General features: G+C 36.6%; 1 protein-coding gene and 1 non-coding gene across 4 annotated transcripts; one reads left to right on the top strand and one right to left on the bottom strand.

Moving 5' to 3' along the window:
• Positions 1–12548: 12548 nt before the first annotated feature.
• On the bottom strand, positions 12549–12655 carry LOC128578652 (U6 spliceosomal RNA). The gene has a single exon (XR_008377791.1). It is a non-coding gene; the product is annotated as a U6 spliceosomal RNA (small nuclear RNA).
• Positions 12656–13424: 769 nt separating this feature from the next.
• PWWP3B (PWWP domain containing 3B) lies at positions 13425–40702 on the top strand. Of its 3 annotated transcripts, XM_053579767.1 has the most exons (4): positions 19519–19595; positions 33100–33206; positions 35545–35617; positions 36812–40702. In XM_053579767.1, exon 4 carries the CDS (start codon positions 37034–37036, stop codon positions 39095–39097), a length of 2064 nt encoding a protein of 687 aa, XP_053435742.1. In that variant the 5' UTR covers positions 19519–19595; positions 33100–33206; positions 35545–35617; positions 36812–37033; the 3' UTR covers positions 39098–40702. The 3 variants fall into 3 exon arrangements, with proteins under 3 accessions (XP_053435741.1, XP_053435739.1, XP_053435742.1); XM_053579766.1 differs by lacking the exons at positions 19519–19595; positions 33100–33206 and adding an exon at positions 13425–13577; XM_053579764.1 differs by lacking the exons at positions 19519–19595; positions 33100–33206 and adding an exon at positions 13425–13577 and having other exon boundaries at positions 35430–35617.
• The last annotated feature ends 31387 nt before the right edge of the window (positions 40703–72089 follow it).

Here is a 72089-nt window from a genome sequence, read left to right as displayed (position 1 = left end):
ATATGTGTGTAAATACACTCTATGATGTTCATGCAATTATGAAATTGCCTAACGATAAATTTCTCAGACTGTATCCCTGTCATTAAGCAATGCCTAATTGTACTTCATTGGACCCTGTAGGTTCAGATACTCTGTGGTTTATTTGGATTTCATTTTCCCTTTCCCCCATTCTTGCTATGTTTTTATTAGCCTTGCTACATGCCTAGGTGGGTTACTACTAAAAATTTTTAGTCATTGTAATGTTGTTCATAAGGCATCACATGTGGCAGTGTTAGTTTCCCTCCTTAAACTTTTTTTCAGAAGTTTCCTGGAAATTCTTACTTGTTTTTACTTCAGGTGAACTATGGTATCATTTTTATTACTTCTATCAACTCTAGAGATATGTATGAAGATTCCTTATATTTTAGAGATGAGGAAACTAGGCATGCAGAAATTAAGGCTCTTAAGATGACAGAACCAGTGGTAGATCTGGCAAATAAATTTAATCTATCAGACTTCCTGTCATATTGAGAGTATCAAATATGTAATCATCTGGCTACATACCACTCTGACAATTTAAAAACCCTAAACAGCCTGCCTTGTGAATATTCTCCACTGGAAAATAATGATGACCTCTATTAAGAGTAGATATAGAAATAATTCTGATCCATCCTGGTCTTTCTTTGATGGTTCCTAGGGAATAAAATGGTTCCCTCTTGCTTTAGAATTCCCATGATTAAACATGGAAGGAACAGCCTGCCTTGTGAATAGTCTCCTATACATCCTCACTGGAAAATAATGATGACCTCTATTCAGAGTAAATACAGAAATAATTCTGATCCATCCTAGTCTTTCTCTGATGGTTCCTAGGGAATAAAATGGCTCCTTCTTGCTTTAGAATCCCCATAAATGAACATGGAAGGTCCTGCTCTTTGTTTGTCAATCCCAGGAAGAGCTCTGTCCACTTCAGCTCTCACTCTCTAACCTGTGATCTCAGAGTGTGGCAAGAGATAAGGTGTTTCAATTCTTTGTTTCTTATTTACCAGTACACTCTTGATGATTCAGTTTTCAGGTGTTCAGCAACCTTCCTTATATAAAAATAATCTTAGTATGTTACCATAGTGGTCTAACTCATAGTATCATTAGCCATTGGTGGTGTGTAGGTTGTAAGATTGACTCAGGAGCACAATAGTCCCCAAAGGTTGCAGACTCTAACTTCTATCCCTGTGGGTCATGTCTCACCAGCCTAATTCTCCATGGGAGCTCATTTGTCTTTACTGGAAGCACTTTTTCCTTCTTCTCCTTATTCCCACACATTTGACCAGAGATTACTCAGACCCCTTAGGCCCTGGCAGTGAGTTGCTGATTAGTTTACCTTTCTCAGTATCCAAAAGCTTGACTTCAGTAAATTCTTTTCTTGTTTTTTCACTTAAGAAGGGCTGACATTCATTCAGTAGGCATTCGTGTGATCATACTGCCCATTAACGAACAGTGTTGGACCTTGGGCAAGGCCTATGCCTTGGGAGTTATTATATACTTTGTATATCACCTGATAAAAATTTGCTTTGGAATGGGTCATAGTTTATTATTTCACCAGCAAGGGAACCAACAAGATAACACAAATATGTAAAAGAGAGGGAGGGTGAGAGGTCAGACAGGGTGTTGAAATGGAATGATTAGAAATTTGGGAATAAGAAACACTTACATAAAGAAGTAGCTTTTTGCAGTGATAAGGAAAGTTTCCTTTCACGTCTTAAAGACATAATGTTCTTGCCAGTTGTTACAAAGGAAGCTTGTGGCATTACGGTACATGCTGACTATCAGTCAGAAGTCAAAAAAAAAAAAAAACAGCATTTAAGCAGAAAATGTTAAGAATTTATCTGCTTGAGATTAATTTTTCATCCTTCAGCAATAGTGCATAGTAGACACATTTCATGAGAAAGAATGAAATCAAGTCAATAGAGTTTGGAAGCACAGCACCAAAAACCAAAGTCTTGTTGGTGATTTTCTTTTAAACTGAAAACAAAGATGCAGAATATACAGTTTGCCCATTTCTCAGTTTGTCAACATGTTAAAAATTCTTTGTTTACGGTGGTGCCTGTGGCTCAAAGGAGTAGGGTGCTGGCCCCATATGCCAGAGGTGGTGGGTTCAAACCCAGCCTTGGCCAAAAACTGCAAAAAAAAAAAAAAAAATTCTTTGTTTATCCCTTTTGTTGGTCTCGGCTTCCAAAAGGCAATAATTATTCACATTTTAAGTTATTGTTTGATTATTCACTTTTATAATTGTAAATACGATACAACTTGGACATGGGCTTGCTTTATACAGTTATTAGAATGATGATTATCAGAAAGGTTTATACTTATAAGATTTCTTTAACTCGGTTTCTAACAACTAAGAATTTCCAAATAAAATTTCAAAGTAAATCAACCTTAATTCTAACAAATTAAGGTTGTTAGAATTAAGTCCATTTTGTTCATGAAGCTGGACTTTTAGAGTATGTTCTTTTTCTACATATCTTGATATATTTACATAAGTGCATTAAGTGCTACTAAACACACCCACACTTCCTTTTTTATTGTTACCAGCCCTTTCAAAGTGAGAAACTACCAAACCCTGATAACATCTGTCACAAGATTATGAAAAGAATCTGAAGCTCTATTTTAAATGGTCCCTATTACTCCAGAAAGGTTCTTTATCATTTTTTATGAGCCTATCTTCTCCAAAGGCAGAGAATAAAGACTAAGAAATTCAACTCCATCTGTTTGCAATATCTACTACAGTAGAGGTAATCTAACATTTCCAGAGGTCCCCTCAAATTTCCAAGGTTCCTGACCTGCAGAAAAAAATTATTTCCTACCTGTGAGATAGGGACTCTTTAAGCAAGATAGCAAGTGTCAGATAGTTGCCTGAAAAGTCTTTTCAGCCACTATTATCAAGTACAGTTCTTGTTTCTTGGTAGCAGGCTTGTCGTCAGGTATGATTAGGTGGTCTTTCCTTTATGACTTTTTTTTTTTTTTTTGAAGACAGAGTTTTAGTATGTCACCCTGGGTAGAGTGCCATGGTGTCACAGCTCACAGTAACCTCAAACTCTTGGGCCTAAGCCATTTTCTTGTCTCAGCCTCCCAAGTAGCTGGGACTACAGGGGCCCACCACAACGCCTCGCTATTTTTTTGTTGTAGTTGTCATTGTTGTTTGGCAGGCCCCAAGCTGGGTTCGAACCCGCCAGCCCTGGTGTATGGGGCCAGTGCCCTAGCCGCTAAGCTACGGGCACCGAGCCCCTTTGAGACCTTTTTGACATGGTTATAGTGATGGATTTGATTCTGATGAAGTACAATGTTGTTTTGACTACTTTTTTCAACTCTAGAGGTAGGTATTAAGATCACACATGTTTCATACATGTGGAAACTGAGGCACACAGCAATTAAAGAACTTATTTAAGATGACATAACTAATAAGCAGCAAAGATGGGAAATAAAGTAATATCTGCCAGACTACCTATCATATTGAAAATACCAAATACATAGCTATCCTGCCATATCCCTTCCTGAAAATATACTACACCTGAAGGCCAAACAATGGGCCTGGTGAACAGTTTCCTATATATATCAGAGCATCACAGTTTTTTATCCACTTGACTATTCATATTTATGATCTTTTTATGCTAAAATTTCTTAATATAAACACGTAGAGAATTTTATGTGTTTCTGCATTTTGATAGGATATACCATGTAGTGCAACATTCTGAAGAATTTAATCTATTTTACATTAAAATCAGATGATAAAACCTATACCATAATATTCTTTCCATGGGATTTTTTTTTTGTGATCACATGCATTTCATACCACTTAAAGAGCAAGATATTCCTGTTATCTCATGATATTGTGTGTTAAAAAAGGATGAGAAAAAAGAGAGAGGGAAAGAGAAAACTTCATGGTATAAGACTGCCAAGTCTGCCAAGACGGAAAGCAGTGGTTCTTAACTTTCCTAATGCCGTGACCCTTTAATACAGTTCCTCATGTTGTGGTGACCCCCAACCATAAAATTATTTTTGTTGCTACTTCGTAATTTTGCTACTGTTATGAATCGTAATGTAAATATATGATATGCAGGATGGTCTTAGACGATCCCTGTGAAAGGGTCATTCGACCCCCAGGTTGAGAACTGCTGGAGTAGAGAATACCAAGCACAATACCTAAATCATCCTCAGGCAAACAATCACAGATTGCTTTCATTCTTTCCATCAGTCCTCGTGTAACTAATTATTGTTCCCTTTATCTTGGGATCAGAAGTCTCTCTCTTAAAGTCCTCTGCTTTGGGGTTGAAATTGTCTGGGAACTTTGGAATCTTGGGGCCTCTGTACAATACATTTCACTGTGGCTAGAGTTTAACTTTCTTAGACCTTTGTCTCTAATTTCCAATCCTTGACCTTTGCAGCTTTACAGATGCCCTTAAGGTCACGTGGCCGGGAGGCGGGTAAATGCAAGACTGACAAGTTTGGGTTAATTTATTAAAGTGATTGAATATATCAGGATGGAGGAGTATGGATTTCTTTGTTGGGTATAATACATACGAATCTAACCATGACCTTTCCTTAACAACTTAGGCAATAATTGCTGTGAGTAAGTGTAAGAATGTTTTCTGGACTATGATCGAAAAATCTCTGGAGCTTTAAAATATTCCCATAAACTGTGAACCACAATTATCACTAATATATAAGAAATAAGGACCTAGGAATGAAATATTATACTGTATATTAATTTATAAAATGTTATTATGCCAGCCTGTGCACATGACTAAAAGCGTCCTTCTATCTAGTCTAAAAACACACAATCATGGAAACATATTTGTATCAATAGCCTTTTAGATACACAAAATTAATCTAGGAGATGCTGATTTTCTCTTTATAATTTGATGGTTTTTCTATAATGTGTGTCTGAAAAAGAATAGTTCTTTTAATACTGTGGTCCAATTATAAAATATAGAGCACATCAAATCCTTAAGCATATTTTTTATCTCTTCTTTTATAAAGGGAGTGAGTGTGCCTTTTGTGTTACTTTCTAGCCATCTGGAAACTGCCAGAGATGATTTGGGAGTAAGAGACACCTTGAAAGTTTTATTATTCTAAATTTAAGGTCATATTTTGGGCAATGAAACTGCAAAAAAGTCTATTAGGGGAAATTGGGTGCTCAGTTAAAATCATAGGTACCTAAAAGCAAAGAACAGTTTTATCCATGAATACCTCATTAACTGTAATGACAATGCAATATTTAAAATAAACATAATGGAAAGAAGCACAAAAATAAATAAAAATTCTCCTGAAATGAAGAATCTGTGAGCATGATAAAAGACAGTATAAAAGGATTCAAGTTAACATTTGTGAATTAAAAATATATATGCAAATGAGGAAAAATAAAATTTTTGCTCTTGTGACAGAATATATGAAAAATATGACTGGGCACAGGTGCAGTGGCTCACGCCTGTAAGGCCAAGGCAGGTGGATTGCCTGAGCTCATGAGTTCCAGACCAGCCTGAGCAAGAGCGAGACCTTGTCTCTAAAAATAGCGGGGCATTGTGGTGGGTGCCTATAGTCCCAGACTGAGGCAAAGGATTGCTTGAACCCAGTTTGACGTTGCTGTGAGACATGAGGCCACAGCCCTCTACTGAAGGTGACAAAGTGAGACTCTGTCTCAAAAAACAAAAAAAAGAAAGAAAGAAAGAAAAGAAAAGAAAAAATAAATTTCTATAATCTCATTATCAGGACAGATTAAATGTTCTAAAATAATATTTAGTTTTTGTTGTTTAATACTCTTCCTTTCTATCATCTCTAAACTACTCTTAATGTACCATTACATATGCATATTTAAACATCTGGATCTAGATACACATACATATTATTAAAAGGTTTAAATTTGAGCTTGAAAATATAATTAACTTGTCAACACATTAGAAGATGATACATAACAATATTGACTTTACTATAATACTTTAATTTGAGCTTTATAAAAATATACTTTTATATGGGTGGTCACAGTGTATGACACACCTTTTGGGGGCGGGACACAATTATAAGAGGGACTTTACCTATGCAATCAATGTAACTTGTTTTTTTTGTGCCCTTAATGAATCCCCCCAAAATAAAAAAAAATTTTAAAAGTATATACATAATTTTATAAGAATTCAAATAAAAATTGTTGCACTGCAACTTGGTAAGTTTGATGTTTTGTTTCCATGAATTCTGATTATCTTAGGAATTTTCCAAGTTTACAAAAATATTCACTCATTAATTTCAAGGTCTCAGTCAATTAGAGAACTTAGAAATTAAATTTAGGTAGACATAAAGGAAAACACAATTATTGTTGGTATTATAATTCTGGCTGTTGTATAATATTATAGTGGAAACACTTAGCATAGTCCAAATGGAATAACTGTATGCCCATTTTGCAGCATTGTCTGAAGTTTGCAAGAACAAATCCTTTGGTAAGAAAATGACTTAATATAATTCGATTTCTCATTATTATCTTAAACATTAATGGAAATATTGCTAGCCTCCCTGAGCAGTGAAATCAGTTTATAGGAAATTTAGGAAGTTCAGATTAATTAGTTCTGTTATGAGAAAATAATAATTCCAAACCGCGCAAATACAGAATACAAGTAGGAGGGCTATGTGGGCTGTGAATCCTATAAAGCAGAGATTTCTGAATGTGTTTTATCACCATTGTAAAAAAAAAAAAAAAGTTTTTGTTTGTTTGTTTTCGTTTTTTAATTGCAGTTTGGCCGGGGCCACGTTCGAACCCACCACCCTCGGTATATGAGAAGAGAAACTGCCCGGTTTTTGTTTTTTGAGACAGAGTCTTGCTCTGTTGCCCTGGCTGGAGTGGAGTGATGTCAGCTTTTCTCACTGCAATCTCAAACTCCTGAGCTCAAGCAATCCTCCTGCCTCAGCCTGCCGAGTAGCTGGGTGTAAAGACATGCACCACCAAGCCTGGTTAGTTTTTGTATTTTTTGTAGAGACAGGGTCTTATTCTTGATCAAGCTGGTCTTAGACTCCTAATCTTAAGCAATCCTCCTGCCTTAACCTCCCAGAGTTCTAGGATTATAGGAGTGAGCCACCACACCTGGCCTAAAAAAAATTTTTGTCACCCTCACAACAGTTCAGTAAAGTATATGATATACTACAGTACCAATAATTTATCTTGTGAATTAAAAATAAAATTTTAAATTGAAGCTTATAAAAATAAATCAAAATGAGAAACACTGAATTTTAAACAGTTACTTCCTATGCACCACTGGATGATCTTATGTATGCTCTGGGTACTCATATCTCTCCGTGGAGATCATTTTTCCATTACCAGTTTAAACATGCCACTTTGCTATTTAAAGCCCTAAATAGTTCATGGTTCTCTATTAACTTCTGTAATAGTCAGCTTTAGGTGATAATGCAAAAATAGTTTCCAAAATGTTAGTTCCAATTTCCATGCCTATCACCAGCATATGAACTTTCAAGTTCCTCCTCATCCTCACAAATATTTGGTGTTTTCAATGTTTTATATTTTGGCATGCTTATGTTCTGCACCCACTAGTTTTGTAAAGACTATTTTTATGCCAGAGAAAATAAAAATAATATCAACAACAATTTTAAAACAACCATTAGAGTAGATACTTTTCATTCTGAATAGCAATGTTTCTCAAGGTCTTGTGATTTTAACAAACAAAGTTTATCAATTCTCTGTTCTTGATGTTGCCATGTCTCACTGAACAATTATTCATAGTATTATGTCCTTGAGCCACATTAGCTGAACTAGTTTTGCAATTTTGCCAATTCTCACAAACACAAATTGTTTTCACAGAGTTGCAGTATTGAGAAGCATTAATTTTTGAAATTATATCAGAGATTCTGAGAATACTTGCTTTTAAAAATCATATGAATAAACAAGCAGGACTACATCAAAGTAAAAAGTTTCTTTACAGTTAAAAAAACAATCAACAAAATTAAAAGGTAACTCATGTATCTGATAAGAGTTAACACCAAAAATGTATAAGGAACTCATATAATTTAATAGCAAAAACCAACAAACAAAAACAATCCACCAGAAAACCCCCAAATAACCTAATTAAAAAATGGGCAAAGGACACAAATATTTTTAAAAGAAGATGTACAAATGGACAACAGGTACATGAAAAGTGCTGAACATTACTCATCATCAGAACGCAAATCAAAAGCACATGAGATATCACCTCACACCTGTTAGGATGAATATTATCAAAAAGCCAAAGTGTAGAGAAGGGTGTAGAGAAAAGGGAACCCTTATATATTGTTGGTGAGAATGTAAATTCATATACACCCTTTATGGAAAATAGTAGTGAGTATCCCAATTCTGGATGCATATCCAAAGGAAATAAAATCACTGTCTCAAAGAGATATCTGTACTTTTGTGTTCATTGCAGCTTTATTCAAATAGTTAAGATATGGAAACAATCTAAGAGTCTCCATAGATGAAAGGATAAAAAATAAGTGATGTATATTATATAGAATATTATTCAGTCTTAAGAAGAAGTTAATCTTGCCCTTTTCAATAACATGGATAAAACTGAAGGACATTATAGTAAGTGAAATAAATCAGACACAGAAAAACAAATACCACATGCTTTTTTTTTTTTTTTTGGAGACAGAGTCTTGCTCTGTTTCCCTGGCGGGAGTGGAGTAAAATCTGAAAGAAATCAGACACAGAAAAACAAATTCCACTTGGATGTGGAATCTAAAAACATTGAACTCACAGAAACAGGGAGTTAAAAATTGGTACCAGGGTTGGGGTTGGAGGAAATGGGGAGATGTTGATCAAAAAGTACAAACTTACAGTTATAAAAGTTCTGGAGGCCTAACATATGCCATGGTGACTGTAATGTAGTATATGGTATTTGAAAATTGCTAGGAGAATAGACCTGAAGTGTTCTCACCACAAAAAAGGTAATTATGTGAGGTGATTTTATGTTAATTAGTTTAATTGTGATCATTTCACAATGCATGTATCAAATTATCATGTCACACATTTTCAATATAGACATTTTTTATTTTCTAATTATACCTCAGTAAATCCAGAGACAAGGAAGAAACCACGTAAGACACTACAAGACCAAAATAAATATTTACTATAAGACAGATAAAAATGCTTCATTTCTTAAAAGAACTTTAAGAAGTGCTGACTACCAGTTCTCCCAATTTCGATTTCTATTAGAGCTAATCACAGTTTTCTTACTTGCCCAATAATGTATTTCTACACACATTTGCACTATTTAACATTAATTTAGTGGGTGAATAAAAGTTTAGAATTATAATATCTTGAAATTAATGAACAAATTGTGATAAAAACAATTGGTATAACAGATGAAACCAAAATGTTAGCTTTATTAAGAAGGGAAAATATATCATGATATTGTTTACGGTGGGAGTTAATGGCAAGTAACGGAAGTGCTGACGTCAGCAACGTTATATATCAGCCTGGAGGTGTCTCTCTGTCCAGTCTGGAGGCAGAGCTCGGTCAAGTTACACTGCTGAGCTTACTCCCAGGGAAGCACTACTCCCAGGGAAGCACTTACCGGGAGAAGGTAAGAACCTTGAGAATTGTCTCTGTCCTTTTCCCCTTTCTTTATTGTTTTTTTCTTACTGAAATACACGAATCTAAGTTAGGGATATTTTTGTTTATCCAATCATATGAATAAACAAAACTATTCTGATGCTGGTGGCTGATTTTTGAATTTTGTCTATGGCAGCTTTACCATTGACATAGGTCTGTTTGGTTCCCAACTTCAGTATAATCATATTTGGGGTGAGGATTTTTCTTTAGAAATGACGTAAGGAAAGACGTATAAGAAACTTGAATAAAAGGAGAGACGTCTGATGTCCTAGGTTCAGATTCAAAATTGTACAGAATTAATTCTATGTAAAAGAAAGTATTAATCCATGGCAATCGCAGTCAAGATATTTAATATTTTTTGTTAGTGGAACTTGACCAGTAAGTCTGAAATTAACTAGAAATAAAGTATGACAGGGGGCCAGGAAAAAATATGTAGGGACTATTTTAACCCTATTTTTATTACACGAAAGAGTTTTGCTACCTTTTTTTTTCTCTGAGATGGGGGAACCCTAGGGGTTGAAATGGAAATTGAACAAACATACCTTACCATTATGCTTTAAAGTTCTGTAAGAGAAATATTTCTTCCCTTGAACTGTCTCTCGGGTTAACTTAACGATTCTCCTTCCTAGTGAAGGGAGGACCTCCCGCTTTGCCCATCACTGCGTGGGGGCGGAGCATCTCCCAGGAGCTTCCAGGCTGCGGCGCCCGCCAGTGTTGGGGGCGGAGTCGCATTACTCGCTGGCGTCGTCGGAGGCTTCAGCTGAGCAGAAGCAGATCCGAGGTAATGGCTGGCGTAGACGCTAGTTTTTTCCGGAGATTTCTTGAAGATTTGCAGTAAAGGGGAGCAAAGAAGGTACTGCTGCTTTGGAGTAATGGGAAAGGAGTATCGTTGTGGGCGAATCGTCTCAATAACTGGATTTTCTTTTCCTTCAGATATTTTAGAAGTCCACGGTGGGGGAGGTGGTGATCAGATTACACCTGCGGAAAAAATTCTTCAAAATTCTTGGTAAGATTGCTAAAGCTAACTTTTGAATAGAACGCTTTACAGTTCAGTCCAAAAGCGGCGGTTGCTGAAGTCAATGATGAAAGAAAATCTGTGAAATTGATTTTCCTTATCTTGTAAAGAAAAGGTTATCATAATCCTGAATGAAATATTAAGTTGTTAGGCAGGGACATTAGTTTTCTGTATTACTTTGGATGTGTCGTGTTTCTAACAAATCTTACTGTTTGGGTGAAGTTTTTATAGTAATCGAGAGTAATATATAACTTCGCAGATTCAAGTACCCCAGAATTAGCAGTTTGGTTGTCAGGGGATACTCACTGTCTTAATATTTTTGCTGCTTTTAATGATGTGCAAAAGACGATCTTTGTCTGTATCTCTCTGCCTTTCTATCAAGAGAATGCTGTATTCCTGCCTGTACTGTAATATGAAAAATCCGAAAGATAAACATAATAGATATATCTTAATATAATAAAACAAAACAAAGCATATATCTAGTAATAAAGTATGTCCGGGGGAAAAGAGGAAATTTTCCACTTCTTTCTTCCCTGTTTCACTTAGCATATAGCATCTATGTCAGCATAAAAACTGAGGTGAAAATTTAAAATCAAGGGGAGAAACCTACTTTCTCCAAGGCAGTGTTAAACATATATAGACATGGAAAGATGTTCAAATATGTAAGTGAATAAATGAAATTTCGAATAGTATATTCAAACCCACATGTGATTAAAACATCACAGGGATTAGACTCTAATGTAAGCAGTAAACAAGTGATGGATTAATGATATATATTTTCTTCTTCATATTTTACGTGGTTTTAGATTCTTTTGGAAACAAAAATGGAAATGAAAAGGGAATAATCTATTTTGTTATAGATACTTAAACAGAAACAAATAGCTATATATACTCCATTGTCATTAGGTGCAGTTGGATTTTTCTATGTGAGAAGGCTAGTTACCTGATTGCATGTGCTTTTCTTGCAGTTGGAAAAATTAGGCTGTCGTCCAGACTCTGGATTCAAACAAAAACTGTTTTATCTGTATACTCTTGAGAAAGAATTCGGAAAATATTTAAAGCATACAATTATTAGAAGTAGTCATGTACATCATAATGTTGAATACTATGCAGCTGTAAAAATAATAAGCTAACTCTAAATGCACAATAAGTCTAAGATATATTCTAAAAATAAATTGCAGAATGTCATTTATCATATAAATCCATTTTTTACAAAAAAGAATGTGTGTATTAGTACAGTATATGTGAGAGAAATCTGAAAATATACCTGCTACTTTATTAATCTGAGAAACATGTATAAAGAAATAGAACAATTTAACCTTCTACATATTATATCTCTCCATTAAAAATTTTTCTTTTGAAAAGAGCAACCTTGAATTATTTTCAATATAAAAAAATGAAATAATAGTTTTTGATGTGGACAAATCTTACAAAGTCACAAAAAGATTATGTGGAAAATAAAATATTTCCATGTCTTTTTGGTATGGAAAGATGTTCATCCATATATATCACTGGAATAATAAAAGGTATGGCTGCAAAAATCATGCACATTTGTAGGTGTCTGTTGGAAAAATTTAGAAATGGGTAGATCAAACCATTATATTTTGACCATTATTGTGTGAATTTGCATTCTTTTTGGAAATTCAGTAGATGAAGAAATATATGCCATATATCTGAGATATATTATAATAAAAACATTGAAATTACGACATTATGATTCCATTTTTGTATAATATAAGCATACAACTCTTAAACTGAGAATGAAAAATTCTAGAAGCCTGAGAAAGGTAGGCTGTAGTTTCCACGCTCCCAATTCTCTACCTAATTGTGTGCAGTACCGGTTTCTACCACAAGATGGCGATCACCCGATTTCCTAAACTTTGTCGGGGCAACCATTTTTTTCCCCCCAGTAGCATATACAAAAATGTGGAACGCCTCACCAATTGGCGTGTCATCCTTGCGCAGGGGCCGTGCTAATCTTCTCTGTATCTTTCCAATTTTAGTATATATGCTGCCGAAGCAAGCACTCCGGGCAACCATTTTTAAGAGGTGGACAAAGCAATGAAACATATTTGGTATCAGCAGACTATGAGATAGCAAGTAATGTGAGATTGAAATTTTGTTTAAAAGTTGCACACGTATAACAGAATAAAACTCCACGTGATAATTGATGTGTGGATGCCCACAGAAAGTTGTTGTTTGACACAGTCTCTGTTACAGCTCACAGCAACCTCAAACTCTTGGGCTCAACTGATCCTCTTGACTCAGCCTCCAGAGTAGCTGGGACTACAGGTGCCTGCCACAACGCCCAGCTATTTTTAGAGACTGGGTATCGCTCTTGTTCAGGCTGGTCTCCTACCTGTGAGCTCAGGGCAATCCAACAGCCTCCACCTCCCCGAGTGCTGGATTACAGGTGTGAGCCCCCACGCCCAGCTGGAAAAAAAAAAATATATATATTTTAATATTTAAAAAGAATTTTGCTTGTTGAAGACACAAAGCAATTTTACTTCCTTTTGTCCTACCTCCCCCTAATACTTTTCCTGAAATAGATAATTTCAGCATGAACTAAATAACATAACTATGTCCCAGAGAGCATTTCCCATTAGAAGAAGAAAAAGAAACATGGCATCTATATCATGGATGAGATTTCACCTCATTCCTAATTTCATAATGATAACACCTGTTGAGAGTTTGGTAGGGAAATATCTTTATACCTTTGCCATGTAAGTGGTTTTGATTCCATTTCTTTCTTCTGGACAGCCTACGCTAATTATCAGAGTTGCGAGTGACCTGAGCAATCTGCCCGTGATACCAGGTTAGTTGCAGAAAGGCAGTGCAACCACGGAAGCGCCAAGCAAGATAAAGGCCCTGCTGGACAAACAGTTGGAGTGAAAAATCAAGACAGCTGGATCAATAGGGCCAGACCCTCCAGGATCTACCTGACAGTGGGTAAGACCCTTCCTATTTCACAAAACATTTCATTTTAAAATATTTTACAGGTTGGGTGTGGTGGCTCACACCTGTAATCCTAGCACTCTGGGAGGCCTAAACCAGTGGATTGCCCTGAGCTCACAAGTTCAAGACCAGCCTAAGCAAGAGCGAGACTCTGTCTCTAAAAAAATAGCCAGGCATTGTGGCGGCCTCCCCTAAGTCCCAGCTACTTGGGAGGTTGAGGCAAGAGAATCACCTGAGCCCAAGAGTTGGAGGTTGCTGTGAGTTATGACACTACGGTACTCTACCAAGGGTGACAGAGTGAGACTGTGTCTCAAATATATATATATATATGTATTTTATGAACTTGGGGAATAATGTATTTTGCTTCCTACTCTGCAGCCCATAGCATTTTAAATTAAAAGTCACATTTCATATTAAAATCATATTGGGTTGAGAATTTGGGATACAGTTCATTTTTCTCCCTATTCTATGGCATTAACAATTGTAGTTAGAAGTCATAACTTCTAATTTTGGTAAAGAACCTCATGTATTATTATCCCACTACAGAAATCATGGAAGAGGTTATACAGGTGTCCTAATGGCTTACCTCCTTCCTCAGACATCTATACACAGTCAAGCATCGTTTAACAGGGACATTTTCTAAGAAATGTGTCCTTAGGCAATTTTGTGGTTGTACAAATATCACAGAATGTACTTATACAAATCTAGGTGGCTATATAACCTATAGCCTAGGTTATATGGTACAGCCTCTTGCTTTTAGGCTACAAACCTCTGTAGCATTTACTATATGGATGCCTATAGGAAGTTATAACACAATGGTAAGTATATGTGTATCTAAACATATATAAATATAGAAAAGTTACAGTAAAAATACAATATAATTTAAAAATGGTACTCTCATATAGAGCACTTACTATGAAGGAAGCTTGCAGGACTGGAAGTTGTTCTTGGTGAGCCAGTCAGTGAGTGGTGAGTGAATATGAAGGCCTAGGACAGTACTCTATACTACTGTAGACTTCATAAACACCATACAATTAGGTTACACTAAACTTACAAAAAAATTTTCTTTCTTTAATAAATTAACCTTAGCTTACTGTACATTTTTTACTTCATAAACTTTTAATTTTTTTTTTTTAACTTTTGACATGGTAGCCTAGGTCTGCACAAGTCAGGATCATCATTTTCACTGTCTTCCACCTCTGTGTTTTGTCCCTCTTGAAGGTCTTCAGGGGCAGTAACACATATGTAGTTGTCATCTCCTAGGATAATAATAATGCCTTCTTCTGGAATACTTCCTAAAGGACCTGCCTGAGGCTTGTTTACAGTTCACAGGATTTTTTTTTTTTTTTTTTTTTTTTAGACACAGAGTCTCACTTCGTTGCCCTTGGTGGAGTGCCATGGCCTCACAGCTCACAGCAACCTCCAACTCCTGGGCTTAGGTAATTCTCCTGTCTCAGCCTCCTGAGTAGCTGGGACTACAGGCGCCCGCCACAACGCCCAGCTATTTTTTTGTTGCAGTTTGGCCTGAGCTGGGTTTGAACCCGCCACCCTCGGCATATGGGGCCGGCGCCCTATTCACTGAGCCACAGGCGCTGCCCTTAGGATTTTTTTTTTAATAAGTGGAAGGAATACACTCGAAAATAACAATAAAAAGTATAATATCATAAATACACAAACTAAGAACATTTATCCTTTTCAAGGTTATTGTCATTAGCAAGTATTATGCACTGTACGTAATTGTATGTGCTTTACTTTTATATGGCTGGCAGTACAGTAGGTTTACACCAGCATCACCACAAATGAGTGAGTTGCCCTGCGGTGTTATGACAGCTACAATGCATGATGCTAGGCCATAGGATGTTTCTGGCTTCATTAAGATCTTAGGGGACCACCATCATGCATACAGTTTGTGGTGCACTGAAATATCATTATGAAGCACATTCCCGTATTCTCTTAAAAAATAGTTTGCAGTATTTTTAACACGTTTAATTTTTCCCAGTAACCATCACATATCTCTGACCCCTAAGATTATATTCTTATTGAGGTCATTGGTGCTGAACCATACCATGTTCATGAGCTTTCCTTTGATTGCCAGGACAGCAGTAGAAAAAACCTAGAAAACATGAAACCTAGCATTCACTTAAGACAGTGGTTATCAACCTTCCTAATGCCTCCTAATGCTGCGACCCTTTAATACAGTTCCTCATGTTGTGGTGACCCCCAACTATAAAATTATTCTCATTGCTGCTTCTTTTTTTTTTTTTTGTAGAGACAGAGTCTCACTGTACCACCCTCAGGTAGAGTGCCGTGGCGTCACACGGTTCACAGCAACCTCTAACTCTTGGGCTTACGCGATTCTCTTGCCTCAGCCTCCCGAGCAGCTGGGACTACAGGCGCCCGCCACAACGCCCGGCTATTTTTTTGTTGCAGTTTGGCCGGGGCTGGGTTTGAACCTGCCACCCTCGGCATGTGGGGTCGGCACCCTACTCACTGAGCCACAGGCACTGCCCTCATTGCTGCTTCTTAACTGTAATTTTGCTACTGTTATGAATCGTAATGTAAATATCTGATATGCAGGATGTATTTTCATTGTTACAAAGGGGTCACTACCCACAGGTTGAGAATCGCTGACTTAAGACAATTCATTGGGGTGCGAAAGTCCAAATTATGTCCCCCATTCCATCAAAGCCTTTCTCACACACTCATTCCCTTTGTATTATATAACAGAAAAAATGAGGATGGAGCATCAGGTTTGTGTTAGAATACTTCACTATTTCTGTTCCCTCCGCTTAAACTATGTTTCCTGTCTCTGACCAACTCTGTCTGATACCCACTATTTATTTTTCTGGTTTTTATCTTGTCTCCATTCCCATTGTCCACCTTCTTTCTACTTAGGAAAGTAAACTTTATATCATCCCTTTTCTTTATTGCCATGACTTAATCTAATCTGGTTATCACTTTATTCAAACTACTTTGTAAAGTTTCAGGGGGACAAAAAGATAACAGGTGAGAACCATTTACTAGCCTCAGTGCCAATATGAGGCTTCTTCATAAAAACAGATTTTCTAGACAACCAGGAAGCTAGACTTCTTTATTATATCATTAAATATAGCTTAGCATTTGATATTTGGACAACCTAGATTAATATCAGGGATGCGTATAACCTGTACATCTTTGTTAACTATGTTATCTAGGATATGGTAATGAAAATGTATTATAGTTGTCAAGAATTTGAAAGTTTTATCTCTGCTGAGCTAATGAAGATTTCAAACCCACAACTCTCTGACGTCTTGGCTATTTGTTAAGTAATGCGTTGGTGAAAAACTCTTACAGGCTTATTAACATTGGGTCCTGCCAACAGAAATCTACAGCATATCCTGCCTAAGAACCTTTTGGCGTCCTTTTCAGATTGGTTACAAGAACAATTTTGACCCAACTTGACCCTTCTGCTATGGGTGTCTGGAAGAATGATGTTTTTTTTCCTTTCCTTAGAATCCCCAGTGCAGTTTTATTTTTCTCCTTTTGTTCATTACAGGAAGAGCTGTGTCATAATGCAGCTGTTTGTCTAACCTGAAAAGTGGGAATGTAGCAGAAAATGTGTTTACACGTTCACTGTGATAATGGGGTTTTTGGTTGAGGTTGTGAGGGCCTCATCGACTTCACTTACTCAGATGTTATAATTTTGTTTTAAACTCTAATATTATCTTAAGAGCCCTATTCATTCATTATGAGAGTCATTCATTATCTATCAGCAATGAATAGCTTTTAATGCTTTCTGGGAAATAACACTTCAAGGTTAAAGTCAATTGAGAAGTCTAAATTTAAATCTTAATTTCTTAAGTATTTTGTGAATAGAAAAGCTCAGCCAAAGAAGACAGAAATACAGTTTTTCCATATCAAATTGGCAGTTGCAGACAACAAAGCACAGGAACAAGAAATTGTTGATTGTTAATGAGAGTAGAGTAAAAATGGCACTTTTCTCTGAGTAACATTATTTTCAGCCCCTGTCCAGGAATAGCCATTTCTGAAAGGGTAGTTACTTCCATGCCCCTGCAACATAAAAGAGACTAGTCATAATTTCTCTAAGGCCAAGTGAAAGCTATCATACAGATGCTATATATCGTCAATGCAAAAGCATAGTGCACAAAAATATTTTTAAATTTGTTTAGGAATGTAGACGTATGGACAGTGCAAAGATAAGTATGGTAATTACTAAAGATGGTTGTGGTTCACCAGTGTATTCACTGAAGAGGACAAGAGAGACAGGGTCAACCCTCACTTTCAGGTCTTACTCACCAGTTCCCTCATAATCTGAAAGTGAATGATGATATCATCCTTGGTTCTAGCAAAGAAACAGGATTCTAAGCCCAAGAGGCAGAGAATACTGTAGAGAAAGGGCATACCTTCTTTTGGAGTCAAATTTTTGACTGATTTTATCCTGTCCTCTTCCCAGCTTTGTGACATTGAGCGTGAGAGTGCCCATTTCCTTGTTCTCTTCCTGTTTTCATTTCTTTGCGTATTTGTCAGTCAAATTAGAAAAATGACGTCCTATTGGTGTTTTTATTTGCATTTCTGTGATTATTAGATGAGGCAAATATCTTTTATATATTGGTCAGTTTTAACTTTTATTTTGAATGCTTAGATTTTGAGGAAACCAGATAAGTAGCAGTTCCCTGTCTCCAGTGAATAAATTGGATAAATTGATATAAAAAATGGAGTTACTGCTGGAAGCCAAAATGCCAGCTTTAGTACAAAGGGAAGGTAAATTGCAGGGCATTTAGTACTGAGGGATAAGTTGCAGGATGTTGATTATTGTAAGAATCAAATGGGCCTCAGAACAGGACCAGACCCCCAAAGTTAAGCAAATCTAATCAAACAGCTGAGAGGTTTGCAATGGTACAGAAGACAGAAATGTTTGTAATTGAACTGCGTAAGTTTGCTTTCAAAGAAGTAAATAGTAGGAGTTGGGAAATATTATTCCCTCAGAACATTGTGAATCATCTATTTGCATCCTTTACCCATATTTTAACTTTGCAGTTTATGAGTAATATGTAAAAGCCACTATAGCTGTGCTTGCTTTGGCAGCACATATACTAAAATTGGAACGAAAAGCCACTATAGCAATTAAAAACAATAGAGGTGGGGTCTTGATATGTTGTCCAGGCTGGAGTGTGTTAGATATTCACAGGAGCAATCACAGTGTACTGTAGCCTCAAACTCCTGGGCTCAAGCCATCCTTTAGTCTTATGACATTAGAGATATTTTTTGCATTGAAAATACTTCTGTCAAATATATTCTTCTCTTTTCAAATTTGACTTAATATGTTTTTACCATAGTTTTTTTGTTTTCAATTTAGGTATGTTCAGAAACAATCTCTTTAAGCATTTTTGGTTGATTTTTTTTACATTTAGAAATGACTGTAGTTGGAAAATAAAAAAAAAAAAACAAACAATGAAACTTTCTAAAGGACTTGAATAAAAAAAAGTTATTTCCCAGAGCCAGAAGAATTGAAATTGCAGGGAATTAATTATCCATAAAATAATGTACCAATTCACTGCAGTCACAAACAAGGATCTAGCCAGGCATTTTAACAGAGCTTGACCAGATGGATCTTAAAATCATTTTAGAAATAAGGTGACAGACTAGACAAGGAAAACATGTAAAAAATATTCTTCCCTGGGTGTTTATTATATGATAAAAGCATGTCTTTTTTTTCCCTAGGAAATCACCTACCCTTGTGGTTTGAATGTAAATTAAAGAGACACATGTTGCCATTCCTCTTTCAAGTGCTTTAAAATCTCTTTTTTAAAAAATATAAATCAAGTGTGTTAACATCTTTTCAGTTTAATTTGGCGATTCTCTTACGTCTAATTGAGGGAAAGGCCCCCTGCTTTCCCCATCACGGGGAGGGGGCGGAGCCTCCCGTGAGTCGCTGGGATGGGAGCTGTGCCGGGCCGGTCTGGTGGGGAGGGGCTGCATTTCACGAGGCTGCAGCTGACAAGAAGCTTCAAGGTAATGGCTGTCTTAAAGCTAGTTATTTTCTGGGAATTTCTTCAGGCCTTGGTATTAAAGTGAAAAACAAATAAGATATTATTGCCTAGGAAAGGTGGAATGGAATATGGTTTTGGTTGAATTGCTGTTACTGGGACGAAATTAATCCTCTGGAATTTTTGTTTCTTCTGATATTTTTAAAGTCCTCAGTGTGGGAATGGGCGATCAGATTACAGCTTCTAAATTAAGACTTTAGTGAGGCATGCTGTTCATGTTCATTTTTTACGTGGCATTCCATTTTTCTATCTTCATTACACATTTTATTATATTTTTTAAGCACTTATTAACTATACCCCAAAAATAACTGTTAGGAAAATATAAAGACATAAAGTGAATGAAACATCCAGATAAAAATAAAAATGTACATCCATATGGAAAGGGATTCAAATATGCTGTCAAGTGATAATACTTATAGAAATATATATGCATTTTCCTTACGGAGGGAGCTAGACTCCCATGTTAATAGTATCTCTGAGTGTTAACTCAGATTACTGTGTTTTTTTTTTTTAATATTTTCACTGTTTTAGCATTTTTATAGAATTGCCTTATTCCATAATCATTTTTATAATTAGGAGAACAAAATGCAGCTGTACGCATTTTGTTTCAAATTATAAACAACACGTAGACACACACAGACACATTCCCTAATTTTCCTGGACCTGATTAAGTGGGCAGCCTGGTTGCTGTGTCAACTATAGGGACCTGCGTGTGTCCTCTCTGCAACCCATCTTTTAGGGCCACAGGCACAGCATTGTCAACAAGAACCATTTTTCTATGTCATCTAAGTTTAAGAGTGAGAAACAGAGGATTTGGTTTATGTCTACACGTAGTTTTAAAAGTATTAAATGGTGTCCTACGTCCATACAGTGGAATGTTAGATAGATGACAGATAAAAGCATGAACTTGTAGTGATTTGAAAAGATTTCTGAGAAGTAGCATTAATGAAAAAAGCAAATTGCAAAATGGCAAGCACCATCTGATGTCATTTAAAGATAAAAGACTAGGTTAATACAATATGTTTAACCAAATCAGAGATAATACAAGGCAAGTAACATAACAGACACAGAGAGCATTTCATATTATGAGAAATCAAGGAAAATAAGCATGGCATCTGCATCACAGATTTCACCTCATACCTGTGTTGCAGAATGATGTGCTAATGGAATTATTTGTAGGTTTGGAGAGACAGGATGAACTTTGCTATTTCCATTTTAAAATAATCCTTAATACATATATATTCATTTTTAACAATAATGGAAAAAAGGATTGAGATGAAATGTTGCAGTGTTAGGGAAAAATTGTATTTGAAGTAATTCACAAAAATCACATTGAAAATACTTACTTATAAAGGGGAAAAATCTAAAACCCTGAGTTTGAGCAGGGTAAAAGCTGATTTGAAATGATAAGCATTCGTGTATTTATGTAAAGAAAAAAACATGGAAAGATACATAGGAAATAATAATAATGTTGTCTTTCCTGAATTATACTTTATTTTTATATGTCTTTCTCATATTTTCAGTTTTCAGGATAGCACACAGTTATTTTTCTTTTTCTTTTCTTTTTTTTTTTTATTGTTGGGGATTCATTGAGGGTACAATAAGCCAGTTACACTGATTACAATTGTTAGGTAAAGTCCCTCTTGCAATCATGTCTTGCCCCCATGCACACAGTTATTTTTCTGTTGTCAGACCGTTGGAGATGAAGACATTGAGATTCCATTTTTTTATGTAATGCATAACATAATTCGAAATTTGAGCACTGTAAATTCTAGAAGCCTGAGAAAGCTGCTGGCTGGCTTGATGTAGTTCCCACCCTCTCCTACGAGGACATTGTAGTGACAGTTTTGGTTTTGGTCACAAGATGGCGCTTGCCAGATATCCTAAATTTTCTCTGGACTATTGATATGAAGGGAGCAAACAAAGCAATGAAAAGTATTTTGTATTAACAAACTATGAAACAGCATGTAAAGTGTGGTTGAGATTTCATTTAAAAAATGTACATGTAAAAAAAATCCTCACCCAAGAACTGATGTAAGGACTCAAACAGGAATCATAAAACATACTTCTACATAGAATCTGGCCCCTAGTAAAATTATCTCCCTTCTCTCCTGTCTGCACCTCATAATTTTCCTGAAGGTTACGATTTCATTATGAGCTAAATAACATAACTGTGACACAGGGAGTGTTTCATATTATGTGAGAAAATGAAAAATAAGCATGGCGCCTACATCATATGACGTGCCTTGCTAGAGTTTTGGTAGGGAAGCTTCTTTACACTTTTTTTTTTTTGCAGTTTTTGGCCGGGGCTGGGTTTGAACCCGCCACCTCCAGCATATGGGGCTGGCGCCCTACCCCTTTGAGTCACAGCTGCCACCCGCTTCTTTACACTTTTTTGTATTTAGTCAGGATAATTCCCTGTCTTCCTTTTGAACAGTTAGTATCAGAGATTTTCGTGGCCTAGGCAGTTTGTATGTGGTACCCACGGAGCCACAGAATGGCAGGGCAAACACAGAAGTACTAAGCAGAGTAAAGGCCCTGCTAGACAAGCAGTTGGAGTGAGACTCTAGACACCTGGCCAGATCCTCCACAATCCATGTGACAGTGGGTAAGACTCCCCTCATTTCACAAAACATTCCATGTTCAGTTGAGAATATGCACTACAATCTATTTTGCTTCTAGCTCAGTAGCCATAACATTTTAAATTAAAAACTAAAGATTCTAGTGTTAGGAAAGTATTAAGTATGCTAAGCCCCTATAAAGAAAGTATGCAATAGTCATGATATCTATTTAAGGAAGACTTGCATGCCCCAGTCAACTGAAAACAGTCCTGTCCAATGGGTAGCTATGACAGCCATTCCAAATCTGTCATTTCCTGAGCTCATCCTCTAAATGATGTCACTGTTATTGTGTTGTTGCCAGGGTTAGTCCAGGAGACACAGACCTTAGTATGTGTGTCTGGCTGCCGTGGGTAGATAAGGTAGCACTGGCAGCTTAGAAGAGTTAAAAAATGATCCCCCTAGAATAAACCTGGAGAGGCTTTGAAGTACAAAAAATGTTCAGTAGCAGAAATAATGGCCCCAGTGTACTCTCCCTGCCCATCTTCTGCCCCCCTCCACCCCCCACACACACTCTCTCTCTCTTTCCCTAAATTTAATATCTGTAATAAGGGCTGCAGATGGGAGTGTTATAGAGCTACTTCTCTTTTATTGAATTTTCAAATACCTCCCCCCAACTACAGTAGGTTTCACTGTCTGGTGCCCAGTACTTACTCACCTTTTGTATATCTTCTTCTCCATTTTCATTATTCACCTTCTTTCACCTTTGACAAAAAAAAAAAAATTCCTTTTCTTATTTTTTTTTCTTTTCCTTTTCTTTCAATGAGTATCCTCTAACACTGCCCATTCAAAATTATTTATGTAATCTTCCTTGTGAGTTTTCAAGGAAATATGAACACACCATTGAAGGAGAAAACTATTTCGTTGCCCTAGGCGGTAGAGGCTTCTAAAATAACTGCTTTTCTATTTAAACCAGACAGTCAAACACAGTCCAGTGACCTACGGATTTTTTTTTATATGATTGAGAGTTCACTGATTTCTAGTCTGTGCCCTGATATACCAACAAATCGTGTATATTCAGATCTTGTGTGGTTTGTTTTGAACTTCTTTTCCTTCTTTTTCCATTCTCAACCAGCATCCATAGCTACCTCTTCCTATATACTTAACCTGTCACTGAGCTTTAAAAAGTTATTTTAACCTTGTAATACCTTGTGGCACCAGTTGTTCTGCCAGACCGCTAGCAAAGTTTGAATTAAGTCTTTCTTTCTTTTCTTTTCTTTTTTTTGAGACAGTCTTACTTTGTCACCCTCAGTAGGGTGGCATGGCATCTAGCTCACAGCAACCTCAAACTCTTGGGCTCAAGTGATTCTCTTGCTTCAGCCTCCCAAGTAGCTGGGACTACAGGCACCTGCCACAATGCCTGGTTATTTTTTGTTGGAGTTGTCATTATTGGTTAGCTGATCTGGGCCAGGTTCTAACCCGCCAACTTTGGTGTATGTGTCTGGCACAATAACCACTGTGCTACAGGCGCTGAGCCTAAGTTAAGTCTTAAACCTGTGCCTTTATATCTACTTGAGAACTTGGAACACCTAACAACCTTGCCATAATGCTTTCCTGAGAAACTCTTGAGCTTTAGATGTTGTATCTTTAATAGTTTTTCATGTCTCCTCACTAAAGAATTAATAAGTACCTTTATTTAGAGTGGCAACAATAATAATTTTGGTTCCAGCTGGGTCTTTTTCCTATGGGTACCTCAGAATGGGGAGGCAAGGAATTTTTCCTTTAAAATTTTCCTTTAAACTCCCCAAGGCAGATCCCAGATAAGTCTTCCTCTTTGTTTGTTAATTGCCAGACCCTATTGATTCAATATTCTACTTGAATATTCAGGGGGTAGCAGAGCTTTGTTTGTCTGTGCACTGTAATTATGGGGATGTGAGGTCCTCATCAAACTTCCTTTTATTTTATTTTAAAATATTTCCCATCCATTCATCCTGAGTCTTGACTCCTACCAGTTTTATCTGTTAGCTTTTGTAGGTTGTAGCATTGCCTGGAAAATACAAAAGCTCGTATAGTGACAGGTTTATCTCTTGTGACCTTTAGGCCACTGTTCTTTTTTTTTTATTTTTCCTCCTTCCTATCATGTTCATATACATTTGATCAGAGATTATGAAGTCCCTTTGGCTCTAACAGTGATTCACTATCTGCCTTGCCTTTTTTGGGACTTGGGATGCTCGTACTTAGTAAGTTATTCTCTGATGTTCTTCCTCTTCATGTGGGCTGACAGTCAGCCAGTGGACATTAAAAGTAAGGTTGAACTCTTTGTTTACATCCAGATTGAATTGTTATTTGTCTGGGCCTCTGCCTTAGGGGGTCATTGACTATTTTGTATATCCATTAAATGTCTAAGTTACTTTGCTTTTGCCTGTAGTCCTCTCATAGTGTTAGAAGTGTTCTAACCATTTCTACTTTTGATATGGACCTTATGCACTAAAAATATTGACATTTATTTTTCTCTCTCTCTGCCTCTCTCTCTCTCCCTCTCTCTCTCCCTTTGTCTCTAACCTCCCTTCTTACTCAGCTTCTGCTTTTCACTGGGGGCATATTCTTAACCAGATCAGTATCTCCATATTATAGCATTTTGACTTTTACTCTTTTCTTCTTCCAATTTTCCTTCTCTCTTTCCTCTCTTTCCATTTATGAGGTTGAATGGCACATGCAAACGACAGTATTGTTAAAGTTTCTGCCAATGGTGATAAAATTCTTACACTATAGGATGCTGATGTCATCTGGTTTCTTGACATTTGTCCTGTGCTACAGAGATATTTAGTGAAGATATGTATTTATAGAAAGAGTTACACTACATATAACTGCATCAAGAGTCAAGTGGCTTAGATGCTCTCCCTATGCTTCAAAGCAGTGAATAAAAAAGACATTAAAATAGTTTGAATTTTTAATATATTCTTTCTATGCTCTGTTGGAAATATTACACATACCTATGGAACTCCGAACTCTTTTGCTATCATTGATCCAAAATACAAATCAAAATTCCTGTATCTATCTTAATTACTCTCACAGTAAAATACAAATGCCTCATATAAGACATGTTCTGTGATTGGATGCCTTTTTTAAGACTTAGGTTTAAAGAGGTATTATTTACATAGAGTTAAATTACTCTTCTAGGTGTGCAGTCTGATGAGCTTTGACAAACATAATACCATTATGTAACTACCAGTACAGTCAAGCTGTACAACATTTCCAAAACTCCAAAATGTTCTTTTCTGCCCCATTATAGTCAATACCTTTTCTGTACTCCAATTCCTGGCAACCACTGATCTGATTTCTGTCCCTGCAGTTTTTCATTTTCCAGAATGTCACATAAATGGAATCATATCAGTATATAGCCTTTGGCATTCAGCTTCTTTCATCTAGCATATGTTTTTTTTAATTCACCCCTTGTTGCATCAGTAGTTTATTCCTTAATATAGCTGGGGGGTATTCAATTATATGGATGTTCCACCATTTGAGAATATACTCACTAGCAGATTTATAGCTTTTGGTTGTTAAACATTCCAGAACAGGTCTGTGTGTGTGCATAAGTTTATATTTCTCTTGGGCAAATACCTAGAAGTGAGATTTCTCAATTTTATGGTAAGTGTATGTTTGACTACATCAGAAACTATCAAACTATTTTCTAAAGTGCCTGTGACATTTCTTATTTCACCAGCAGTGTATGAGAGCTCCAGGTGTTCTGTGTTATTGCCAGAAGTGGGTAATGTTAGGATTTTTTCTTTTCTACATTATCTATTCTTTTTTATACATATTTTTAATATGAGGGTACAATATTTAGGTTACATTGTTCACACATACATTATCTATTCTTATAAAGGTGCTAATGGCATACATGATTTTACTTGCATATCCTTAATCACTAATGGTTTTTAGCATCTTCTCACATGTTTGGCTGTCTGTACATCTTCTCTGATGAATGTCTGTTTAAATTGTCCCTTTTTTACTGGGTTGTTAGTCATATTGAATTTTGAGCGTTCTTTATATATTCTGGATATGTCCTTTATCAGACATGTGTTCTTCAAATATTTTCTCCCACTTTGTGGGTTTCTCTTTCACTTTTCACCTTATTATTTGAAGAGCAGAAGTTTTAATGTCCAATTTATAATGTTTTATAGTCTATGCTTTTTGTATCCTAATAAATCTTTGCCTAGACTAAAGTCTCAACAATTTTTCTAATTTGTTTTCTTCTACAAATTACAATGTTTGGGCTTTACATTTAGGTCAGTAACCCATTTTGAAGTTCATTTTTGTATATGGGCTCAGCTCTAAGGTTCAAGGTGAATATTTTTGCATATGATGTTGTTCCAGCACTATTTTTTGAAAAGACTATCATTTCTTTATTTAATTATCTTTGTGAAAAATCATCGACCATAGTTGCTGGTCTATTTGTGTTCATCTATAGGTTAATCCTATGCTAATAACACACTGTCTTAATTATTGTAGACTTGAAATCAGATAGTGTGAGTCTTCTAACTTTGGTATTTCTTTCTCAAAATTGGTCTATCTATTCCAGATCCTTTTCTCTTCCATGTATATTTTGGAGTTACATTCTTAATTTCTACAAAAAGCCTACTGGGATTTTTATTGAGATTGTAATGATTTTAAGGAGATGCTGCATACTAAAATTAGTATTTCATTCAAAACACATGGTATATTTGTCCATTTATTTAGATCTTCTTTAATTTCTCTTTTCAGTATATTGAAGTCTTCATCATAGAGATCTTGCATATATTAATCCTTGCCTACTTTTTGATGATATTATAAATAAGTCATACTTTTTTTTAAATTCCAACTTCCAAATTTTGCTATATAGAAATAAAATCAATTATTTTATATTGAACTTGTTTCTGGTGATATTGTTAAATTTACTTAGTAGGTCTCTTAGCTTTTTTTCCCCCCGGTGCTAGATTCGTTGGGATTTTTTAGATCATCTTGTTGTATCCAAGTACAATTTTACCTTTTCCCTTCCAATCTGTATGCCATTAATTTATTTTTAAGACACTATTGTATTGGCTAGAATCATCTCCAATATAATGTTGAATATAAGTGGTGATTTTGCCTTGTTCTTGATTTTCAAGGAAAATCATTCCGTGTTTCACCATTAAGTATGATGCTAATTGTAGGGGATGGGGTCGTGTTTTGTTTTGTTGTGTTTTGTTTTATAGATGCCCTTAATTGAGTTCGGGAAGATTCATTTAATTCCTACTTTGCTGAATGTTTTTTTTTTGCTGATGAATGGTTTTTATCATGAATGTTTATGAAATGTTTATACTTTTTCTGCATCAATTTGGGAGAGATTTTTCCTCTTTTTAGTCTGTTGATATGGTGAATTACATTGATTGATTTGCCAGTGTTGAACTATCCTCACATTCCCAGGGTAAACTCCATTTGGTTGTGAGATATTATCCTTTTTCTATATTGTTGGTTTTGATTAATAGCATTTTGTAAAGTATTTCTGTGTCTCTGTATGAGAAATACTGGGCTGTAGTTTTCTTGCCACTTGTTGGGGAAGGTTTTGATATCAGGTTAATGCTGGTGTTGTTGTTGTATAATATATTAGAGATTTTTCCCTCTTTTCTCACTTCATTGTCACCTGACTTATATAACTTACATTATATAAGTCATGGTTCACTTGGAGCCTCAAGTCACAGAGGATTTTTGTTACTGACTCTCTACCCTAAATTGTCAGTAGTCCCTTCATACCTATGTCACCAGAGGAGATTCTCTCTTTACGTTCTTGCCCATTTCACAGTAGTAAGCTGCAGTAATAACTAGGTGATAGGCTCATGGTGAGGTGGAAGTGTTGTCTGTTGTCCTGTCTAGCCTCAACCTCAGGGAGGCCCTGTGCACCTGGACTTTGAAGGTGGGGTTTTCTCAAGCATTTTTTTCTCCCCATGACAGCTAATCTCTGATTTGTATCTGTGGTTGGTCTTTGGTGAGAGATATTTGCTTGCCCCTTCCTCAGCAATAGCTAATCAGTGCTTTCTTGTGTGCTAATAGCTTAGATTTATTAGATTATTTTCCACTTTCCTTTTTAATTTATCTATAATATTTTATATATTTATGGAGTACATGTGATATTTTGTTATCCATCACTTTGAGTATTTATTATTTCTACATATTGAGATTAATCCAGGTCCTTTCTTTTAGCTATTTTGAACAGCTACGTTGTTGTTAACTATATTCATTCTACTGTCAAATGCTAGAAATCGTACCTTTTATCTAACTGTATGTTTGTACTTGTTAACCTACTTCTTTTCATCCCTACCTACACACCCTTCCCAGCCTCTAGTATCTATCATGATACTCTCTACCTTTATGAGATCAACTGTTTTAACTCCCACATATGCATAGGAACATGGAATATTTGTCTTTCTGTGCCGAGGTTATTTCACTTCACATAATTGAAAGCTAAAAATCATTCCAAGGCGTGAGACAAAAAGAAGACGGAGATCCAATTCGGGCAATTAAAGTGGCTCTTATTCTACCTGGAGTGTAGGTGAGGTGAGATTTCTGACCAGGGAGAAATCCACACGTGGGCTATGGTGGACAGGGATTTAAATGGTTAGGGCAGCCAGAATTGGTCTATCCATAGCTTTACCTGGGCAGGTAGGTAGGACAAGGTTAGGGAGGTCTAGATTGGTCTGTTCACTATTTCCTGGGAGGGTCATGATTTCCAGGAAAGGGATCCTTCCTGGGTGGGTCGGTAACTTGATTCTATCAATAATGATCTCCATTTCCATCCCTGTTGCTGCAAATGATATAATTTCATTCTTTTTAATGGCCAAATAGTATTCCATTATGTACATATACCACATTTTCTTTATCATTCATGGGTTAATAGGTAGCTTGATTTCCTGTTTTGGCTGTTGTAAATAGTGCTGCAATGGACATGTGAGTGAAGATACCTCTTTGATACACTGATTTCTTTTCCTTTGGATAGATGCCCAGTAGTAGGGCTGCTTTTTATTCATGTGGGATCCTGGGCCTGAAGGGGTCTCCTGAAGGGGAAGGAGGTTTTACTTCTACTTCTCTCCCAACAATACTGGATCTCTGACTTTGTTCTGGAGATTGAGAGAGTTTCCTATTCCTCTCCCCCCAGGTGGATGAGTTTTGCTTCTGCCATTTCTTCACAAGCAATACATTTTTGCCTGAGACTAGAAGGAAAGACTTTGCCGCTTCTTCCCTAGTGGCTTAAGGACTTTGCTCCTCATGTTAGAAGGGTTTGGATAGAAGTTTGTGGAGTGGTCCGTCTGTCCCTCAGCAACAGCTGATTGCCTCCTGCATATCTGAATCAATGATTTGGGCTTTTTTAGGCCTCCTGCTTTGTCCCTTCATTTTAGTGAGGTTCTGGTTGAGAACCCTGAGAAAGAACTTGGCAGTGTTTCTGGGGCTCCAGATATTTCAAACTGACACAGCTAGCCCTTTAAAAATTCATGAAAATCTCAGCTTTTATAACAGATGAGACTTCTGTCTCCATTCTCTGACAAAGATGAAATCATGTATGCACCAGGCACTGTCTCTTTTTAAAGGGGCTGGTCATTCTTTGGAATTCACTTTAACTCAGTTACTTGATGCACTCAAGGAAAGTTATGATTTTGTAGGTTATCTAGAGATTTATGATTGTTAAGTTATGGGTGAAATTCTCATGGCTTTTTATATCCTAAGTGCAGGTGGAACTGGCACTTTTAAATAAATAATATGTATGGGTGTTATGTGGGGTTTTGTTATTAAAAATGCTTTAGGAAGAACCAAGTGGTTTCTAAAACATAAATTATTAGTTGCTTTTTATATGTAAAACAGTTATTGCTACATTTTTCCATTTAAATTTTCTTTGAATTACTATACATTAAAATCATACTTTAAAGTATATTCTACCCTATACTTTACCTTTTTTTATAGAGTTATATGGATTTTAACATATGTGTAGATTCATATAAACACCATTCATCAGAAGACAAGATTTTCATCACCATCATAACTTGTTTGTTTTGTCCCTTTATAGCCGTATCCTCCCCCACCTATTATACCTGGCAACACTTATCTTTTCACCATAGCTATAATTTTGTCTTTTTTAAAATGTCATATAAATGGAATTGAACTGTTGTGGCAGAAGACACACCGTAAGTGGCCCACTTCTGCTGTCCCCCTTGAGCATGGGCAGAACCTGTGTCCTCTTCTAATCAATAGAATTTGGCAAAGGTGATTGGAGGTCCCTCACTCCCATGATCACATTATGTTATATTAGACTCTGTTTTAGCTGACTGGAGAGAGAAATAAAAAAGAATTGGAGGTAGGGAGAGAGGAAAGTTATATGCAGAACCAAGGACAATACTCAGTTTTAAGTTCCAGTGACTCCCAGTATATAACTATTTCAGATTTATTAATTCATTCATCCATTCATCTAGTACACATTTATAGAGCATTTTCTGTTTGCAGTGAGGTAGGTACAATATATCTTAGTGATTAAAAGCATGGATTCTGGAGTTAAAGTACCATAACTCAAATCCTATATGCAAAATCTCTCTAGACATCCTTGCAAAAGTTCATTAACCTTTCTAATGCCTCATCTACAAAATGGAAATACTCATTATATGCACCTAACAAGATTTTATGAGAATCAAGGGATTTGATGATTAAGACACTTGGAAGTGTGCCTGGCACATGGTAAAAAAACACTTTTGGCTTCTACTGTCATTATCATTATTATGAATAACATTACTATTGTTATGCAGAATAAGTTGGTTATGAGCCTCTCCTCCAGAAAATAACCAACTGATTATTTAATGAGATAATATGTCAAGTGCTGAGAACATTGCCTGGCATATAGAAAAATTTTATAGCTATTAAATATTATTATATATAATATTATCTATTGTCATTATAATAGTATTCGTAGTATAGTATTAGCATTTATTATTTTTGGTTATTATTCTTGTCCATGTCCTATAAAACAGTGAAATATCCATGGAGTTAATCTTTTTCTTTGCATTTTGTTTGGAAAATGGTGAGGTGGTGTAGCATTCAGAGGCTCAGGATCACACATCTCTAGTGAGTTGCATCCTTTCTCTAAGTCACTTCTTGGTTCAGAATGGCTGCCTAAACTCTATCATGTTCATATTTATAGGAAGCAAGGGAAAAGAGGAAAGTGAAGAAAAAGCCCACCTCCACTTTTTGGAGGTGCCTTCTCACAGCAATTTCTGCTTGCATTCTTTGGCAAGAAATTCTATCACATGACCATGGTTTGCAGTGAGGGAGTCTGGGAAAAGTAATATTTTAGGAGCTTATACTGCCACCCTGAATACAACTGGGGTTCTGCTAACAGAACAATGAAGAGTGGATTTCAGGTGTAGAAGTTTCTGTCTCATTCATTATAAATATCACGTGCAGTTGTAAAAAAGCATTAAAGAAATAACAGAAGTCTAGAAAAGATTGAAAGGGAAAACTTCCTGTGGCAGAGAGAATGCTGTGTGTTCGCCATACTGTTTAATTGCCTCCTGGGGTCAGAGAGTTACCACATTCCTCAGGCTTTATTGCAGTTGGGCTCAATGCCTGAGTTCTGGCTAGTGGGCTGTGGCTATCAGTGGTGTTTGCCAGATCTGGCCACTAAACCCTTCCACAGGACTCTCTACCCTCCCTCTTCTTTAGTGTGCTAGCCAGATGCAAAGAATTCAGTGAAGGACTTCAAGGCCCAAGAAGATGGTAGAGCCACAGCCTGAAAGAAGGTTGGGTCCCTCAATGACTGCTTGGAATAGAGAACTCTGCCCTTTTGGGGACATGTAATGACCTATATTGAACTTTGACATCAGCAAAATTAAGTTTTTCGGGATTAAACTTCTGAGATTTGGGTTTCTTCATAGCACAAGGCATAACATACACTAATTATTAAGTCCTCAGTAATACACCAGGCTAGAAATTACATTCATTAATATACTGGTATTTATTATTCCAAAATTAATGCTTTTATAAAGGTTGATTTTAGAAAACTGTATACTGGAGTAGTACTACATATTATATGATACAGAGGGCAAATAAAATATTTTTAAAAATTATCACTAATGATACTTAAAATTGAATTTCTGTGTGAAATCAAATCTACATTTAAATTTAACACAGAATTTTAATGATAAGAATATGCAAAATATATTTCATACACATAAACAAAGATATGTAAAATTTTGAAAGTTAATTCCCCTCCCATTAAATTGCCTAAGTGAAAAACAACAAAACATAAGGAAAAGGAATTGCCAGTTATTGATAAGGATGTGTGAAATGAGTACTTTCCTGCCAAACTAATGACTTTCAGCCTCTAGTCAGAAATAACCACATAGGTAAAAATATCTCTAAAACTTTTCTCAAGAGATTAAGAGGACAGAATAAATGGAGAGCTATATCATGTCCTGGAAACAGAAAAAAAGAATTGTAAATAAGAATGGTAAAGAAGCAAATTCTCCCTCAAATAATATGCAGTTTTGGTGCAATCCCAATCAATATCTTTATTGGTTCATTTTAATGGAGCTTGACAGTCTGGATTTTAAATTCAACTGTAGAGGTAAGATGCCAGAGTAGGGAAGAAAACAACATTAAAAAATATGTTTAACTGGAAACGTATTTTAACTGGAAAACTGGGTTTTCATTATATTATAAAATGATTTGCCACCTACCTCTTTTCTTGAAGCAATCACATACCCTAAGGATTTGAATGAAAATTAAGCACACTTGTTGCTATTTCACTTTAAAATTCTTTTAAAAAGAATGTTCCTCCACTTCAACACTCCAGCAGTTTCTCTTGACAATCCCCCCTCCTCTAATTCAGGGAGGGGCCTTCTGCTTTTGTCATAGCTAGAGGGCGGAGCCTCCTCTTGAGTCCCTTGGAAAGGAACTGTGTCTGGCCAGTCTTGGAGGAGGAGCTGCCTCTCACCAGGCTGCAGCTGACAAGAAGCTTCAAGGTAATGACTGTCATAAAGCTGTTATTTTCTAGTAACTTCTCAAGGTCCTGTAGTAAAGATGAGACAAATAGAGATGGCAGTCTTGGAGTGGTGGAATAGTGTGTGGTTGTGAGAGAATTACTGGCATTTTCAGGGAATTAATTCTCTGGAATTTTTGTATCTTCCAGTGCTTTGTAAGTCCACAGGAGAAGAGGTGATCAGATTACAGCCTCTAAATTAAGGCTTCAGTGTAGCTTGGCTGTTCCTGCTAATTTATTGACTTGGCATTCCATGTTTACATGGCTAGTCATTCTGTTGCTTGATTTTGTAAGCATCTATTAATTTTCACAGAAAAATAACTTAGAAGAATTAGATAGCATGGGGGGAATGCTCCTATGTGTTGATTGATACATAGAGTATGCGTATGTCACAGGTATATGAGCATGGAAAAGGGATCAGATGTGTAGTTGACTGAAGTTACTTGCACATAATAGATGCATATATGTATATGTATGATTAGAAAAAAATCTGGAAGAAAATAAACCCCTTGTTAACATTCAGCACTTCTGTGTGAAAGGTTAGTTTTTTTAACCTTAGCATCTTTATAGTAGATTTCCTAATGATTATTTTTTCAATTGTGAAAGAAAAATGAAGATAAAACAGCATACCCATTTTGTTTCAAGTACATAAACACACAGACACACAGAAACATGCTTCCATATCTCCCTTGTCTTTTCCCGACAGTGGAAATTTTCCTAGACCTGATCAAATGGGTAGCCTGTTTTACGTGTCAACTATAGCCCTGCATGTCCTCCTTGCACTTCATTCTTTCAGGCAACAGATATAGCTGTGGTCAGAAAGAATGATTTTTTTTATATCATCTAAGTTTAAGAGTGAGGCAGATGATTGATTGGGTTTATGCCTATAAGCATTTTTTAAAATAACATATGGCATGGTACATCCATACAATTAAATACTATGTATTTGGCAAATAGAAACATGAACTTCTACATGTAGAGATTTGAAAATGTCTAAGAAATATGTATAAAGTGAAAAAAACATCATAGAATAGCAGATATCGTATGATCTCACTTAAGAATGAATATGTATGTTACTAGAGTATATACAACCAAATATGGAAGACAAATCTGAAAAAGTATTAACAGAATTATTTGTATAGTTGGAGAGGCGGGGATGACTTTACTATTTTCTATTTTTTTAAAAGTAATATGTAGTTACTTGTTTATTTTGTACATATTCAGGGAAAGTATTGAGATAAAATGTTATAAACATGAAGAAAACCTCATTTAATTTAGAAAAGATCATTTGGAAAATATTTATCTAGAACAGTGTTTAAGCCATGCTCTTGAGTGGAGTTGGAAGCTGGTTTCTAGTAATATACATTTATCCATCTATATAAAAAATTCTGGTAAGATATATAGAAAATACTCATAGTGGTTATTTGTATGGAGTTGTGCTTTCTTTTGTATGTCTTTCTGCATCTTCTCAATTTTTAATAAGCTTCTAGATGTTTTCATAATCAGAAACATTATAGTTGAAGACATTATGATCCAATTTGAATCCAAAATAAAACTCTTAAACTTAGCGTAGAAAATTCTAGAAGCCTGAGAAGGCTTCTGGCTATCTGAATGTAGTTTCTACCTTTCTCCCATAAAAAAGGGTCTGGTAGTGATTGAGGTTCTGCCTGTAACTCATCGGGAGGTTGCAATTCTGGTTGCTGTCACAAGATGGCACTTAACAGATTTCCTAAATTTTCTCCACGCAACCATTTTTATGAAGTAGGCAAACAAAGCAATAAAACTATATTAGTAGACTGTGAGACAGAATGTTCACAACTGCAGTTACATTGAAAAAAAAGTATGTGTAAAGAAGAAAAAATATATATATAATGACTAATGTGAGGATTCAAACCGAAAATCCTAAAGTCTGTCTAGCTCATAGTAGACACAAGGCAATTGTTAACTTCCTCCTTCTCTCCTATCTCTAAATCCACCTCATGCTTTTCCTGAGAGATGATCTCAACCAAATGACAGAACTATGTCCCAGAGAGCATTTTATATATTATAAGAACATGAAGGAAAATATACATAGCATCTACATCATAAATGAGATTTTGCCTTATTCCTGTGTTTCAGAACGACATGCCTGTTGGAGATTTGGTAGGGAAATTTCTTTACACCTTTTCCATTTAGTTGATATGATTCTCTGTCTTCTTTTGAACAGCCTAGCTTACTATCAAAGATGAATATCTGGACAGTCTGTATATGATACCAGTTTACCTTCAGAACAGCAGTACAACCACAGAAGTGCCAAATGGTTCTCTCCTTCTCTCCTTCAGGACAAGAACGTGGAGTGAGAATCACGACAGCTACATCATAGGGCCAGACCCTTTACAGTGTACATCACAGTGGGTAAGACTCTTCCTATTTCACTAAACACTCCATGTTATAAAGAACATGAGGAATAATATATTATGCTTCCTGTTCTGTAGCCAAGGCATTTTAAATTAACCACATTTCATATTAAAATCAGGTAGGTTGAGAATTTGGGATAAAATGCATTTTGTTTCCTGTTCTGCAGCCATGACATTTTATAATTAAAAGTCAGAACTTCTAGTTTGGGGAAAGAATATCGTGTTAAACCATTATGAAGAAATCATGCAAGAGGCTATATGGTGTCTGTGTGAGGTTCCAATGGGCTGACTCCCCTAATCCTTGATAATTACCCTATCAAATAAGTGGTCATAGCAGCCATTATGAATCTCTGCCTTGTACGCCTGTGCTTTTAAAAAGGTCATTATACTGTTACCTGAGTCCAGGAGATAGAGACCCCTCTTGTCTTTTCCAGCTTTGAGTGAACAAAGCACTTTACCCACCCACCCCAATTTGGCAGAAATAAAAATTGCAGCTTAAAATATTTAAACCTATGTTTTCAGCTAGAACATTGCTTCTCAAGAAGTTGTTCTTGGACATGTACCATTAGAGATCTAATCTTGCACTTCCAGCTTAAAAATTTATTAATTTAATTTCTTAAATTTATTAAATTTAAGAAATTAAATTTATTAATTTAATTTTATTAAAATATAAAGCTGTGTTTTCAGCTAGACCATTGCTTCTCAAGAAGTTCTTCTTGGACATGTACCATTAGACTCAACTGTGAATTCAGTCCAAACCTTCTGAATAAAACTTGTAGCATGGGGCCTAGAAATCTTAACAAGTTTTCCAGATGATTCTGATGCATTCTAAGTTGGGAGGCCCACTGCCATAAACATAATCTTAAGGGCACAAAAGTACCAGAGTATCTAATAAGGTTAATGGCAATCCTGACACGCCACCACAAGCTTTCCCACTTCAGCCATTATATATACACATTCACTCCTTAATAAGCATGTACAATCATAAGGGAAAGTTCTTGTCTTTGAGGTATTATAAAATGACTTATCCAATTTTTATGCCTACCTTACATTATGCTACATTTTCTTCCTTTGTTTGATGCCCAACTGAGTATCGTTCTTTTATCTTTTCTCTATTCGTAATTGCTGACTTACTTTGGCAGGATAATTTTATTTACTAAGACTTTTCTTCTTTTCCTTTTCCCTATTTCAGTATCTTCCAGTATTATTCCATTCATACATCGTGTTCAAGCATCCTTGGAAAACTGAAGTGGAGGAGAACAGACCACACAAGCTGTAAAACATTTGTAGTTCTAAGACAAAAGAGGTTTTGTTAAAAGTATTGGTTTTTTGTAAACATATATTTAGCAGTAACAAGAACAGGTAGCCACCTCAACCTCTGATAATAACCCTTGGCATACAAACCCAAATTATAATGGATGCCGAGTATGTCCTATGCAATTGGAAAGACCAGTTGTGGCCAGCAAAAGTTTTGTCCAGATCTGAAACTTCATCAGACAGTAAGAGAAAAAAGTCATTTTCCCTAGAAGTTCAAATACTCTCACTAGATGAAAAGATTAAAGTAGATAGTACAGAAACAAAGATACTAAGTAAATGTCAAATTGAAGCCATTGCCTCCTCACTAGCAGTGCAGTCAGAGGTCAGTGGTCCACCTACAGAGGAAATGACTTATAGAAGATCTCTACAAGCAGCACTAGATATTCTGAATGAGAGCACAAATCTAAGTCAAGCAAGCATTTCTGATGATGAGGAGACCAGTATACTGTCTGAAAATGCACCACAAAATGAGTCTGATTCACCCCCTCCTAAAAAGTATCGAAAGCACGAAGGGGACTTAGAAAGTGAAAATACAATGTCTCTGCTAATATCTTCAGAGAGTGATGATTCCCTGCATGATGATAAGCCCCAGGTGCACACAACTGTTGGTACTATTCCAAGTGAAACTGAAACGAAGTCATCACAAAGCCCCAGCTTGTGCCAGACTTTACCTTCACTTTTAGAAGATGAGGATGAAAAAAAGAGCAAGGAAAAGGTTAATGCCTCAACATTTGTCTCTGTGCATTCCACAACCAAAGAGGAGGATGTGAGTATTAAAGATGAAAAGATTGTTCCATGTTCACCATCAGGTATTCATGCTATGCCCAAAGTTTTGAAAGAGGAGACAGAAGATACCTGCCAAGAGACCCTGGATATTTCCTCTGAATGCTCTACCCTCTCAGACAATGTTGAGGATCCTGGAGAGGGTCCCTCAAATCCACACTTAGAAGCTAGCCAAACTCAACCTTCTGTGGAATCAGAGATGGGTGCTGCAACCTCTACTGGGAGTCAGTCATGGGAATGCCAGGATTCTTCTAGTGCCTGTAATCCTGTCTTGGATTATTCACTTCTTGGGAATAATGAAAGAGGTCTTCAGGCACTGGATTTTGAGGAACTTGATGACGTTCAAGCTTCTGACAAGTCATTACCTCAAAATCCTGTTGATGTTTCCTTGTTAGATGACGATGAGGAAGAAGAAGAACTTCCACGCCTCATTTTAAATTATGAGTCACGTTCATATGAAACAGGAATGATAGTCTGGTTTAAATATCAAAAATATCCATTTTGGCCTGCAGTGGTAAAAAGCATCAGAAGAAAAGAAAAGAAAGCAAGTGTGCTTTTTGTTGAGGCAGACATGAATCCTGAAAAGAAAGGAATTAGAGTATCTTTTAGAAGATTAAAGAAATTTGATTGTAAAGAGAAACAAGCACTAGTGGAAAAAGCCAGGGAGGAGTATAGTGACAGCATTGACTGGTGCATTTCCCTGATTTGTGACTACAGAGTGAGACTAGGATGTGGCTCTTTTTCAGGCTCTTTCCTTGAGTATTATGCTGCTGATATTAGTTATCCAATTAGGAAAGTGACCAAACAGGATACCTTCAGGAACAAATTTCCAAAGCTGCATAACGAAGATGCTGGGGAAGCGATGGTTGTGACTTCCCAGGCCAAGAAAATGGCCTTCCGGAAAATTCTCCCTGACCGGATGAAGGCTGCTCGAGACCGAGCCAACAAGAACCTAGTGGACTTTATTGTGAATGCCAAGGGAACAGAGAGTCATCTTCTGGCCATTTTAAATGGCACAAAAGCATCCAGATGGCTGAAATCATTTTTGAATGCAAACAGGTTCACACCCTGTATTGAAACATATTTTGAGGATGAAGATCAGTTGGATGAGGTGGTGAAATATTTACAAGAAGTCTACAAACAAATAGATGAAAGAATGCTGACTCTGATAAAAGATGATAAAATTAAATTCATCCTAGAAGTTCTTCTCCCAGAAGCAATTATTTGTTCAATTTCTGCTGTTGATGGCTTAGATTATGAGGCAGCTGAAGCAAAGTATCTAAAAGGACCATCTTTAGGCTACAGGGAAAGAGAATTATTTGATTCAAAAATCCTATTTGAGAAGAGACGGAAACCATCAACAAATGAACCTCACTAAATCTCCTGAGAGTTGAAACCGTAACAGGGAGCTCTGGTAGATAGTACTAGTTTAAAAAAATCTCTGAATGGTTCTAACATATAAATATCTTCTGAGAAAGGGCTTTGGGTAACGTTCATTTTTTTCTTCTTGAAATCTCTAGGATCTGTGGGTATCACAATATCTTTATTTCCTTTTCTTGCACTTCTTCAATTTTGTCAACATATTTCAGCAGTTCTGCCTTCCCATACATTTTTAGAATGCGTAATTCCTACATGACTTTTAAGGGAAAGTACTATTTTGTTTATGACATTTCTGTGTCTGTGCTGTATAGTTAAATACAATGTGCACATTTATTTTCATATTAAAATTGCACTGGTACTAGATATTAAGCAAAATTATTAGAAAAAAGTCTAAAAGAATCAGCAATTATATATTTTTTGCTTAATTTTTTATAAAATATTGGGTTTTCTCTTAAGATAGTTGAATTATTTTTCCTGCCATGCCTATTTATTTTTGGAAAAAAATATCTCTGAGGCATAGAACCAAAGATAGATATGCTTTGCTATATAGTATAACTGACTGTAATTGATCTTGTAATACACAACCTGAAATTCAAATTTAACTGGGTTAATCTATCTGCATGTAATCTATATGTGTGCAAATAACATCTCAGCATGCAGAAAATAATTTTGGCAGCCATTAACAGGATTTTTCATTCTACACTTGTCTGAAATTCCATTTTTGGAAGTATCTGTCCTTCAATGGCTGAATAATTTCTTGAAATAGGCTTCTGGCTGTCTATAACAAAGAGTGAGTAGATCTTCATTAGATAGCTATTTGACCATGTGTGGAAGGCAACTATAGTCATTATAGGTCTGGCCACTCTATACCTATGACTCCAGGCTAACTAAGAGCCCATCTACTTTAATATAAACTGTAAAAAACGCAAGCACTTCTTTTTTTGTCTTTTATCTCCAAATATATAGTCATTTGTCTCAAACCAAGCAAGCTTTATAATCTGGCTTATTTATAGAGTAGCTCTAATTGTTTCCAGTAATATAAATGCTAACTGTCAAGTCATTCCAAAGTGCTGGAAGAAGTAGATGGACCAGAATCTGGGAATATGAAAATAGATCACAGAAAACGCCTTTATTTGGCTAAATATGACAACTATCTGCATATGGTTAAAAATATATAATCAGAAGTCCGAAGCCAATGAGTGGTTTATTCTAACTTGAAGCAAAATTTTAGTGAGAAAATATTTTAGAAAAGTTAATTTTAAAAACTTGATGTGAAAAAATGCTAAAGGCTTACGATGAAACTGCACTTTTTTACCTTTTAGAGTGACAACTGTCACTCTTGAGCTCTTACGTGTTCACATGGATACATGTTTATGTAAAATTTGGAAAAGTTGCGTGTTTTAATTCGCAATAAAATCCTTATATCCTTTACTTTGGATGTTCGCTTCATCATACTATAGATTTCAGCTACATGAATGATCTTTTCGTTCATTTATATGCACACGCGTGTGTGTATATATATAATTTGTTTAAACTTTTCCTTGTTGCAGTTCCCATCATTCTAACACTTGTTATAATTCATCTCATTCTAAATAAATACTTACTTTCATGGTTGATTTTGTGTCATTTTGAATGAAAGGTTGCCAAATTTTATAAGTTGTGTATCCCACAAAACCTTTTTTTGGATCCTGCCTCAAAAAGACAAATACCGCTCAGATATACAGAATCCACATGCCTTTTGTAGCCCTAGGAAGTAACTGACATCAAACCATTACCACACTACACGTGGACATTATATCCTGAGAAAACACACCATATTTACTGTAATACTGTGTCTCTCGGATTCCAATGTATTACCTACGTTTGGTTTGCTCAGTAGTGCTATCTGTATCTCCTGTTTGTGATATTTTCATTACCTCATTCATTCTTGGCATTGTGAGTCCAGAGAACAAGTGATGGGTGGATTAAAGCTCAAGCCCAAATCTATCTAGGGATAGATTTCAGGCGCCATAGAAAGGAGATGTTACTCCTGTGACCCAGATGACAATTTAATTTCTAAGATGACTGGGATGCCTTATATCATCATAGTGAGAAATATTTATTTACCTGTGGACTGACTACCTGTATTTGAAAACCAGAGCCCCAGGTTTACTCATTTGTGAGTTCCTGGATATCTGGTTTGGAGGAAAGACTCTATGAACCTAATCCCTCATGAGATGTTTTTTATCTTGTGGCATATATTGAAGTGAGGGAGGGGTGCCTCAGGTATGCGTCTATTTTCCTCTTTGAATGGGTCATTGACTGGCATTTGGAATGTGAAAGTGGATGAGTTTGCCTTCCAACTCCTTGTGGACTCAGATACATTTCAACCTGATTAGCTGTAAAATCAGGCTCTAAGATTGCTTCATGCTGGATCTCTGATGGGAAAGGCTGACCTGTCATCTACTCTAATCCATTGGATTAAGGAGACACTCATCTCTTGTCTTAAGGCAAATTGCTAAATGCCCAAATTCTCTTCAGACCTAGATCTACAGAGCTGCATGGATCGAGCATACATAGGTCTCCATATCCATCTCTGTATAATATATATATCCTGATAAGGAAAGACCAGAAAAACAGTGTGGAATTTTTTTTTTTTTTTTTTGAGACAGAGTCTCACTCTGTCACCAGGCTAGAGTGCCATTGTGTCAGCCTAGCTCACTGCAACCTCTAACTCTGGGTTCAAGCAATCCTTCTGCCTCAGCCTCCTAAGTAGCTGGGTCTACGAGAGCATGAAAATCTAGAATACTTAAAATCTCCTGAATCCTCAGTCTGGCAGAAGTAGCACCCTATACCCATGCTTTTGGAGAATAGCCCCTCTGTTCCCAGACACAAGGCGGTAACTTCATCTAAAGTAATGATTTTTCAACTGGTGTGCTGTGAGAGGATCTTAGGTGTGGTGTGAAAATTTTTAAAGATCAATTATTTTTGAAAGAAGTTAAAAATACAGCAAGTTATATTCTCTTTTTACTCTTTTTTGAACATAATTTAAGTGTACCATGGAATTTTATTGCTTCAAGTGTGCTGTGAGATAAAAAAGCTTGAAAAAACACTCATCTAAAGAAACTACACAGAGGAGAGAGAGGGGAGGGGAGGAGGGTCAGGAGAAGGGAGAATATTTGGGAAGACCTCACCTAATGTGCATAATGCAATGGTACGTTTCAAAATTTAATGAAAGAGTATAATTGTCTTACCACAACAAATAAGTGAGGAGATGGATGTGTTAAAGTTCAATATAAGCATTTCACATTGTGTATCAAATCAGTACACTGAACCTCATGAAAGCATCATTGTACACAGTTATGATTTAATAAAAAAGTAAAGCAACTGCAAAAGAAGTTGCTTGTCTTACTCAACATCCATCACTGACATATTTATTGCTACCAACTCAAGACGAGTGAGGTATGACATAAGGATCAAGATACAATCTAAACAGGTCTAAACACATAGAAAATACCTTATATTCAGAAGGGACTACAGAAACTGGCTAATATACACTAGCATGAACTAGGATAATATACGTTAGAATGGATTTTGAGGATGACAAGCTAGGAAGGAAAAGAAGCAGAATGTAAGTGGAATATAGGGGAGAATTTATTGACATAGGATCACATACCTGTGACACAGAGTTCAATGACCTGGAGCAGGCTTAATATGCTACTATGGTGGCATCTTTAAATTTGGACAACAACAACCCCACAGGAACTTCCTCATCAGAATACTTTGGAATTGAGAAGGCCAAGGGGAGCAGAGATATTAGAAATGATTTAATCTGTGAGACAAGAACTTATGTCAGAACTATTTTCCCTAGGAGGTCAGAAAAGACACAACAATAAGAAGGAACATGGTGAGGAGGAATACTGACATCTTAGAGAAGCTCATTTTTTGCTCTTCTCTGCAAAACATGGGTGGGAATAAACTGTGGGGCAATGGGGATTATAAGATTTCAGAATGAGCTCAGATTGTGGCATAAATCCTCAGGGGCAGGGTAGGTATCATTACCATAGTGGAAAGCAAGATTACAGTGGAGTCTAGCTAATTTGACAGAAATCTGTGTCAGTGCCTTACAGATATTAGTATTCCAGTGTTAGATGCATGGAGAGCTGACTGTGTATTACTTCTGGCAAGCCAGAGTCTGATATTAGCAGCTGCAGTGGAAAATTACCATCCCTCATCAAGTTCAGAGATGTGCAGTGTAAGCTTGCCCTGCTACTCAGGCCATATGACTGAGCATATCTGACAGATCTTAAGGTATGTATGGTAGATAAGGATGTAGTACCTAGATATTTCCAAGCCATTATATGGAAGTTATAGCACAGAATTTTAAGGTGAAGAAAAGCTGTATTTTCTGTAAACTACTTGCCATTTCAAAAACAGCTCCTTATATGCTTATTAGATACAGAGTGCCTAACCAAGAGATGGCAAGTGACTATATGTCATCTGTGCATTAAGACTGACCAAGTGATGACATCTGGCAGGCTCACATATATTCAAGATCCAGCCTGAGAAGACACAAATAAATTAGCATATTACACAAACTCCACAGGGCATTGACTATTAATGCAATGATGCCCTTCTCTCAAAACACTTGTATAAGCCTCATGGGATAGGGTTGATCTATGGCCCATCAATGGAAGAGGAAAGTATCAAGCCTGGTGTACAGATGTCAGCTTCAAATGTTGATGATAACTGTAAATGGACAACTGTTTCACTCACTTGGAGTAGCCCTGAAGAATAGTGTCAAAAGGGAAACTCCCAGGTGGCAGTGTTGTGAGCAGTATATCTGCTATGTCACTTGTATGGAGGGGGTAGTGGCCTGAGGTTGTCTCCTGGGTATGGCCTAATAACATTTTAGAATGGGCCCAGGTGGTGGCGTAAAATCTCAGGGGCAGGGTAGGTATCATTACCATATAGTAGAGAGCAATGGTTCTGAAATCATTAGACCATATAGGTGAATTTGCCAGGGTCCCACCCTGGGGGCAGGATCGCTAAGACCTGCGGAAGTGGTGACAACCAACTGAAGAAATATAAAGTTAGAAATGAGAAAGAAAGAGACAAGAGACACAGAATAGAATCTTCAAAGGTGGGAACTCAGGGGACCACCACCCATTTGTGGGGTTCTAGCAATGACCCTGAGTGTTCCACTCAGCTTTTATTGAAGGCTATTTTCCCAGAGGGTAAGCTGAGGGAGGGAACAAAGATACCAGCAGTTTCTCTGAGTGAGCATATCAGCTTCTATTATTTTTATAATCATTAACTTTAAGGGTCTGAGCAGCCTTAAGAAATCCAGAACCTGAGCCTTCTGTGGGGGCAGCCTCCTGTCTTAGGTCATACACACAGATTCCTAGGGAGTGGTTAAACTCTGGTAGTTTACCTGTGGAGTAAAATGCCACTGGTGTCAATCTCCTCTGAAGAATAGGTGGGAGAGTGGAATTTTCCTCTCATCACTACCACAGAGGGTCTTCCTCTGTGATAAGGGATATAAGCCCTCCTGCCCATATTTCAGGGCTTTGCGCTGTTCCCTTGATCTCTGCCCCAGCCAAATGCAAATCTCCACAATGGGCATCTGCTTTGTCTGTTTACTAGGCAGGAAACAGCCTAGTTAATGTATCTTTCCAGGCCTTGCCATAGCCTCTTCTGTGGCCATTATTTCTCAGAATGTTCACAGCCCAGCAGGGGTGTTTGTAAGCTGTATGTCCAATAGGCCAGAGTTCTAGGAAAAGCAGAAACTTCTTGTTCAGATAAGAAATTTAGCAGCCAGCTGGTTTAAAAGCAAACTAGCTGATATTTCTTTGTTCTGACTCACTCAGCTTACTTTTTAATTTTTCCCTTTTTCTGGGAGTGTTTTCCCTAGCCAAGAATGGGGTCTTTGGTCCCCATTCTTCCTGCAGAATTGACTTTAGAGAAGATACTCAACACCAATTGGATCTAATGACACATGCCATGAATGTCAATCAGCTTCTCTCTTCCATTATCTCAGCTCTGGCATGTGGCTTCATGAATTGTCATGGTGGCAGGGATAGAACCTAAGCATGAGCTCAACAGCATTGATTCTCTCTTGCCAAAAGTAATCAAGCTATTGCCACTGCTGAATATAACACCTCACAAAAGCCACATCTGATGCTGTGCCTTCGATTATGCACTGTCCTTCAAGGACACTGTCCTGTTACTTGGTTTCATGTTGAAATCATTGCACGCATTCTATCTTGGAGGTGGTAGTTTCATTCTAACAAAAATGGATACTAACTTCAGTACCAAATAATTGAGCCTCACTTGCCTATAGTGACATCCAGTTTAATAAGACATGATTGTTTGACTTTTCTTCGTTGTTTCACCTCTCATTTTCCTACCTCTGACTCACTAAAACTACTTGCCAAATAATCTATTCACATGGAAACCCTTGTATCAGGTTCTATTTTGTAGACAATCAAGACTAACAGCAATAATTATGTATGTATTTTATAAAATATAAGTACACTGTATCAGTAATGTATTAAACATTTTAAACATTCATAAATGAAAACTATTAAAAGTTACTAAATTTTCCAGTTCTGGATAAGAGGAAGTAGACTCATTTCCCCTGTATTCCTCCTGCTAAAATCAATAACCTAAGTTTTCACCTTAGGAAGCTAAAGAAAGAACACATTAAAACTAAAACTAGCAAAAGAAAACAATATATCAGGGCAGAAATCAACAAAGATGAAAACAGGAAAAAATAGAGTAAATCAATGAATCTAAAGCTGGTTCATTGAAAACATCAATAAATTTGATAAGACATCAGCTAGGGTAACCAAAAAAAGGAGAGAAAAAGGGAGAAAATGGCTTAGTGTCCATAGCTCAGTGGTTAGAGTGCCAGCCACATTCCCTAGGGCTGGTGGGTTCAAACCTGGTGCATGCAGCCTGCTAAACAAATAAACTAACAAACAACAACAACAAAAATAGCTGAGTGTTGTGGCCGGCTCCTATAGTCCCAGCTACAAGGAAGGCTGAGGCAAGAGAATTGCTTGAACTTCAGAGTTTGAGGTTGCTGTGAGCTGTGACGCCATGGCAGTCTACCGAGGGTGACATAACAACACTCTGTCTCAAAAAGAAAAGTAAAAAAGGGAGAAGACGCAAAATACAATACCAGAAATACATATCACTAATAATCCCACGAACATTAAAAGGATAATGTAATGCTATCAACACTATGCACACAAATTTAGAAAATGAAATGGACCAAGTCCTCAAATATTTTTAAGGAAAATGGAATTTTATTTTATATTTCTTTTGAGCACACTTGATATTTTAATATAGGATTCACATTCTTTTTCTACAGGACAAAGCAATGTGTCAGATATAAGTGAACAATAATTTGAAAAATTCAGTGTATATTTTTTCGTAAATATCAGTTGAATTTTTCTTTTTTGTTGTTGTTTCATTGATATAAACTGTTGGATTTCTTCTAAGATAATTCCTGAATTTCCCCTATTATGCCTGTTTAATTTTGGAAAAATAGATTTGAAATGTCAAAGCAATGACAGAAACTTTCTTATGTATTATTACTAACTTCAATTGATTTTGCAAGAAAATAATTTGCAATTGAAAGATAAAGTTGATACATTATCTGTATTCAGCCTCTGTGTTTGTGAATAAAATATCAGCAGGCAACAAATAATTTTGGCAGCCTTGAGCAAGATTTTCATTCCCTACTTTCCTTAAATTCCATTTGGGGGAGTATCTGTTCTTCAACTATTGAATGGTTTCTTAAGACTGGCTTTTTTGGCTGTCTTCCTAACTTGTAGTGATGGGACCCTGTTAATATAGCCATCTGTCCCCATGTAGAAGGCAACTAGAATAATTTTATTCATGGTCTGGCCACTTTAGACCTATGAGTCCAGGCTGACCCCTTAAGAGCCCATCTAGTACTAGCTTGCATTCCCACCAGCAGTGCAGAAGTGTTCCCTTTTTTCCACATCCACTCCAACATCTGTTGTTTTGGGATTTTGTGATGTGAGCTACTCTTGCTGGAGTTAGATGGTATCTCAGAGTAGTTTTGGTTTGCATTTCTCTCATGATTAAAGATGATGAGCATTTTTTCATGTGTCTGTAGGCAATGTGCCTATCTTCTTCAGAGAAGTTTCTGTTCATGTCTCTTGCCCACAATGAAATGGGATCACTTGTTTTTTGCTTAGTAATAAGTTTGAGTTCTCTGTGGATTCTGGTTATTAGACCTTTGTCGGTAGCATAACTTACAAAAATCCTCTCCCATTCTGAGGTCTGTCTATTTGCTTTACTTAGTGTGTTCTTGGCAGTGCAGAAGCTTTTTAATTTAATCAGATCCCAGTAATGTATTTTTGATGTTGCTTCAATTGCCAATGTACTCAGTACTACTGTGAAACCAATTTATAATCTCTCACACTTGCATATGAAAAATGAAACACAACTTTAGCCTAGGATGAAGAAAGGAAGGGGAGGGAGGGGGGAGGGAGTGGGAGGGATAGTAGGGGATAGTAGGGGGACCACACTTATGGACCACATTGCAAGTACGTGTTGGATCTTCATTTGTGTAGAACACAAATGTCCTAATGCTATAATTGGGTAAATGAGGCGAAAGCTATGTTGATTAGTATGATGTAAGCACTCCAATTTGTACAAATAATCAACACATTGAAAATGGCATAAATGTATTTATGATCTATGTATAAAAGACTTAATAAAAAAAGAGCCCATCTAGTTTTATATAAACTGTACAAAAGTACTTCTTAAAATTTATCGTCATTTGACCAAGCAAGCTATCATCTTTCTTTTTCACAGAATAGTTCCAATTGTTTCCAATAATATAGATGCTGACTGGTAAGTCATTCCAAACTGCGAGAAGGAGATGGACCATAATCTGGACTTTTTTTTTTTTTTTTTTGAGATAGAGTCTCACTATGTCACCCTCAGTAGAGTGTCATGGCGTCACAGCTCACAGCAACTTCAAACTCTTGAACTAAAGTGATTCTCTTGCCTCAGCCTCCCAAGTAGCTATTAATGCCTGGCTATTTTGTTGTTGTTGTCGCAGTTGTCATTGTTGTTTAGCTGGCCCAGGCCAGATTCGAACTTGCCAGCCTAGGTGTATGTGGCTGATGCCTTACCCACTGAGCTATGGGCGCCGCCCCAGAATCTGGAAATTTGGAAATAGGCTACACACACACACACACACACACACACACACACACACAAACACACACCCTTCATTTGGCTAAATATGACAATTTTTCAAGTGTGGTTAAAAATGCATGATTAGGAGTTAAAATCTGAAGCTAATGAATTATTTATGCTAACCTGAAATAAGATTTTTATAAGAATAGATGTCAGGAAATTTATTTTAAAAACTTAATGTGAAAACAAATGCTAAAATAAATGCTGGTGGACCTGATTATTTTTACTTTTTAGGGCAGGTCAACTGCACCTCATTTGTTATGGGATTTACATGTATTTTTTTCACAGTAATGACTTGGTAGTTAAAGGTATATCCTCCCAGATTTACAAGGAGAATGAGACCTCTTTCCTGATTTTCCCTTCACATAAGGAAGGTTCCTTAATAAAAATTATATCTGATTGCCTGTTGGATGGTGATTACCAATTTTCCTTTCATTTAGTAAGTTAATGTTTGAAGAGGGAGACAGATGCTCAACCAAGACAATTGTAAATAAAGATTGCAATACCTCATATGCATTTACAATGTTGATTTCAAAGTGTGATGTAGACGTTAAACACTATTGGAATGGACTCACCGAAATTATGGAGTAGGGATCACCAGGGATCTGTCAACCCACTGAAGCAATGAATATTATGGGAAAAACTGTCAGAATCAACTTTTTGTGAAATTCTGGAATCTAATCAAAAACACACAACGACGATCCAGATGTTTATGGATGGATGAATAAACAAAATGTGTCATATACAAATGCAAAATTATTAAGCCTTAAAAAGGAAGTGTCTTAATCCATTTTGTGTTGCTGGAACAGAATATCTGAGGCTAGGTAGTTTATAAAGAAAAGAAGTTTATTTGGCTCATTTTCTGCAGGCTATGTAAAAGAAGCATGACACCGGACTGGGCTTGGCTTTTGGTGAGGTCTTTTGTGCTCTGTCAAAACATGGCAGACAAAGATCAAAGGATATGCAGCACATCCAAAATGTTTGCTAATTCAAGGGCCATCCTGGCTTTATAAAAACTCACTCTCCATAGGTGTGGTCCCACCATTTACCCTCCTTCTATCGAAACTCCCCCTTCCATCCCCCTCTACTTCTTTCCTTCATCCTGGGCTATAGTTGTGATCTATCTTTCATAAGAAAGTGGGAGTAATTATAAATTGGTTTCATAAAAGTGTTGAGTACATTGGATACTTTTTCTTCCATTCTTGAGATACTTTACTAAGAAGAATATTTTCACACCTATGGAGCATATTGTAAGGATACAAGTCAAATCTACCAAGTATAGAACATAAATGTCTTAACACAATAATTAAGTAAATGAGGTGAAAGCTGTATTAATTAGTTTGATGTAACCATTCCAAATTATATAAAAAATCAACACATTGTACCCCACAAATGCATAAATGTATTCATGATCTACGTGTATATGAATTAATAAAAGGAAAAAAAGAAAAAAACAAGCCCCACTCTCCAGGGAACTAATCTATTCCTCTAAGAACCAATCTAGTCTCATCATAGAGTCACAACTCACTACTGGGAATGGCACCAAGCCATTCATAAGAGATAAACCCCCCCCAAACATCACCAACTATGTCCCACCTCCTAGCATGGCTAAACTGGGGATCAATTTTCAACATGAAATTTGGTGAGGCCAAAAATTTCATATCCAAAACATAGCAGGAAGGAAATCATATCTCAAGCTACAGCATGGATGAACCTTTAGGAAATTATGCTAAGGGAAAGGAGTTAGTCACACAAAGACAAAATACTACATGATTCCACTTAGATCAGGTATCTAAGTGACCAAATTCATAGAAACAGAAAGTAGAATGATTATTAGTGGCAAGGGAGAGGAAGACGGAGATGCTGGTTTTTAATAGGTACAGAATTTCAGTTTGACAAGGTGAAAAATTTTGGAGATCTGTTTCACAACATAAATATACTCAGCACAAGTGAACTGTACACATAAACATGGTTAAGATTTTAAATTTTATTTGTGTGTTTATAAATATGCACACACGTACACAAGAACAACCAAAGGAGTCCTTGAAGAAGGAGGCAGGAGAGTATTGAGGCATTTTTACTTATTTGCCTGCCAGCACCCTCTACTCCTCAGGTTAGAGGTAGCCATAGGATGACAGCCCACAGACTTGGCAAGGCTTGTTAGTACAAGAAGGGCAATATGAACTCTGTTTTCAAAAAGAAAAATTGTGGTTGTGTGTTTTGATCTGTCTGGAAGCTTCATGAAGGATTGACTCAGGGCCTTGCCTTGATTTTGCCTTCCTCAGAACGTTATAGAGGCTGCAATACTTCCCTGGTGGTGTTTGTCAAAAGCATTTAAAAGCATATACAAGCAACCATCGTGGGCAAGAAATAACAGAGCCAAAAGCAGACAAACTGAAAGGCCTGGCAAAGAAAAGGCTGGAGAATGAGCTACTATGGGGAATACAAGTTTTAAAATGCTCCCATTTCTACCAGAGACTAGAAGGTCACATATATGCCTGAGGCTAAACATATACTCATAAAAACCACGTTTTCACTTCTGGCTAATCTGAAAGTTCCATGTAAGCAAGAAGTGAAACCAAAGGCTTTAAAGAACTAGAAAAAGAAGAGAAAAGTAAATTAAAATCTAGTAGAATGAAGAAAATAATAAAGATCACTGCAGGTATTTTAAAAATAGAAACTAGAAAAACAATAGAAAGAAAAGAATAAAACAAAAAATCAATTATTTGAAAAGATCAACAATAAAACTTTATGTAGATTGAGTAAGAAAAAGAGAATATAAAAATTACTAAAAGAAGAAAATGGATAGGCCAGGTGTAGTGGCTCACACCTGTAATCCAAGCACTCTGGGAGGTCCAGGTGGGTGGATTGCTTGAGCTCACCAGTTGGAGACCAGCTTGAGCAAGAGACCCGCATGTCTACTAAAAATAAAAAAAACTGAGGCAAGAGGATTGCTTGAGCCCAAGAGCTAGAGGTTACTGTAAGCTATGATGATGCCATGGCATTCTTTCTAGGGTGACAGGTTGAAAAAAAAAAAAAAAGAAGAAGAAGAAAATGGATAAAATGCAAACTGTGAAGTAGCTATATCTATTTATTTCTCTATCATTTAGCAATATATCTCATAATTAAATATTTCATAACATAGATGAATCCCAGTAACTCAAAATAATTATTGTGAAAGAAGCCAAGAAAAAAAAATAGTATATACTGTATGATTACATTAATATAGCATCATAGTAAATATAGTAAATGTGAGGACTGTGGTTCCTGGGGACACAACGAGATAGGGATTGTACGGAATAGGACCGGTGAGAGATTACAAGGAGAATGAAGAAATTTCTGGGAATGACTGAAATGTATGCTATCTTGAGTGTACCCATGGTTTCATGGGTATACCTTTGTCAAAAATGATATTATATATTTTAAATATATGTAGCACATGTCTATTATATCCACATAAAGTCAGTTAATAAAGTAAAATGATGTAAAAAGGCATACCATGCAAACACTAATCAAAAGAATACTTGAATGGATATATTAATATCAGAAAAATTAGATTTCACAACAAGGAAGGAACATTAACAGAGCTAAAGAGGGACATAACAGTGGTGAAGGGATCAACTGAGCAAAAAGGAAGAAAATTCTAAATGATTATATGTCTAATGATTGAGCTTCTAAATAAATTAAGAAAAACAATTAAAGGATAGATAGAAAATAGGTACATTGGGTATATGTTTTTCAAAATTTTCTCCCAGTTTGTGGCCTGCCTTTTAATTCTCAGCTGCATCTATTAAAAATTAATGTGTAAAATATTTGGTTTTGATAAAATACAATTCACCTTTTCTCTTTTATTATTCATGGTTTTGGTGTTCTATTTTAAAAATTTAGCCTCAATCAAGTTTCCCATGATATTTGCTTTCTTCTAGAAATTTTATAGTTTTACCCATTATATTTAGATCTATGATCCATTTCAAGTTAATTTTTTAAAGTTTCATACACACACACATATATAAGAGATTTGACAATTAAATTTATAAACTCATCCTAGAAAAAGTGCTAATACATCATTTCTAAATATCACTCTAATATTTTACTTTTTGATGATATTATAAATGGGAATACTTTATATAATATATACTATTAAGCTGGCACCATAACTGACCATTCAAAAGGCCATCCCACCATTCTGTCAATGAATGTCTTCTGGATGATGGGGAACATGGTAATACCAATGAGTTCTGTAAGCATAGGCCATTGCCTCACTTCATTTGTTGAGAAGTGAGTTCCTTGGTAAGAAGAAGTACTATGTAGAATACCATGACAGTGGATAAGGCATTCTATAAATCCACAAATGGTAGTTTGGGCAGAAGTATTCAGGATAGGGTAAATTGAATCTAGGAATGGCAAGGTTGCAAGTGGTGGCATTAAACCACAAAGGCGATATAGATGTGGTTACCATAATGGACAGCTGAGTCAAAGTAGCAATAAGAATAATATGACTTGTACAGACCTAACACACTGGCTAATTCATCATGGTGTCTCTTGAAGTGAAATAGAAAGACTACTAAATTCTTGCTTGATCTATATAAATAGAAAAGTTCTGTGTCAAGTGAATGAAAGGCTAACATGAATCATAAAAACAGAAAGTCATGGTCCCTCAGTCAATTCCCGGATTTGAGCTACTCTACAGATCCAGAATCCCTTAAGTGAAGGGAAGGTCAGTTTCCCTTGAGAAGGGACCCTGGTATGCTGTCAAAATTTATACTCATCATCTTCTCCCAGCCTTTCTCAAGGGGATCTACAGCCTTTTATCAGATTAAAAACACATGGGAGTAAAGGAAATAACCAGAGCTTTGGGGGACAATTTGACACTGGCTCTGAACTAACACTAATTCCAAGAGACCCAGGACCTCACTGTGGTCTGTCAGTCAAAGTTGGTTCATATGGAGGCCAGGTTGATAATGAAGTTTTAGCCATGGTGCCACAGTGCACATACTGGGTCACCAACATATCCTGTAGCTATTCCTCCAGTTCTGGGTTGCATAATTGAAATATATATATTCAGTAGCAGGCAGAGTTTCCTAACCTGGTTCCACATTGGTTTCCTAACCTTCAGAGTGAGAGTTGTTTTGATGGGACAGACCAAGTAGAAACCACTAGAACTGCCCTTACCTAAGAAAACAGCAAACCAAAAGCAAAACTACATTGCTGGAGAGATTGTGGAGATTGGTGCCACCGTCAAGGACTTGAAAGATGGGGCGGCGCCTGTGGTTCAGTCGGTAAGGCGCCAGCCCCATATACCGAGGGTGGCAGGTTCAAACCCGCCCCCACCAAACTGCAACCAAAAAATAGCCGGGTGTTGTGGTGGGCACATGTAGTCCCAGCTACTCGGGAGGCTGAGGCAAGAGAATCGCTTAAGCCCAGGAATTGGAGGTTGCTGTGAGCTGTGTGAGGCCACGGCACTCTACCGAGGGCCATAAAGTGAGACTCTGTCTCTACAAAAAAAAAAAAAAAAAAAAAGGACTTGAAAGATGCAGGGTAATAATTCCTACCACATCCCCATTCAACTCTCCTATTTGGCCTGTGCAGAAGACAGGTGGATCTTGGAGAATGGCAGTTGATAATCATAAGCTTAAGCAGGTGGTGATTCCAGTTGCAGCTGTTGTACCAGATCTGGTTTCATTGCTTGAGCAAATTAACACATCCCCTGGTACTTGGTACGAATTTACTGGTGTGGTAAATGTATTTTTCTTAATACCTGTAAGTAAAGACCACCAGTATGGTGGAAAGAAGCAGATTTCTTTCAGCTGGAAATACACTGTCACTGTCCTTACAGGGATATATCAATTCTCAGCCCTGTGTCATAAATTAATTTGCAGGGATCTTGATCATTTTTCTTTTCTACAAGATATCACATCAGTTCATTATATTGGTAGCATTATGCTTATTGGATGTAGTGACCAAAAAGTAACAACTACTCTGTACTTATTGGTAAAATGTGTGTGTCATAGAATGTCATAGGTCATACAACTAAAAAAAATTAAAGAGCCTTCTATATTAGTGAAGTTTTTAAGGGTCTACTGGCATGGAAAATATCAAGATATTCTTTCTAAGGTTAAAAATAAGTTATTACATTTGACCCATTCTACAACTGAAAAAGAAGCACAATACCTAGTGAACTTCTTTGGATTTTGGAGGCAGCATATTCTTCATTTGGGTGTGTATTCCAGTTCATTTAACAAGTGACCTGAAAAGTTGCTAGTTTTCTGTAGGGCCTGGAATAGGAAAAGGCTCTGTGACAGGTCTAAGCTGTTATGAAAAATGACTCTCTTATTTGGATTATACAATCCAGTAGACCTAATGGTGCTTCAAGTGTCATCAACAGATAGGGGTGCTGTTTGCAGCACTTGGCAGGCCTCAACAGGTGAATAGCAGCACAGGCCCTTAGAAATTTGGAGAAAAGCCCTGCTATCCTGTATAGATAACTACTTCTCTTTGGGGAAACAACCCTTGGCCTGCTAATGGGCCTTAGTAAAAACTGAATGCTTAAACATAGGACACCAAGTTACCATGTGACCTGATCTGACAAACCTTGTGTTATCAGAGCCACCAAGACATAAAGTTGGGCATGCACAGCAGCACTCCATCATCAAATGTCAGTGGTATACTGTATACATGTTCGAGCCTAAGCGGGTCCTGAAGCACAAGTAATTTACCCGAAGAAATGCCCCAAATACCCATGGTCACCACTTATGCTACACTGACTTCTTTCTCCAAGCCTGCAACCATGGCCTCATGGGGAGCTCCCTATAATCTGTTGGGCCTGACTCCTCATCATAAAAGAGTCAGTGTTTGGCTTTTACTAGAATAGACACTTACTCTGGATATGGATTTGGTCCAGGTTTCAGACAACCAACAAAACTGTTAGAATCCTTGCTAACTCCTCAAGCTTAAATATTAAATGCAGAATCTCTGCTTAGTGAGCGATAATTTAAATAATTTCAACCTGATCCAACTTTATGTTCTCTCCACCATTATTCCATACCTTCAATATTCACTTCCACATATGTTCCCCTGATTTCTGTATGTATAAATTAGAAAACTTAAGGAGTTCTTTTGGAGGTTAGTGCACCTCTGCATGTGTTGTACCGTGCACTTTTAGAGGCTTGCTGTGACTTGAGTCTAGTTATTGGTCTGGAAACAAAAAGGGGTTGTTGGGGTAGATCCTAAAAAGAATCAGAATTGTCTTTCATTACAGCTACCTCAGGAGAGGTCATTACAGTTTTCTTAAGCAAGGTAATGTCAATCTGCTGAGATGGAGTTGGAGTGGTCACTACTACTAGGGATGAGGACACTGCTTCCACTGAGGGTGGGGAGACATCTGCTACTAACAAAGAGCACTCATCAGAATTTGGGGTCTTAATCTCTCCAGCTTTGGGCTGGGCACAGTGGCCATGCCTGTAATCCTAGCACTTGGGAGGTCGAGGCAGATGGATTGCCTGAGCTCACAAGTTCGAAACCAGCCTGAGCCAGAGTGAGACCCCATCTCTAAAAAGTAGCTGGGCATTGGGCGGTGCCTGTGGCTCAAAGGAGTAGGGCGCAGGCCCCATATACCGCAGATGGTGGGTTCAAACTCAGCCCTGGGCAAAAACTGAAAAAAAAAAAAAAAAAGTAGCCAGGCGTTGTAGCAGGCACCTGTAGTTCCAGTTATCTGAGAGGCTGAGGCAAGAGAATCATGTAAGGCCAAGAATTTGAGGTTGCTGAGAGCTGTGACACCATGCCACTCTACCGAGGGCGACAAAATGAGACTCTGTCTCAAAAAACAAAACAAACAAACAAACAAACACTCCAGCTTCATTCGAGCAACACATCTCCTATTCCAAATTAAAGGATCCTGTCCTTTCCCATCCAATGCCCTCATTTTAACTTTGGACACCCTGTGAGTCTGAGAATTCAACTTGAATTGTAATTCAAGGTTATGCATTTGATTTTCAGCCATGTCAGCCCTGCAGCTATATAGGAGATAAAGGTTGCCCTTAGGTACACATAGATGGTTTCACATCTTTTATGTGGCAATTGAACTGAAAGTTCAAATTTCTGAGCTCATCCTTTTCTTTCAACACTTTGTCCAACATTAGGAACAACCAACTAACCTTGTTCTATTTAATATATTTCCAATAATGTTTGAAAATATGCACACAGTCACCTAGCTCCTTGGTTTTTATGTATGGTTGAATAGTACCGATAGTTTTCATTGGAGATATTTTGCGTATCTCTATTGTCAAGTCATGATTCTATTACTAGAATTACAGTCTTTAGTATCTTTAAATCTAATCAGATTAGAACGCCAATTCCAGAGACCCAAGAACCAATTTAGAAAGCTCATCCTTAAAATTCTGTTCCTCTAGAACCACCCTTGATATCAAAATCTCTATTAATTTGGGTTCTATAGAGAAACAAAACCAATAAGATACGGTTTTGTGTGTGTGTATGTGTGCACATGCTTGTGTGTGTACACACACAAAGTCAGTCCTCCATATCAGCTGGTTCCACATCTGAAGATTCAACCAACTTCAGAACAAAAATATAGAAACAAAACAATAAACAATAAAAAACAATTAACAATATAGCAATAAAAATAATAAATAGGAAATGCAGTATAACAGCTATTTATATGGCATTTACACTGTAAACGTTTTCTCAAATATGACAAGTAATATAGAGATGATTTAAAATAGTGGTCCCCAAACTTTTCCACCCCAAGAACAAGTTTCATGGAAGATAATTTTTCCACAGACTGGGGAAAAGCATGGCTTTAGGATGATTCAAGCTCATTTAGCTCAGATCATCGAGCATTATATTCCCATGGGAATGCACAACCTAAATCCCTCACAAGTACAGTTTATAGTAGGGATCATGCTCCTATCAGAATCTAATGGCACTGCTGACCTGACAGGAGGCAGAGATGGTGATGCAAGCAATGGGGAGATGCTGTAAATACAGATGAAACTTCGCTCCCTTGCCTACCATTCACCTCCTGCTATGCATCCTGGTTCCCCAGGGTTGGGGACTTCAGATTTAAAGTGTGCATAATCTATATGAAAATACTATGCCATTTTATATAAGGGAATTGAGCACCTGTGGATTTTGACATCCAAAGGTGGTCTTGGAAGCAATCCTCCATGTATACTGAGGTATGACTGAGTATGTACAGGGTGGCCATAAAGTTCATGTGCAATTTAAAATTTGCACACTATTTTAAATTGCACACAAACTTTATGGCCACCCTGTATGATGTGTGTGTATTATATATGATTTACTATGATATATGTGTATGTGTGTGTGTAATTTACTATAATAAACTGGTTTATCTGCAGTCAACAAACTGAAGACCCAAGAGAGACAATGATATATTTCGAATCTTATGGCGTGAGAACCAGAAAATCTGATAGTGCAAATTCCAGTTTGAACCCAAAGACAGGAGAAGACCAATGTCCTAGCTTGAGGACAGTAAGACAGAGAAAATTCTTTCTTACTCAGCCCATTATTAAAATTAGGCCTTCAATGTATTGGATGAGGCCCACCCACATGAGCACCTGTAGATTTTGATGTTGGATAGGGCAATCTGCTTGACTCAGCCTACCAATTCAAATGTTAATGATAGCCAGAAATCCCTTCATAGGCACATCCAGAAATAATATTTAACCACATATTTGGGCACTCAGTGGCCCAATAAAGTTGACAGATCACAATATTTATGATTACTTTGCATTTACATTTTGGAGTCTCTGCCTCCATTGTCTTTTTAATTCTGAACACTATTTTTAAATGAATAATAGTTTTGGGAAGAATCTTCCTTTGTGTAAGGTAATAGAGGTTGGAGAAGTCAAAACTCATCTTGAAAAGAAAGTTTGCCTATTCTACAGGAGGCAGAACTATGAGTTTGGAAGAGGAAATTGTCTTTGGGAGGGAAGAAACTGCCTTTGAGGTAAAATAAATGTCCTACAAATAAAGCCTAGAATTATGCATTGGGCATTTTCTCAAATGTAAATGTGTGTCACCCTAACCCTTAATTAAGAAAAGAAGTTTGAAGAATTGTACCTGGAAGAATATACTTTGCAAATAATTTTCTGTTTTTGTTTGTTTGTTGAAGAAGAATTGAGAAAAGAAATTTTAGCTGTAAAATATGTTAAATTGAGTGGTATTCTTTCTTTGGACAAAAAAATTAAAAATCAGAAAGAAAAGCATAAGGTTTTCCTTTACAAGTAGAAATTAGAGGCCCATTTTATGCCTTTTTGAAAAAAGTTATGAGATTTATCCTTTAAATTGTATGTATTAGGAAAAATCTCATAACTTTTTTCAATTTTAATACATACATTTTTTCCTTTACAATTTAATACATACAAAATTTTCAATTTTAATACATACAATTTAAAGGAAAAATTGTATGTGTTAAAATTATATAACAATATTATTTTGATTACATTCTTCCTAAATTGATCTACAGATTCAATACAAAACCAGTCAAATACCAAACATTTACTTTAATTATACAAGGGAATTCTTAAATTTATCTACAACCTACAAAGCAGCAAAATAGCCAAAATAATTTTTCTATAGGATTACCAAGTGATTCCTCTATTATAATCAATGTTTTTTGACTCTTTATTTTTAGGAAATGTACATGAAGGTGAGTTTAAATTTCCAAATGCTCCATCACATAGAAAGCTCCAAGGTAGTAAATAGCTTTTAATTTGGAGGCAGGATTTGGGGCGAAGTAATTAAAAAATGAATTTCTGCCTATAGGTCTTGGTGTTGATGGAGTTTTTTTTTTTTTTTTTTTTTGCAGTTTTTGGCCAGGGCTGGATTTGAACCTACCACCTCTGGCATATGGGGCCAGCGCCCTACTCCTTTGAGCCACAGGCACCGCCCCAGATGGATATTTTTTTAATGTGCCCCTATTTTGAGATAATTTGTTACTAGAATATTTTTTCTTAAGATATATGTAAACCCTCTACTGAAAGAGATTATCACAATGTACCTTTCAAACTCACACTTCCATAAATACCATGGCAATTGATTAAATAACTGAAAACAATTTGTTTTTTTTTTTTTTAGGGGCTCACTCTGTTTCCCAGGCTACCGGGCTCTGGCCTCACCCTAGCTCACCGCAAACCTCAAGCTCCTGGGCTCAAGTGATCCTCCTGCCTCAGCCTCCCCAGTAGCTAGAACTACAGGTGTCTGCCACCCGCTATTTTCTATTTTTTGTAGAGACAGCCTCTGGCTCTTGCTCAGGCCGGTCTCCAACTCTTGTGCTCAAGAGATCCCTACCTCCCCTCCCAGAGTGCTAGGGTTACAGACGAGAGTCGGGCCAAACCCAGTGACAATATATATTTAATGGGGCATGGTCGTGAGATCTTGGCAGCGTGTGATTGGCTGCCAGGAGGCCATATGTTAATAAGGGTCAGAGTTATTCTTGCTGCCCCAAGGAGTTTCTGGAAATTTACAAGTGAACTAAGTCATTTGACCAAATTGTCATGAAATATAAAATGTGTTCGAAAAAGGCAAATGACCTAACCAAAAGACAAAAATAATTTCACCATCACTATAAAGTGCTCGGTTGGGCTAGACCCAGTGGAGGCAGGGGTTTGAACTATGTGACTACACCCTCAAAGAGACTTAATGAGAGTTCTCTCTGAGTGTGTAGTACACCAATAATCCCAGAAAAAAAAGAAGCATTTTTACCCGAACGTTAAGTTTGTTCTTGGTGTTTCCTTGACGTAACTATTAGTTCGTGGTGGTGATTCTTTTTTTCTTAAAGAAAGCCTTCCTCTCTTAAGTGAGAAGGAAGAAGCATGGTGTGAGTGGTTTTCATTGTTTGGTTACTCGTGCAAGATTAAGTACTCAATTTCATTAGTTTTTCAGGAGTTTATTACTAGTCTGCATTAGTTGTTATTACGGGGTCGTTTTCGCCGTCTGGTTTTTCTGTTGGGCACGTGGACCTTGTGTACGTGAGTCTTGTTGGAACTTTGCTTCTGGCAGCTGGGGTTGGACATCTTATCCATGCTGGGCTAGAGCCTTGTTTTGGTAGTCAGGGAGAGCAGGTTGCCAAAGAAAAAGAGGTAAAATGGAAGAAAGGTTTTTTTGTTTTTTTTTTGTGGGGGGGAGGGGCTTCCCCCCAGTTTTCCGGTACTTGAACTGAGTTCATTTGTGGTAGGTAGAATTCTAAATTGGTACCTAAATTGTTACCCTGGTATAGACCTATATAATTTTATATTACAAAAGGTGTGGTACAGATGTAATTAAGGTCTCAGATCAGTCGATTTGGAGTTAAAAGGGAAGATTATCCCAGATGAGCCTGCTTTAATGAGATAAAAAAGCCTTAAGAGCAGCAGTGATGTTCTTTGACTAGCTCAAGGAAGAGAGTAAACAGCCACGAATGGAACTGCCTGTGGAGAGGAGCCTCCCTAGGAGCTGTAGGCCTCAGTCCTAAAATGTCCAGGAACTCTGCCAACCAGCAAGCTGAAGTAGGGCTGTGAGTTCTTGGACCTGGACCGTGATTCCCGACTCCTGGATACTGTGGGAACGGTTCAAGTTGTGTGGAATTTGTTACACAGCCAATGTGCTATTTCGAAGGCCTAACTAGTAAAACAACCTAACGCACTTTCTACTAAATTCTGCACTTTTTTTTTTTTTTTTTTTTTGGCCAGGGCTGGGTTTGAACCTGCAACCTCCAGCATATGGGGCTGGTGCCCTACCCTTTGAGCCACAGGCACCACCCACTTTTTTTTTTTTTGAGAGTCTCACTTTGTCGCCCTCGATACAGTGTCATGGCATCATATCTCAAGCAACCTCAAACTGTTGGGCTCAAGCAATTCTCTTGCCTCAGGCTCCCAAGTACCAGTATCCCCCACAATGCCTGGCTATTTTTTTTTTTTTTTAGAAACGGGGTCTCGCTCTTTTTCAGGCTGGTCTTGAACCTCTGAGCACAGGCAATCCACGTGCCTCGGCCTCCCAGAGTGCTAGGATTACAGGCGTGAGCCAACGTGCCCAGCCTCAATAGTTTATTTTAACCAGAGGGTCCCAATATGCTTTTAGTTCCCTGACTACAAAAGAAGCATAATTAGCTAATGCCAAAAACACCAACCCACTTGATCCCTTTGCACACTTCCATTAATATTCACATTTCCCTCCCTTTTCCCTCACACAGCAAATGATGTTAAGTCTGAGTAGAATGGAGAAGAAGAATAGAATGGGTAAGAAGAATCACAGAGAAATTCTAAGGAGTGGACATGGGCAGGGAGCCAAAGAAGAGACTCCTGAAATAAATTTTTAATGATTGGATATTCAACCAGTTGCATATTTTATAAGCAAGAAATTTTAATTTACTCACTTTATTTCTGAAAGATTTAAAATAGTGAGGAGAAAGAGAGTACAAGCATGGCCTCTGGCATTAGGAAATTAACCCGGCACTAACAGGCCATATTCTTCTATTGGACTTTAACAATCTCACAGGATATCATCCTCAGAGAAGGTCACTCTCACAACATAGTAAGACGAAACAAGGCCACTTTATTTTTTTGTCTAAGCATAGGCAAAACCTTGGTAACTGTTCTATCCACAAAATTGCTAATCATAGAATTATTCCCACTTTCTGACAACATCCAAACTAAAGTGAGGTTCTGCTTCCTCACATCCTGTTCCAAACCATTGAACCAAAGCCCAAAACCTCCATGTCATTTCTAATACTTTTTAACTGAAACTCCCATGTTTCTCATTAGTGTTCTTTTCTTCTGAAACAAGTAATAAACCCAAGTTGTTTATCTATGTATCTGTTTCAGGTGATCTTAGCTGAAGCGAACTGACCATAGACTGTAGATATATAGGACCTGGATTTGTCAGCTTTAATATTTGCCTCTGTGCAACCATTCAGGCTTGTTTTGGTGGATTTGAGTTCAACCTAAATTGAGCTATTCTGATACATGTTTAAACTCCACTTTGAGAATGTGGACATAGATTAACAGTTGATTTTTATTCATTATCATATCATGATGGTCAACTTGCTGTTACTGGTGTGTAAAGTCAATCGGCATTAATAACTGTATATGTATATATAACCGAATGAGAGGGAAAAGAGAGGGGGAGGATGGGAGATGGTGGGAGCAGAGAGTAAAAAAGGATGGATGGAGAGAGGGAGAAACAAAGGAGGTAAATGAATAGTAAGGAAGGGAGAGAGAACTCCCCCCTCTGCTTTCCATTCTTCTTAGTGTCATCCCTACAGAGGACCTTCAAGGATGTACATTTTGCTATTTATCCTCAAACTCCCAGGCACTGAATGATGCCTTCTCAGAAAGCCCTGCAGCAGCAGTCTGCTGAGGTCTGCCGTCAAACTGGTGTGTAGGGAAGGATCCTCCTTTGAGATTCTGAGGCTCAATACCATATAGGCAGCTCCTTCTCCTCAGAAATAGGATACCCTTGTTTGTGGTTTTCCTGCCTGAGCCCATTTAGGAATCACCACTAGTTGGACATTCTCCTTTCCTCAGATGTCTGAGTCCTAGCTCTGTGGATTCCTCCTCCTCTTTTATGGGTTTTCAGAATACCCAGATCTACCTTTGGTTTCTCCAGAATTAGAGGTGAGAGTTTTATACTCCCTTTTCTATCTCTGTATAACTTCAGTCATTCCTTTATGTCTGTTTAAACATCCCAAGTATGTTCAATCAACTCCCTCTATTACATCTCCATTCTTACTACCCCGTTTCCCCGAAAATAAGACCTACTTACAGGAAAGATAAGACGTCCCCTGAAAATAAGACCTAGCACATCTTTGGGAGCACACCTTAAAATAAGACACTGTCTTATTTTGGGGGAAACAGGGTACTTGTATGATTTCTGTTTTCCTCACAGCACCTGACCAATGTACATTTTTTTTTCTAAAAAGACCCTGCCTAATATTACATGTTTTTGTTTTTGTTTTTCTTGCACAGATTTTCAGTTTTCTTCTTGACCTGTGCTTTTAAGGATCACCTTTTAAATCTGCTACTTGATTTTCATCATTTTTTTTTTGTAGAAATTTTGAGCTTTTTTACAGATATTACTTCCTCTTCAAAATCCCTCAATCTCCTTTGCAATTAATCCTATAAATCTCTTATATTGTTTTCTTCATTTTTTTTTTGCTTCTCTGCCTGTATCAGTAAAAGTTCTTTTTATCTATCACCTAAGTACTTATTTCTCTTTTTACTCTATCTAATCTGTTATTTTTAAATATTTAGATTTCTACATTTTAAATTTCAGTAAATGCTACTTACTGTTGATTTTGTGACTATTTGTAATTCTATTAATTTTTAAAATATATTCTATTTATATAGCTATGTTATTAGCTATATAAAATTTTGGTGAATATTTTCTTTGAGCACTATAAAATGTCCTTTATATGCTTTTCAAAGCTATTACCTTTGAATCTGCCCCCCCTATTTTTGAGACAGAGTTCCAGTCTGTCATCCTAACTAGAATATAGTAGCATCTTCCTAGCTCATTGAAACCTCAAACTCCAGTGTTCAAGTGATTTTCCTGCCTCAACCTCCCGAGTTACTGGGACTACAGTCACATGCCACTGCACCCAGCTAATTTTCCTATTTTTTGTAGAGATAGGATCTCACTCTTACTCAGGCTCTTGAACTCCTGAGCTCAGGCAATCCTCCTTCTCTGCCTCCCAGAGTGCTAGGATTACAGGCATGAGTTACCAGCACAGCCTGCATTTTCTTTTATATTGCATTACTACTGGCCCATTGTTCAATTCTTAAAATATATTCTCAACATGCATCTCATTATATCCTATCATGATTTTACAGAAGGTATTATTTAGTTGCATAAATAAATAGAAATGCATTCTCCTGATTAAGTCTTACAATACGACAGTAATAATAGAGTTGACTCCAGTCACCTACCTATTCTCCATTCCTCCACCTCTTTCAGATCATATCCATTTTATCAGCTTTGCATATGCCATTCAAGACCTCTTTCTATGGATAGGCATATGTCTTTATGTTGTAAGAGTATATGGAGTACATTAATTATATCATTTTGTCTATTTAATGGGTAATATGATTTTTGTATCTGATTTTTTTTCTTTCTATGTTTATGTATTTAGATCGATCCCACTCGTTTCTTGGGTGCATAATATTACATTTTGGCCTAGAGGTTGGTTACTTATTCTATCCCCTCTAACAGTACTTTCTTTCAAGTTGGTCCATTGTTTTATCATGAAGACAATAATTTTGTGATAATGCTTAATTCTGCCCTTGAGCACAGTAGAGAGATGTAAATGATGCAGAAAGAATCACATGCTCATTTTACCCATGTAAAATGTATTCACTTCAGGGACTTCCCTCCAGAAAGAGAAAATACCATTGATTTCTAAGCCCAAAACCCCATGCCTGAGTCATTTATAGTTATTAAGACATTATGAAATCTTCACTCTTTCAGATTATAGGGAAAGAGTGAAAGAGAATAATTAAAACAAAGTTGGCCTGTTAAACTGCAGACTAATTGTTAGTTTTATGGAAAGAGTTGTTAAAGGGACTGTTAAATTGAGAGGATTCTCTGTAGAGTTAAAAAAAATACTCCCTGTGAAAACAAGAAGAGACTAGGAAACAGAAAAGTTATACTGCAAGTAACAGTGAATGGCAGGGCTGGGACTCAAGCCCACATACAGTTTTCTGGATATCTTTCTGATTAGAAGACAGTTGGGAATAACCCCAATATGAGGGTTGCCAGAACAAATACAGAACACCTAATTAAATTAGAATTTCATATACACATTTTTTTTCTTAGTGTAATCATGTCTTATGCAATATTTGTGGTGTATATGAAACAAATTTAAGTGGGAATTCTATAATTTTCTTAATCTCTCAATCCTACCAATATTTATCTTCTGTGATTACCTCTAAATATTAGAATGTATGTGTTGATTTCCTTCCCCATTTATTTTCTCCTCATTAAAAAATGTTGAGGGAGATGGATAGAGCAAGATGTCTGAATAGAACCCTCTGGTGATCATTCTCTTACAGGAGAGAATTCAACAACTATCCACACAAAGAAAGCACCTTTGAAGAACTGAGAATCAGACAAGCAATCACAGTACCTGATTTTAACATTATATCAAGGAAAGAGGCACTGAAGATAGCAAGAAAGACAGTCTTGCATTGCCTATGTCATCTGGTCTCCATTCCCCCAGCAGCAGCACACCAGCACACTGCCAGGTAGAGAGTGAATGTATGTGCCTGGGAGAAGGAGAACAAAGTAATCGTAGGACTTTGCCCTTTCACATGGGAACACAAAAGCAGGGCAGAATTCTACTGGCACTCATGAAGGTAGCATTTAGATTATTAGCCCAGCCAGAGTGAAATCCTCCATGCCAGCACTAGAATCTGACTTCTGGCTATCTCCAGTAGTACTTGGCCAAGTCCTGTGGCTGTGCTGGCTCAGAACCAACGAGACATCAGTGGTGATGGCCAAGCACTTGGCTATGACACTTCTCCCACAGCTCTAGGCAGTGCAGCTTGAGGAGTCGTCTTCTTATTGGGAAAAGGAAAGGGAAGAGTATGAAGGATTTTGTCTTGCAAATTGGGTACCAGTTCAGCCACAATAAAATAAAGTACCAAGCAGACTCCCGAAGCCCCTGGTTCCAGGCCTTATCTCCTGGACGATATTGCTTAATCCACCCTGGGCCAGAAGTGGACCTTCTGTCTTAAAGGGAAGAACCCAGTCCTGGCAAGATTTATCACCTGCTGACTAAAGAGGCCTTGGGCTTTAAATAAACAGGAATAGAAAGACTACAGTCACTACTAGCTTTGGACATGATTGGGCTGGCTTCAGGTGTGACCTGGCATAGTCCCAACTATGGTGGCCATGAGGGAGTGCCCAAATCACTCTTCCCTCAATTCCAGCAGTGCAGCATGGAGGGTAAGGGAAGAGAGCAAGGGAAGAGAGCTTGGTAATTCAGAGAATTCAAGCTTATCTTACACAAGTCAACCAAAGTGGTAACACAAGGAGTCTGCAAGAGTCCAGCATTACTGTGCTTGGCATGTTCCTAGTGCAGATATGGATGAAGTGACCAAAGATTTATATTACAACACTCAATTCTCTTTAAATACATGAAAAGCCCATCTCAAGAAGGGTGAACTCAAATAAGCCCAGACTGTGAATATTAGAATAAATACCTAACTCTTCAGTGCTCAGAATGCAACAAACATTCACAACCATCAAGAACATACAAGAAAACATGACCTCACTAAACAAACTGCAAAAGGCACCAGTGGTCAATCCTGGAGTGATGAAGTTATGTGATTTTTTTCAGACAAAGAATTCAAAATAGCACTTCTGAAGAATCTCAGTGAACATCAAGACAACACAGAGAAGGAATTCAGAAGGCTTTCAGAGGAGTTTAACAAAGAGATCGCAACAATCAAAAAATCAACCAGAAATTCTTGAGCTAAAAATTTAGTTGAGAAACTGAGAAATGCATCAGAGTCTCTGAAGAAGAATTGATCAAGCAAAAGAAATAATGAATTTGAAGATAGCCTATTTGAAAATATACAGTTAGAAAAGAAAAAAGACTAAAAAAGAATTAAGCATGTCTACAAGATCTAGAAAATAGTCTCAGAATCTAAGAGTTATTGGCCTTCAAAAGAAGGGGGGCAGAAAGAAAGATTGATTAGGGTGAAAATTTACTCAAAAAATAATAACATAGAAATTTCCAAACCTAGAAAAAGATATCAATATTCAGTTACAAGGTAATAAAACACAAAGCAGATTGAACCCAAAGAAGACTACCTCAAAGCATTTAATAATTAACTGCCAAAGGTTATGGATAAAGAAAAGGTCCTAAGGGAAGCAAGAAAAAAGAAGAAGAAGAAGAGACATATAAAGGAGCTTCAATACGTCTGGCAGCAGACTTTAAAGTGGAAACCTTATAGGCCAGAAGAGAGTGGCATGATACATTTAAAGTGCTAAAGGAAAAAAACCTTAACCCTTAAATATTATAACCTGTAAAAATATCCTTCAAAGATGGAGAAATAAAACTTTCCTAGACAAACAATGGCTGATTTTGATTCAAACAGCTGCAGATTTTGACAACAGCATACACATCTTACAAGAAATGCTAAAAGGAGTTATTTAACCCAGAAGAAAAGGACATTAAGGAAAAATAAGAAATTAAATCTGAAGGTATAAAGCAAACAGAAATCTATAAATAACAACATGGCAGTAGTAAGCTCTCAACTATTAATAGTAACCCTGAATGTAAATGGACTAAACTTTCTGATCAAAAGACATAAAATAGCTGAGTGGATAAAATTTAAGTCCTGACTAGACATTCTCTACAAGAAACCATCTTTACCTATAAAGACAGACTGAAAATAAAGGGATAGAAAAAGATATTCCAAACAATGGAAGTTTCAAAAGAGCAGAAGTAGCTATCCTTCTATCAGATTTCAAGACAAAAACTGTAGAAAGACAAAAGGAAGGTCATTATATAAGGAAAAGGGGTTGATTCAGCCAGAGAATATAACAATTCCAAACATATATGTACCCAACATTACAGCATGCAGGTGTTATTAAGAGAGAGGAACATCCCAACACAATAATAATTTGAGACTTCAACACTCCACTTTCAGCATTGGACAGATCACCATGACAGAAAATCAACAAAGAAACATTGGACTTAATCTGCACTACAGACCAAATGGACATAATAGATATTTACAGAACAGTTCATCAAACAGCTGCAGAATACATGTTCTTCTCCTCGGTTCATGGATCATTCTCAAGGATAGATCAGATATTAGGCTACAAAACAAGTCTTAAGAATTCATAAAAATTGAAATAGTATTAAATATTTTGAGAGTTTTCATCATGAAAATATGTTTAATTTCATTGAATGCATAATGAAATAAAATTAGAAATCAATGACAAGAGGAACATTGGAAAATATACAAACACATGGAAATTAAACAATATGCTCTTAAATGACCAATGCATCAAAGGAAAGATTACAAAGGAAATTTAAAAATTTCTTAAAACAAATTAAAATGAAAAACAACATAATCAAACCTATAGGATATAGGGAAAGTAGTAGAAAGAAGAAAGTTAATACAAAGAACTTGAAAAATAAGAGCAAACCAAACCCCAAATTAGTAGAAGAAATAATTAATATCAGAACAGAAATAAATGAAAATGTAACAAACTAATAAAATACATCAATGATATATTCAGCCAATGATTTGATATATTTTAAAAGTTTGTTACATTTTCATTTATTTCTGTTCTTCCTTCCTTAGCGTAAAAGTGACTTTCTCTGGTAAAAACAAAAATGTGTTGTTTTTTTAAAGATAAACAAAATTGATAAATCTTTAGCCAGACTAAGAATATGAGAGAGAAGACACAAATAAATAAAATCAAAGATGAAAAAGGACATTACAGGGTGGCTCCTGGCGCTGGCCCCATATGCCGGAGGTGGTGGGTTCAAACCCAGCCCTAGCCAAAACTGCAAAAAAAAAAAAAAAAAACATTACAGCTGATACTGCATAAATTCAAAGGATAGTTAGAGATTGCTATGAGCAACTATATGCCAATAAATGGGAAAACCTAGAAGAAATAGATAAATTTCTAGACATACATAACCTACCAGGTTTAAACCAAGAAGATCAAATCTTGAATAAACCCATAACAATTAACAAGATAGAAGCAGTAATAAAATGTGTCCTATTAAAGAAAAGGACATCACTGCTGAATTCTACCAAGCATTCAAAGAACTAATACCAATTCTACTTAAACTATTCCAAAAAAATGAGAAGTAGGGAATACTCCCAAACTCATTCCAGGAGGCCTCTATCATCCTGATACCAAAACCAAACAAAGACAAAACATTAAAAGAAAACTATAGACCAAGCGTCCTCAAACTTTTTAAACAGGGGGCCAGTTCACTGTCCCTCAGACCGTTGGAGGGCTGGACTATAGTTTAAAAAAAAAAACAACAACTATGAACAAATTCCTATGCACACTGCATATATCTTATTTTGAAGTAAAAAAACAAAATGGGAACAAATACAATCACACCACCTCATGTGGCCTGCGGGCCACAGTTTGAGGACCCCTGCATAGACCAATATCTCTGATGAACACAGATGCAAAATCCTCAACAAAATACTAGCAAACCAAATTCAACAACACATGAAAAAGATTATTCATCATGATCAAGTGGGATTCATCCTAGTGATGCAAAGATGGTTCAATATACTCTAATTGATCAATGTGACATATCATATCAACAGAACAAAGGATAAAAACCATATGATCACTTCAATTGATACTGAAAAAGCATTCAATAAAATTAAACATATTTTCATGATGAAAACTCTCAAAATACTTGGTATGGAAGGAACTTACTTCAACACAATAAAAGCCATATTATGACAGACTCACAGTTTGTATCATATTAAATGGGGAAAAACTGAAAGTCTTTCCTCTAAGATCTGGAATAATACAAAGATACCTACTTTCACCACTGTTATTCAATATAGTACTAGAAGTTCTAGCTAGAGCAATCAGAAAAGAGAAAGAAATAAAATTAGAGAAAAAAATTAGAAAGGAAAAAGTCAAATTATCCTGTTTACAGTCAATATAATCTTATATCTGGAGAAATCTAAAGATTCCACAGAATAAGTATTAGAACTGGTAAACAGAGTAAATTTTCAGAATAAAAACCCAACATACAAAAATCAGTAGCATTTTTATATGCCAGCAATAAACAATCTGAAAAAGAATTCAAGAAAGTAATCCCACTATAGCATCTATAAATAAAATGAAATGCCTCAAAAGAAACTTAACCAATGAAATGAAATATATCTGCAATGAATATTATAAAACACTTATGAAAGAAATTGAAGAGGACACAAAAAATGGAAAGATATTCCATGCTCATGGATTGGGACAATCAATATTGTGAAAATGTTTTATACTACCCAAAGCAATCTACAGATTCAATACAATCCTCATCAAAATACCAATAACATTATGCACAAAAGAGAACAAAAATCCTAAAATTTACAGGGAACCACAAAAATAAGACCTAGAATATCTAAAGCCTTCCTGAGCAAAAGAACAAAACTGGAGGAATCACATTACTTGATTTCAAATTATAGTGCAGAGCTGTAGTAACAAAAGCAGCATGATACCGGCATAAAAAGCAGACACCTAGACCAATGGAACAGAACAGAGAGCCCAGAAATAAATCCATAAATCTAGAGAGAACTTATTTTGGACAAAAGTGGCAAAGATATAAATTGTGGGAAAGGACAGTCTCTTCAATAAATGGTGCTGGGAAAACTGGATATCCATTTGCAGAATAAAACTAGACCTTTATCTCTTGCCATATACAAAATTTAAATAAAAATGGATTTAACACTTAAATCTAAAACCTGAAACTATGAAACTACTAAAATAAAACATTGGGGAAAAGTTCAAGGATATTGTTGTAGGCAATTATCTCTTGAATAATACCTCAAAAGCACAGGCAACCAAGCAAAATCAGAAGTATAGAATTACATCAAGCTAAAAATTTTTTTTCATTTGCTTCTTCACAGCAAATGAAACAATCAACAAAATGAAGCTACAACACACAGAAGGGGAGAAAATATTTGAAAACTACCCATCTGATAAGGGAATAATAAGTAAAAACTATAAGGATATGTAACAACTCGGGAAAAAATAAAATCATTTGATTAAAAATGGGCAAAAGATCTAAACAGACATTACTCAAAAAAGGACATACAAATGGCCAAAAAGTACATGAAAAAATGGTTAGTATCATTAATCATCAGAGAAAAGCAAATCAAAACTACTACGAGATATCATCTTATCCCAGCTTACATGGCTTTTATTAAGAAGACAGGTAATAAATTTTGTCAAGAATATGGAGAATGGGGAACCATAATACACTGTTGATGAAAATGTGAATTAGTGCAACCACTACGGAGAATAGTTTAGATGCTCCTTGAAAAACTGAAAATAGAACTACCATATGATCCAGAAGACCCACTGCTAGGTATATATCCAAAAGAAAGGAAACTAGTATACTGAAAAGATATCTGCAACTAACTCTATTTTTATAGCAGCACTCTTCACAACAGCCAAGATTTGGAATCAACCTAAAAGGATAAAATGTGATGTATTGACAAAATGGAATTGCATTCACCATTTAAAAAAAAAAAATGAAATCCTGTCACTTGCAATAACATGGATGTAACTGGAGATTGTTAGGTTAAGTGAAGTAAGCCACCTCAGAAAGACAAACATGTCATGTCTCACACATATGTGGAAGCTAAACAATTTATGTTATAAAGACAGAGAGTAGAATGACGATTGCCAGAGGTCAGGAAGGGTAGTAGGAGGAGAGATGGGGATGGTTAATGAGTGCAAAAATATTTTAGATAGATAGAATGAATAATATTTGATAGCACAACAAAGTAACTACAGTCGACAAACAATATGACATGGTATGCCTTAAGATAACTAAACGAGTGGAACTGGAATATTCCTAACACAAGGAAATCATAAATACTTGAGGTGATGGATACTCCGATTACTCTCTTTTGATTGGTATACACTGTATGCCTGTATCAATACATCACATATACCCTATGAATATATTCAACTATTATGTACCATAATAATTAAAATAAAAAATTAACTATTGAAAACATTCACTC

The sequence above is a fragment of the Nycticebus coucang genome, chromosome X (assembly GCF_027406575.1).
Source record: "Nycticebus coucang isolate mNycCou1 chromosome X, mNycCou1.pri, whole genome shotgun sequence".
NCBI lineage: Eukaryota > Metazoa > Chordata > Mammalia > Primates > Lorisidae > Nycticebus > Nycticebus coucang.
Note: the sequence above shows the minus strand (reverse complement) of the source record. Positions and strands in the feature narration are given on the sequence as shown.

Coding starts and splice junctions, on each gene's coding strand:
- PWWP3B (XM_053579766.1), top strand. CDS start 37,034: ATGGATGCCGAGTATGTCCTATGCAATTGGAAAGACCAGTTGTGGCCA.